We start from the raw sequence: 72,089 nt of genomic DNA on the forward strand, positions 1-72,089 counted from the left end.
ACACTTGTGTTTATATGGGGTTTCACAACTTTATTACACTCACACCTCATATCTGGACCTGCTACACTACTCTGGTTAACAAATATGTGTTCTTTACTACCTAATTATTAAAAACATTAATTATGTACTCCTTTCACATGTAAAATAATAATTGGCTTCACTGGGGATCAAAGGAGGAATGAGTACTTGCAAGGCAGACACTCTAACCACTTCACTATTGCTACAGTGCTATGTTTTGGAGTATATACCTATTTAGCTCCTTATGATGTGTAAGCTAGGCTAAAAAGAGCTGTGCAATACACACACCTGCTCAGCTACGCTTAAACTTTATTGCGGACTGAAAAAAAATTAAACTGTTATGTTTTATTTTTGTACTGTAGGGGTATGCACATTGATTTCTGCAACATTATTGGTGGGGAGCTGTGCTTTTACACTGGTGATGACAAAGCAGGCTTTGCATTTGAAGTATGCTCCATGGATGCTCACAGTGTCTGCCATGCCTCTCAACTGTACAGATTGTCACAGACTGCCCAGATATTTGCCTTATGTTTTTGGTCCATTTTTCATAGCATTGTGACTTTCTGGCGGATTAGTGGCAAATCATTAAAGATTGCAGTTAGAAAATACTGACAGACATTTGCATTTTACACTTCATAACCTTCAGCACATTCATGCTAATGCATAACCTGTAATTCTATCAACTTAAGTCTGTGAGCCAAACTTTTATTTAATTTCTCCGGATTTCTTACACACTGAGAGGTTGAGAGGTATTTCGTGGACAGTCTCGCCACCATTACATTGCCGTACGGCAATTATGGAGTGCTGGGGGCATGTGTATAGTGAGAGCACTGCTCTCAAACACACACCCCTGCGCTCATACACAGATCTGTGTCCATGTAAGACCTGAGCAGCGCACCTTCATTTATATTCAAGGAATGCTGCTGCTCTACAAGGATGTGGACCCTTCCATGTAAGAATAGCTTATTCTTGCACAGAAGCTTCATGAAGCCGGGGGTTTGTCTTCTGAGATCTAATATTGCATTATTACTTTTACATATTATTCTTTTCTGTTATGTTCTGGTCACAGTTATAAAATCTTTCTATTTGTGGTTTAACAAAATTACTATCTATCCTCTGCACGTCTTCCTTTATCTCTAACAAACCTCAATATGCAAGGTGATCTGAGTTCATAAACCTATATAGTTGCCTGGCTTCATCCCATTTTATTACCTCATCTCCTTTTATCATTTGCTCACAAAACCTTGGTTCCTTGTTCTTTTTTTTTTTCTCTAAATGCTCATTTAATTTTCTGTGGCTGGTATTCATAGTGGTTATCTGTAATGGTAATCTGAGCTGTCCATGCATGAGAGCAGGTAAGGCACATTCTGTTTGTGCTTATGCAACTTAGTTAAGTGGTCAAGTAACGAGATCCTAATAAGAAAAGATGCAGAACTTCTTATGCTAATATGCCCCTTTCTAGTCTGTTTGTGATTCATAATAATTTTTTGACACATTCCTGTATCTCCACAGTTGTGTTATAAAAGGCAAAGTCATGCCTTTTCTATCACCTTTGTACTTGGTGAAGATGCTTGCTGTTGCTTATAGCCTATCTATTTTGTGGTGTGTGATGCTTGTTTTGGCTGAGCCATAAATGCAAGCATCCAGCGGTGCGTGCCGGCCAAGAAGGTGAAGCTACAGGCAAAGAGTAATTCATTACAACTTTGATAATCAGGAAATTTTTGATATATTTAAAGTGGACAGGGGCATTTTAAGAGGTTTAGTGAGTATGTACGGCCCACAGATGAGAACTGTGGAAATGTATGGCTTTACTATACCTATGGATGCTAAGATATGCATTGTCTTCACTATACTTGCCATTGGGACCTTCCAGAGACAGACTAAATACAGGTAGGGTATTTCTCAGGCTTCTGCCTTAATGGTATTTCAGTAGTTCCTTGATATACTCTTGACATGTGTGAATCAATACGTCTCTTTCCCAGTGTCACTTCAGGACTGAGCCTGAACCATACATGTCTTTTATGGGATGGCCCATATCCTTGAGGTGCTTGCTTGATAGAATGCACTCATATTGTCATTATGGCCGCATCAGATCCATAGGGAGAATATTCTATCAACTAACATGTAGTGTGCAATGCATGAGGTGCATCACCACTGTTCCAGCCCAGCATCTGGCAGTGCCCAAGATTCCCATATCTTGCACATAACTCACTGCACCACCTCCTCCTATGGTAGGATGCCCCACAGTCACCTTGCTGGTAAGAGGAAATTTTAATTTTAATCATCTAATTATTTATTTGTTGAAAAAATATTGTTTATTAAACCACCCTTCCTTTGCTGTGTCTCCCCTTCTTTTCTTGTGTTTTCCAGATGATGCAGACTGTCCACTGTAGCCATTGCTTATGACCTCTGTGGGGAACCTCACAGGAACTACAAAAGAAAATACACTGCCCTGTCCCAGACATGGATTGTCATCTAGAGGGTTGCTGGCCTGCTGAAAGCCAATTTCCATTGACTGGATGACTCTGGGTATGCCCTTCAGTAAGATCCTGCTACTGTATGCAGGATATTTACTAGATGCTGTATTCTGCACAATATGATCATGCGCTGGTCTGGTAAAGAATGTCCCTTGATGTCACTGCAGGTCCTAGTATGATTAAAGATAGTGTTGGCGGTGAGCTGGCAGCAGAAGTAAGGGACCCCACGCAGCAGGCTCATGCATGTTATACGACTGTGCAGGTAAAGAGACAATGTCTAGTCCACAACATTTAGGTTAGTATTTCCTCATTATAAAAGACACAGAGTATAACTGATAACCACAGTATATGTGGGCTATGCTGTGTATGTAGTAGTGCATGGCCTACTCTCACTGTTCATCATATAGTCCCTCTTATCCATAAATCATTTTTTTTAAATTTTCTACATTAGAGTTAGTCACGCAGTATGTATATATAGTTCCTGTTTATAAGACTTATGCCTGACTGTTCACTGAGATCTGTGCAGTGAGTAAAACTGGAATCATATAAGGAATAAGAATATTTTGCAGTTTTGCTGAATGTGTTTTGTTTAGGAAATCTAGTTATTTATTAAAGTACTACTTCTAATATAATGTTCTGTAATGTAAAATTGGTTCTGCAGTACTTGACTGAATTGGTGAAAGAAATTATATGTATTAAAAGATGTACTGCATTATTCCAACTTGCATTTTTCATGAGATGACACCTGGCACAGGAAAGGAAAGTATATGAGATTTCTTTGTTTTATGATGTAATGTTTCCCCACTTTTAGCTGTGATAAATAAGAAATATTTATTTATATTAAGATACTGCACAACAGATTCATTCTGTCACAGACATCAACTCTTGAGTCACCAGAATATCAGTAATTTGTGTAGTGATGAGGGGAAGTGGCAACAGTGCTAGTGTTGATGGCACTAGTCTTGTAACCATTTTTCCCATTGTGTATTAGACTGTTAATAGTGCAAGTTATTTCACCCTGCCTCTTCTCCACCTCATTTTTATGGATTACATTTTTGTATTTATCATTTCTGTAACTGACAGCATTAGCATTACTCAAGCAACATTTGTGATACTAAATGGGCCTGTAATGGTATTAAACATTGCACTCCGAAGCTCACACCCTCTACCTTTCTTTCCATATTTGATTTTTTTTCTTTTACTGGAAGCACTACAATTACTCAGCTGAAATACATGCTGATGAAAAGTCTCTTGGTGCTGAATACACTGCAGACATTTTCCTTTCCTCTCCCATAGTGCAGTTATATATATATATTACATACACATACTTCTTATGCTGCATTAGGTCCCCCTACTGTTTCCTGAACTTTCCTCAGAAGTTGCTGTAATGTGATGTGATGTGATATTCCTTCATGTATCCGGATGGTATCCCATCCTCTTTCCTGTCCACAACTGACTAGTATACACATGAAAGCCAATGCTTTTCATCTTTCTGGAGGTAGCAGAGACATGTATTGGCATCTGGCACCTCTTTGCACAGGCTAACAGTAGACACTGCTATATCTGAGATGGTGCCATCCTCCAGAAGGTGTTCCTGTGGTTACGGAGTTGTTTTTTAACATTGCCTTTGCACTTAAACAGTGGCATTTGTCTACTGAAATACATGCTGCTGAGCTGAGACAAGTCATGCTTTCATTATTTACAATGCTAACCTTGAGTTACAGTAGGTCAAAGTCAAATGTGTTATACACAATGCACCCTAAAGATAAAGCAAATGACATCCATGATTGTGAATTGCTGCCATGTGAGCTTGATGCTGACTTGCTGCAATGCATGACTTACTACTGGCTGCAGACACGTCTCACAGTGCTGAGTGACTGAGACCTTGAATAAGAGGTTCTGCTACATGCAGATGAATGCTGATGAGGCCTATATGAACACTTTTTTTGCACTGGGTCCACCATACTATTTCCTGTATGTTCCCGAGAAGCTGCTGTAGTGTGAAGTGATATTCTTTAATGCTTTTCATGTTTCTGGGGGTAGCTGAGATGTGTGCCCCACCTGACACCCCTTTGTACAGGCTTACAGTAGACACTGCTGCATCTGAGATGGTGCTATCCCCCAGAAGGTGTTCCCGCAGGTGAGAAGACACTGGTGTTAAAGTGCATTAGTTCTCTCCCTATACAACCTGGAATGTAATGTCCCCATCTACTTTCTTTATGATACAGTGTTACTTCCTGCAGAATTATGTACCTACTGTGGGGTGTGTGATCTTGCCATTAAAGTTGGCTACTGTCCTCAGGATGTCTAATGAATATAACAGTTTTACCATCATCAACAGCAATTCTGCTGCCGACATCTTCCAGATGGGCCAGTAAAGTAGCTCCCCTGGGAAGAAATAATTTATTACATTATTATTGAGACAGAGGAGCACACTACAGAATACTGTGTAATCATGTGTGAAGGACACACCATGCACACTCACCTCACTTTCATGACTGGCAGAAATGTAGGGCTCACCTTTTGACAGCAAATGTCATGTGTTACGTACAGTCAGTTAACTTCTACAGTCATCATCTTAAAGTGAATATGTCATGGTAGATGCACTCACCTTCCTGCAATATGTCTTTGGATGCTGCTTAAGTGAGTAGTTGCCAGTGTCCATATCACCTCTGATTAAGTCCATGTCATCCTCATCAGTGTCAAAGTTATCTCCATATGTGGATAGCAGGTATTCCTCATTGGGTGTTAAATAGATAAGTGTAGGAAGTCTCCCACCAGTACTCCTACAGGCAATTGCATCCCATCTTGCCTTTTCTCTGGAACAACCTACCATATTGCTCGCCCTTTTTCTGCACTCTGCCAATGTGCAGTCCCTTGCACCTGCTTCCATACCTTTGAGCTCTCAGCTTGTTCTGTCCCCTTACCCCCTTTGTCAAAAAAAGCACTTGGCATATCTTGATGGACCCCATGAGAACACCATTCTCCTCAGGACTGAAACTGTATTTTCTCTGTCTTGATGACTGCTGCTGCTTGATGCATTAATAGGAAAAACATATATGAGTAACCCTAATGAAACTTGAATTAACTAAATAAAACATACTTATCAACTCTACAGTAAAGGACATGAAAATATGCCTGAATTCCTTATATATTAATCCCCTTGGTAAACCATGACTGTAGTACCATAATGAAAGAAATCTTAAAATCAATGATCCAAACAAAATCATAACATCATTACCAGATAGCAGTAGCATAGCTAGGGAGGGGCAAGAGAGACAATTGCCCTGGGTGCAAAGTGTTGGGGGCACAATCAGCTGATCCTGATCTCTCTTTAATGTAATACCAGCTCTTAAAAGCCAGTATTGCATTTGTAGTCAAATTTGAGTGCTGTAGTGCTCCGAGTATATACACTGCAACAAGCAGTTTGCTATAGTATTTTTTATTTTTTTTAAACTAAAACCTAAGTGCTGTAGTGCTCTGTGTAAGCAGCATATACACTGTAGCAACTGTTTGATACAGTTTAAAAAATAAATTACTAAAAATAATTCACCACAAGGGCCAAGTGAAAAAAAACACTATGTAAAACAAAAAAATCCACTTCACAAAGAAGAACCTCAAGGTAGATGATTTGCAGAGACTATTGGCCTAAAAAGGGGGGGGGGTTAGAACTTTGTGTATTTTAGGGATACCAAATAAAATCCCTACACTTGCATGTTTCATATAGAAAAAATTATACAGATTCATGTCAATTTCCTTATTTAATAACGTCATCCAAAATGGAGTATACTTGTTTGTACTGCTTACGTATATCATACAAAAAAGCCTGTCGATAATCTTGATAGTTACTCAACATTTCTTCCATCCTAGAAACATAATCATCTCTATTCATAATTATCAAACCACCCCCCTTATCAGCTTTCATAAATCTCAAATTACTCATTCCACATAACTAAGTGCAACATCTGCGTTTAAATTATAATACGGTTTCAGTTTTATCTTTCAATAATGCCCTAATGTCTCCTTCACAGAAAGCCTCAAACTGTGTGATCGTAAAATGCAAAGGAGGATTAAATGTAGATGGTCTGTTTAAATTCTTCTTAACTACAGAGTCCTGAAAAATAAGCACTAAATTCAGCTTTCTACTATACATTTAAGTTCCAAAATAGTTTTAGTTAGGTTGGATCTATGACTCGGTATAAAACCAAAACCCAATTTCCATACTTTATAATGCCAATTAAGAATAGTTACTGAGATTAAATATTTTAGTCTCTTCACAAACTGGTTCCCATGTTATTTGGCTTTTACCTTGTTCCATGTTCAGCCCTTGTTCTGCCCTTCTGTTAGAACTTGTTTGCACGTCGAAAGTACTTTGGCATTTTTTGACTGCTCCAAGGTATCACAATCTGCAGCCAAACTCACCTGAGCAGAAGATAAATTGTTGTTGTTTGGGCCATTCTCACAAACTAATTTAGGAAACTCCACTTCGTAGGAATGACTACTTCCATTCTGTTGATACCATTCCTGGCCCCACAGGTGATTTCCGCTTGTATTTGTTGACATCACCAAGTTCCAGGAGCATGATTGGCTAGTTTGCCTATTAGACCTGAAGGACTTCTTAAAGGCACCAGACTGCGTGGAATTTAAATTACCAGTTCTAAAAATCTTATTTGTCTCAGATATAGGCTTAACATAAGCTGTATTGGTGGAATATGCCAGACGATCACGTTCTAACTTCTTCATTTTACGTGAGGCCACTGTTTTCTCATATCAATCAACTGATATGAGCATCTATTCATACTGGAATTTATTCTCACAGGAACTGGCAATAACTGACTGCAATTCACTGTCCCAGTTCTCAAGTTGGATACGCAAAGTATTGAGCACTTCATTATTCTTATTAATAATAAGTTTAAAAAACTCCAGTCCCACATTGCTAAAAAACTGTACAAGCTCCAAAAAGAACGGATCATCACTATTCACACCATTAGGTACTTTAAAGACACATAGTCCCTTAGGAACCACACGTGCCTTTATACAACAGTCAAAATATTGGTTTTCTAAGTTAACAGCACTATATTTTTTTAGGTTTCTCTCAATGTTTGCAAACATTTTGTCTCAATACTGTTGGACTCATGGTTGTCATCCAACAATTCACAGTTAACAAATAAAAAGGATTACATTCAGAGTCCAGTACAGAATGGAAGTCAAGGTAACTACCTTGGGACATAATGTTACCTCAAACAGTGTTGAGAAAGTGTTTAACAGTCTCCACATCATCAATAGACTCACTGGATAATTCTTTATAACTATCTGTTCATATACCGGTATTCTGTATATCAGTATTCTGGCTTGCCCCAATAAAACAAAAATCTTTTTTTGGGTTTCTTGAACTGATAGCAAAAGGTCTTTTAAGGTCTTGTCCTGATCATTAGCAACAGCATGTAGAGACAGTTCCATTAAAGGGTCTTCTGTGATACTGGCCATCAGTGAAAAAGTAAAAAAAAAAAACTAAACACCACGAGGGCCAAGTGAACAAAACAACTAAATAAAACAAAAAAAAATCCATATTATAATATAAATGCAGATGAACGTGTTGCACTTAAAGAATTATGTGGAATGAGTAATTTGAGATTTATGAAAGCTGATAAGGGGGGTGGTTTGGTAATTATGAACAGAGATGATTATGTTTCTAGGATGGAAGAAATGTTGAGTAACAATCAAGACTATCAACAGGTTTTTTTGTATGATATACGTAAGCAGTTCAAACAAGTATACTCCATTTTGGATGACATGTTATTAAATAAGGAGATTGATATGAATCTGTACAATTTCTTCTATACGAAACATCCATGTGTAGGGATTTTATTTGGTATCCCTAAAATACACAAAGATCCAAACCACCCCCCTTTTAGGCCAATAGCCTCTGCAAATCATCTACCTTGGGGTTCTTCTTTGTGAAGTGGATTTTTTTGTTTTAAAAAAATTAATTGTTTGCTTTGTTTTTAAATTAAAACATGAGTGCAGTAGAGCTACACAGAGGCAGGGTATAAGCTGCAGCAAACAGTGTCATGCCACTTGGTTGATGTGCCAGTAGAAGGAACATCTTTTTTTTTTCCAATTTAAAATATAACTTCCCCTACTATCACTAGAGAAGAAATCCTCAATGTTCTCTTTATAGTCAAGAACACTGCATCAATGGGCCCACACAATATCTCAGGATATCTTGTAATTAGCATGAAACATGACCTTTCATGCCCTCTGGAACTGATTTGTGCCTCATGAATGGAGAAGGGCAAAAGGCATCCCTCTGACAAAGGTGGGCTATCTACATATCCTGGAAACTATAGACTCCTAAGTCTCACTATCCTCAAATACAAAGTCATGGAAAGAATTATAGAAATTATCAATAATGACATAGGAAATCTTCAAACACTGGAGCCAACCCAATTTGGTTTCATCAAGGCTAGATCATGCCTACTCAACATGGTGGATGTCTTTGTGAAAGTCACCAAAGCAATGGATGAGGGCAAAAAGGTTCAAACTGTCTACTTTGACCTGGCCAGGGCATTTGAAACAATACCCCTCTCAGGCATTTTTGAACAACTCAAGTGTTTAGGTATAAACCCTTATGTCTCCCAGTGGATAACCAGATGGCTCTCAGACAGGACCCAGGAAGTTAGAATTTGTGAGTCCACCTCTACAAAGAGGCCAGTCACAAGGGGACTCCCTCAGGGATTGGACCTGGGACTACTCCTTTTTTGCATTTACTTCTCTGAACTCAAGGGCCTCTGACTTACTAAATTTGCAGATGACTGCAAATTAGGAGCAGTCACAGAATCCTCCACTGACACAAATGTTCTCATGGAAGGGCAGACACAGAAATAACTTATGTCAGAGCCATGGACTAAAATTAAATGCCAAGAAATGCATAAAAGTGTGCTTTGGGAAGTTATCCACCCCTGGTAACTATCATATTGACAACACACCCCTAGGAGTTGACAAGTAGTCAGGGACTAGGGGACACACACAGATAGCTATCTAGCCTTTGACCATCATGCATCTACAGTAGTGAGGAAATCATTCCATGTTATGCATCTTATAAACAAAGACATGGCATCTAAGTCCGAGGAGGTCAATATTCCACTGTATTCAGCATTCATCAGACCTGTCATTGAATACAATGCCCCCTTTGGTATGTACCTAAGCAGACACATCCAACAATTGGAATGTCCACAGAAGTTCTTCACAAAAAAGAATACAGGGCATAAGTAACATTTGCTATACAGATCGCCTTAAGGCCCTGTCCTTGAATTCAGTCTCCTACAGGCTGTTGAGGGGAGATCTATGCATGGCATACAAGGCATTGTCAGATCCCACCCTGACAGATCTTCCGCATATCCACAAATCAAACAGAACCAGAATTACCCATTTTAAAGACTTAAACCTTGCCTATGATATAAATAGGACCTGCTGGAGAGACAGGTATGTATCCCAGTGACTTCCCTTCTCTGGAACAGGCTCCCCATCCATGTGGACGAGTGCCTCCTTAACTCAATTCAAGTGTAACTTGGACAATTGGCTGAGGAACAGGAAATTCACCCCCAGTTTGGCACCTATGTCTCTAAAGGACACAGGCAACGTCTAAATGGCTCATCTCCCAGGCCCCTGCTTACATTTATCAAGGGTACCAGAACTTGTCAGAGATTTGGGATACATGGCTAGGCTTAAAAAGGCCCTTATGGTCATTAGCCTAGTACACACCTATGAACCCATGAACCTCAGAGCTAGGAGGCCATAGACTTAACTGTAGTTACACTGACGTGTTTTTTTTTTTTTTTTTGCTCTACACTTGAAGAGCTGATAGGGTGGGGTGCTGGTTCATAGCATAAATACAGCATAAGTAATAATTTCATCATATTAAGAAAGTGAAAAAGAAATCAAAACTGAGCAATGTCCTCTTCACCCTTTGTACTGTTGCTCTGTACATCATCCACAAATGAAAAAAAAAAAATTACAAGCCTTTATTATGTCCAGGGTCCTCAGGTGTTATGCCAATAGATCTGCACACAGTGAAATGAATAGTGACCTCTTACCACACATTTCCTGTGTAGATAACATTGACATGGATACTCAGCTTTAAAAAAATGACACTTGCATTTTCACTCCTCTGCTATTACCACTACTGTCATTACCATAAACATAAAACAATGGCATATAAGACTGACTTCAGTTTAAAAAAAATACAAAAATTTAGATGGAAGTAATTATTCAGTAACTTGAATTTCCATAGCTTGCTAATCCTTTCTAAGTTCTTTTTAATATACTTAAAAAAGTTTGCACGTTCCCACAGCAGTTGTTGCAAAACTCAACTGACTGCAGATAAATACATCAGTTTTACAGTCATTGACGGAAATTCAGGAAGATGTACACATTTTTTCTGGAAATTGAGGTCAGCTGCACTGGTATCCATGAATTGCAGTAATACATGTGTCTGGTCATATAGATGTAGCCAGCCTTTGAATGGTAGTACATAAACTAAGCCGAGCAGTGCTGGGCATATGAATGAATAGCAGTGCATGGCAATTCCAAATGCAACTTAAGTATTCCACAGCATTTAGAAACAATGCTGGACTAATTCAGTGTTTAGCTTAGTGAGTCATGAAGCCTAATCCATAGTCTTCCTGAAGAATATGACACACCTTAGTACTTCTTAACAGTGACTTTGTTTAATTAAATCAATGAAACACCAACTGAAAATTGTTAATTAGATTCAGTTACAAAATAGTAAAGGACTACTTCAATCACTACTTCACATCTCATGCTTCGATTGTACGTGAATGAATGATGTTAATGATAAATGTGATTTTAGGAGAAAACATTACTCTGTTTAGTCAAATAAACATATAAGCACTTGACAAAGTAATGCTGTAATGACTGCTTTCCCTTAGACAAACCAATATCATCGGTAAAGTTTCACTGAAAAAAAATATATATATATGTATGTGTGTGTGTGCTTGTGTGTATGTGTGTGCATATATATATATATATATATATATATATATATATATATATATATATATATATATATATATATATATATATATATACACACATATAAAACACACATACCACATTTACAATGCAACTGGTAAACCTAACTTGACCAAAATAGCATTTATGTAATGCAAGGACACAGCCATGACTGCAAGAGGTGTGGCTTGAGTGATTTTTTGAACAGTGAGATAGATGTTGCTGAGAATATATTTTGGGGGAGCTTATTCCATTCCTTAGCGATGGTATGAGAGAAGAGGGCTTTCCCTGCAGTGTTGTTGGCTTTGGATATACAGAGCAGGGTCTTGTTTGATGAGCGTAGACGACGGTTTGCTGAGTATTGGTTTAGTAGTTGGTTTAGGGCTGGCGTTTTTTGGGGATTCTTTAGTATGTTGAAGATGAGCATTAGTTGGTGATACCTAATTGACTGAGGGAGTTCTAACCATTGCAGGTGTTTTAAGGCAAGACAGTGATGACTTCTAAAAGTGGAGTTATTGGCAAATTTTGCAAACTTATTGTAGCATGATTCTAGTTTGTCTAGGTCTGTTTTCCTGATGTGAATTAGGATTGGTGATGCATATAGTAGGGTAGACAAGAGGTGGGTTTGGGCTAGGGTGATTCATGCTTGGTTTGATAGGAACTGTTTGCATTTGTATAAAGTTCCTAATTTTTTATTAAGCTTTTTAATGGTTTGAGAGATGTGGACATTGAAGTTAAGATCCTGATCTATTTTAACACAGAGTAGCTAAGTATGGGGGGGGGGGATTAATGTGCCGTTGTTGGAGGTGATGGTGAAAGAAAGAGGTGTGGTTTTGTATTTTTTGGGTGTGAATAGAAGTAATTTGGTCTTTTGGGGTTTAGAATAAGGTGGGTATCAGTAATCTATTTTTCTAAGGAGCAGAAGGATTCTTGGGTAAGTTTCTGAAGAGTGGTTATGGTTGGGGCTGAGAAGATTAGGGTTGAGTCATCTGCATACTGTATAAGTGATGCATGCAGGGTGGAGGTATGTGGTTTGTTGGTGAAAATGGTAAATAGTAAAGGACCTAGTATTGATCCTTGTGGAACGCCTACAGTAGTTGGTAGCAGTGGTGATAGTATGCCTTGCCATTTTACTGACCTTTTTCTATCAGAGAGATAGTTTTTGAACCAGGAAGTAGCAGAGGGGGCAAAGGAGATGGTGGTTAAAGTGTCTATAAGTAGGCTGTGTGAGACCATGTCAAATGCCTTAGATAGATCTAAGAAAATGGCTGATACAAAGTTGTTGCTGTTTCTAAGTTGATTAATCTGGTTGGTAAAGGAGAGAAGAGCAGTAGTTGTAGTATGGTTTGGGCAGTATCCATGCTGTGTGAGGGAGAGGAGATTATGTGAGGTTAAGAAGTGCATCACCTGGGTGTGAATGCATCTCTCCAGGAGTTTAGAAAGGGGGGATAGGATAGCAATGGGGCGATAGTTTGATAGTTCATAGAAGTTACCTCCTTTGTGTAGGGGTATTATGTATGACACTTTCCATAGTTGGGGGATGTAGGCATCCTGTATCGAGCGGTTTAAAAGAAGTGAGATGGGGTAGGCTAGGGATTCTGTGGCTAATTTTAGGAAAGTAGTGGGTAGGCCATCTGCTGCGAGAATGGTGGGTTTTAGTTTTGAGAGTAATTTTTTTACTGTGGAGGTTGGTATAGGTGAGAGGGTAAAGGGGGGTATATTATTGTGATCTATAGTTGGGGTGAGTATGGGGTTATTGTTGGATAGCTGGGTAGATAATGATAGAATAGAGTCTGTGAAGTGATGGTTAAACTGGGAAGCTATGCTATCGTTATCATTGTTGGTGTTGGGAGCTGGGGTTGTAGTCTGGCCGGGTTTTAGAAGGGAATTTAAAGCCTGCCAGAACTTTTTGGGTTTTGGAATGTTTGTTTTGGCTCCCTAGGAAGTAGTTTTGTTTGCCCATTTTTATTTGTTTTTTGGCCTGGTTCCGAAGTTGTTGATATATTTGTTTATCTTGGTTGGTGCTATTCTTTTTCAAGTTCTTCCAGGCATTATCTCTGGCTTTTAGTAATACTTTTGTTGTCCTATTTAGCCAAGGGGCATAGTTAACCTTAGTTCTATGTTTCCTGATGGGAGCTAGTATGTTTAGCACATTCATAAAAGTATTATTGAAATATTCAACTGCCTGGTCTAATGGTAGGGTTTGTAGTGGGTGCCAGTTACTTTGTTGTAGCATACTGTTAAGGATTTGTGGATTTACCTTGTGCTCATTTCTGGTCTCCTTATATAGTATAGGTTTGGGTATGTTTACTTGTCTACGAAGGAGGAAAGTGGGGCAGTGGTCACTCAGTATATCAGGTAGGAAGCCCACATGATCATTTTCTTTGGGGAGGTTAACTAAAGTCCAATCAAGAATGGAGAGTTTATTGGATCTTTTGTCAACTCTGGTGGGTTCTTGGATTAATTGTGAGAATCCAAATAAGTTTATATGGTTTGCAGGATTGTTGGCATTGCAGGCTAGCCAGTCTAGGTTTAGGTCTCCTAGCAGGATGGTTTCTTGGGGCAAGATGGTTTCTTGGGGCAGGTTGATTGTAGCCCATTGCAACATATCATCTATTACAGGTGAGTTATTTCCTGGAGGAACATAACTGTAGAGGATGTTGATTCTCTTTTTTGTTTTTGAGGGAGATAATAGAGCCTAATGTTTCGGAGTTGCCAAAAATGGGAAGTGGGGTTTTAAGGGGTTGGAGGTTGTGTGTTTTTTAATAAGATTGCAACTCCGCCACCCTTTTTGGTATTTCTGGCTTGCCTTCGAATGTTATAACCACGGGGGAGAATTTCTTCATTTTGGGTGGTGGGTTTTAGCCAGGTTTCAGTTATGGTTAGTATATCTGATGTGTAGTGGGCTATGAATGCATGTAAGTCCTGCAGTTTGTTGGATATACTTCTTGAGTTTAGGTTAATAATAAGTAGGTATATTTCCTATTTGTGGAAGAGAATTTCATAGCTTGGACCTGGGTTTGGGTGTATGTCTCCTGAGATTAGTAGCCATCTTTTGAGGAATAACGAGTTTGATGGCGTGAGCTAGGCCTGTATGATGTCTAGCTGTTATTATATGGAGAGATAATGTGGTGTGTGGTTTGTGTATATAACATAATGAGCTACTATTAAATAGTGTGGGGCAGATTATAATGTTTGTATGTGTGTGTGTAGGTATGTGTTATGTGGAAGGTAGTGTTTAATGGTATGATAGCATGTATGGATGTGGTGTAGGCTAGAGTAGTGAGAGTTAGTAGTAGTAGTGGTAGTATGCCTTGCATGATATGTCAGGGATTAGTACAGGATATGGATGTATGTAGGAGGGTGTGGTAAGAGAGTGGGAGTGGATATGGCAATTGAGGGAAGGTGATAGGTTGTAGAAGTAGGGGTGTGACTATTAGCAGTATTAGCACTGGTGGTGGGTGGGAATTGGGGGCAGGGTAGGGGAACGGAGTGAGCCCAATGGGCGAACGGAGCAGGAAGAGCTGAGAGGAGTGAGAGTCCCATGTGAAACTATCAGTGAGTTGACCCTTTGGAAATGGAAAGTTCAACAGATATATGCTAGGTAAGTGAGATTCTCTGGGTGGGGTAATACACAACAGTCTAGGGAGGGGAGATAGGTAAAAACCGAATATGCAATGTATAGCACTACAAGGGTTAGGGGTTCAACTAAACAGGCTGGTATATGGGGTACTGTTATCTATACATGGGTAATTGCTGCCACCTAGTGGTGAAAATCGTACAGTGATACTATTTTTTAAAATGCAGGCAGCTAGAAATTGTTAAATCAGGGAGGGAGTAAAGGGGGTCTATGGACGGCAGTAGGCTGCTATTGTGTTACGCCGTGGGTACTTTAGGCATTAAAATACAACAAACTAGATTGAAGCAAGTAGATAGTTCTTACTTAATCACAAAACAACAACAGGTGGAGACCCGTAGATAGTTCTACATACACGCTGACTCCTGTTTGAGGGAGAACAGGCTACAAACAGCACTGTGGTTGTTTTGGGTCCAGGAAGTCCAGGGATGATCTCCTTAGGAGGTTATAAGTCTTTGATGGTTAACTATACACTGAGGAGAACCCGAAGTTGGAAGGCGATGGTAACAGCGAGTTAATCACGAAATAACAATAGGTGGAGACCCGTAGATAGTTCTACATACACGCTGACTCCTGTTTGAGGGAGAACAGGCTACATACAGCACTGTGGTTGTTTTGGGTCCAGGCAGTCCAGGGGTGATCTCCTTAGGAGGTTATAAGTCTTTGGTGGTTAACTATACACTGAGGAGCACCCGAAATTGGAAGGTGAGGGTAACAGCGAGTCAATCACAAAATAACAATAGGTGGAGACCTGTAGATAGTTCTACATACACGCTGACTCCTGTTTGAGGGAGGACAGGCTACAAACAGCGCTGTGGTTGTTTTGGGTCCAGGAAGTCCAGGGATGATCTCCTTAGGCGGTTATAAGTCTTTGGTGATTAACTATACACTGAGGAGCACCCGAAGTTGGAGGGCAAGGGTAACAGTGAGCAACTAGCATTCACGAGCAGCCTTACTGCAGGACAGTAGAGCGGGTTTGGGGTGGAATTTGAAAAATCTTACAATAAAAGCATCTTTTTTGCAGGGAGACAGGCCTCATACACCCCCACCCTCTGCTAATGATACATGCTAACTCAAAGATCACACAAACAAAAGCTAAAGGAGTATTCCCCAACTTTGGGAATTGTGTGATCTCAGACACCTGTTGGCCAGCTGCTAAGCCGATCATAAAAAGTTGACTAAACAGCTGCTTACCAAACAAACACCCGACCTTCTGTGGGGAAACCATATATGAGGAGATATACAGATGTACATCGCTATAGATAAATAGAAATTTTATGCATGTTTTTATGCATCTCCACGTACATACTTAAAATAGACTATAAATATAGCATAATATACTGTAATTGTTAGTTAATGAATTATTTGTAAGACAGCAAGAAAGCTTTTAGAAATACATGGGTCTGTGTAGGCCACAAGTAATTTAGTAATGCAATATTTATAAAGCACTCATTATTTCCAAAATAACTGCTGCATATACAAGATTGCTGACCAGAGTTAGCCACCACAGCCTAGGCAGAGTTGGGGGGGGGGGTCGTGTTAAGCAGCAACTGAATGACCAGCACATAAGTTTATTCACACTGCAGAGTTCAAACTTTTGGTTTCATAACTGAGCGTACCTTTCTTGAAGTCAGTTTACCTGATGTTCAGGAAAAAAAAAGGTAAACAATGCAAGATATACTACAAATTAGGCAGTTACGTTAAAAATGTTAAAACAATGCTAAGTTGGTATTGTAAGATGAACCCTCCCCAAACAGATAAGCTGGAGCCAGAAAAAAAATTATTACAAAAAGGAAGAAGTCATGACATCCTTCTGCTTGTACTTGCAATAAACAAAGTTCGGATGGATATTTTAAATATTTAGGGAAAATGTCATAGAATAGACAGAAATATGTCCTGCTTCTGAGGAATTTGCAAATAGTCTGTAAAGGCATACTGTGCTGAGGAATTTGCAAATAGTCTGTAAAGGCATACTGTGCTGATTAATAAATGTAAGCACACTACACATAAATGCACAGACATATATGATAGCAAACAAAATGCCCCTGCCCCCTTTCTTCTTCTTTCTGTAGCTGATGAGGAAATATATTATAACAGTCACCAATCACAGAGAAGATTAGAGAAGTTTACCATGTTTGCCCATGATTATGCAGACATTAACCATACTTCTGAAGCAAATATGTATGATTGAGATAAGTATTGGTTGAATATAAAATGTCCTGTTTTTAAAGTAAGCATTCAAAATGAGTAGTAATGAAATATGATTGCACATGTAATGTGCTAACATTAAACAATTCAAACACTATCAATTTCAGTAGCTTACTGCGGTGGTGGTGCTGCGGTAGCGTTGTCATCTCACAGTTAGACGTTGCCCGTTCGATTCTCAGTTAGAGCATCTTCTGTGTGGTGACATGCGTGAATGGGCGTTCCTTCATTGAAGGTTGTGCGTTAGGCCCGGCAAGCCAGCACGTAAAACTCTACTGCCAATCATTAGCAGACCGAAGTTCCACTGTGGTGACCCCTAACTGGGAAAAGCCGAAAGACACAAAACAAACTGCACTATTTCTGTTACCATTTCTTATCTTAAAACTGCTTATTTCATGCTTAGCACTTGCATACTGTGGAATATATGGTCACTGTAAAATCCATTAACATTTCATACCTTAAACCTGCTTAGTAGATGTTTATCAGAAATATTTGCCAGGACATTTTTCCCACATAAAAATGTACCACCATTTCATATCTTATACCTGTACATTATATACTAAGTAAGGACTGTTTAATAAAAGTATAATACCAGACTATCACCAAATTATGTGTGATCTTACTGTCTCAATTTTGTCTCTCTCTCACTCATTTTTATCATCCATTACTTTGCATTTCTCTTTTTCTATTCTCCCAATTTATGTTAATTTTTTACAGGTCTAGAGATCCCAGAAGTAGCCCAACAATGTTCCTCCTAGGTCAGGGAACGTTCACTTTCTGATCATCCAGGGCCATCCTCACAGAGTTAGGGTTTTGGTTCTGGCCCTGTAGGTACCCTGACATAATGCAGCTGGTAAGTCACAAAACTCTTAAGCTTTGGGACTTGGTGGAGAATGTGGTGAAGTCAGCAGTGGTAAGGCAGGCAGTGGAGAGGCAACTCTGGCCCATAAGAAATCCCCTGCAGTGTGTGCAAGATTTCTTTCTCCCAGTAAACTCTGACCATCAAGCCACTGTCAAGCCTCCTCTCCCTTAACATTAGGGACTTCCACTGCAAAACCATCAGACAGTGGAAACATTACAACTCTTCATCACTTCCCCCTTCCTAGCTACATATAAAAAAAATTGAAAACTAGGGAGTCTACTCTCCACAAAAATACTGAACCCCTCCTCTCCCACCTTCTCCATCACATCCCTCTTAATGTGTTCCTCCAGTGTGTTCTCTTTGTTATATCCCCCATGTTTCCATTTTTCCTATCTTCTGCTTTCCCATCTTTCAATGAAACAATTAGGGTGTCCACAAAATGATACCCCTATAGAAAATGCATATAACCCCTTTATATTTTTAAAACTCATAAACAGCAGCTCTGCACTCTGCTTATCTTAACTATCTATCAGTACTTTTACTGGGCTTGCATACCCCTGTACTCATCTATAATATCCGGATACTTCTGAATTAATTTGAGCATTTACATTTTAATGTATTGCTTCCCACATGTTTAAAAGTTAACTTCACCAAGTTTAAACATTTCAAGAAACTGGGTGTTTCTTGCAGAAACATTTGCATTGCAGTAGTTATTGCAAATGACCTATGCTCACTATATTTGAATATATGCATAGCTGCTCTTTCTGGAAAGAACCACTATGAAAGTGCAAACTGTGGGACTATGAATACCACTCTGCATTCTTCTTATTACTATATATATATATATATATATATAGATATATATATATATATATACATAGTATAACCTATTGCCATTATTCTGTTTTTCCAAAGTCTAATTCCCTTTAGCATAAAGACTTGCTTTTTTTAGACACATAAGACTACACAAAATGCTCTTTATATTCCCTTCTTAGATCTGCCCAAATGCTCACATAATCCTGTTGTTACCTGTCAGCCACTATGACTATCATGTGATTACATATGGGCATATATTTTGTGTTGAGAATAAACTATATTATTTTAAGCTGTGTGGCCTTATACTGTGCCTCCAAATCTGGAAGTTTCATACCATCTTGTTCTTTTGTCAGTTTTGCTTTTACTAATTGTACTCTCTCACTTGTTTACTATCCCAAGGAAACTCCTTAATTTTCTTTTCCATATCTGCTATGTAAGGCATACCTACATAAAGAACCAATGGAATAAATAACAATTTCCATAGAGTTATTTTACTTCTAATCTTATGAGTAATTTATTCACATCTTTTTTTTAGTTGCCTGCTCAACATCTTGTTTCAACCACATTCCCATGCATCTCATCTTGTCATGAGCCCAGAAAAAGGAAAAGCTCTATACTAAGTTGTGAGTTGGGCTATAATTCGTAACCACAGTTTTTGTTTTTGCTTCATGTACTTTATATCCTGCCATACTATTAAAATATTTCAGTTTATTAAATATAATTTTTATATCATATTCTAGACTGGTATACAGTTTCATCTGCAAAAAGGGCTATTTTCTTATAAGTATGTCGACATTTGTATCCAATTATGTTTGATTGCCTTATACCCCTTGCTAATGGCTCTAAATATAAAGCAAAGAGTAATGGTGAAAGTGGAGACTCATGCCTAGTTACTCTAGTAAAGCTAAATGCTTTAGACAGCTCACCACTTAACTTCATCCGAACTTGAGATCCTCTGCACATATTTAATATTAATGCTGCCCATTTTTGTGGAAATCCAAATGCCTCAAAAAACCTCTTCATAAATTCCCAACACAATCAAATGATTTTTGGCATCCAAACCAGCATTATTATTATTATTACTACTACTACAGTAAACTCTCAGTTAACTGGAATGTAAGCAACCAGCAAAAAATATCGAAGAAATACAGTATCATTTTCATGTGTTGCACTTTCTGCCCACCCAACCTCCCCCCTCCACAGAAACATACTTTACATTTTTAGAATTTGAAAAAGGAAGATAAGAATAAATTCACTCTCTCCTCAACCTGAGAACAAATTAAACCAAACAAATACCATAGGGTACAGTATTACACAGGCCTATTTTCAATAGCAACTCTCAAGCAACCAGAAACTACAGTTATCCAACATCTATCAATCCCCATGGGTGCTGGTTAACTGAGAGTTTACTGTATTATTATTATTATTATTATTGCCCAGTGCATCCTTTTAAATTATAAGGGTTCTGTATATTTTCAGATGTTGCCTACCTTCTATAAACCCAAACTGATACATCTTTATTATTCTTAGCAATATATTCACCATTCTTTTTGCCAAAATCATCACAAACACTTTGTAGTCATAACTCAGAATCAAAATGGGTCTTTATGACCCTGGATCAAGCTCTTCTCCTTCTTTGTTATAACTACTACTCCTACTTCTTTCCAAGTCAAGGACATAAACCTGCCAGGAAAATTATTGTTAAAAAGTACTAGCAGAACTTCTATCTCTGTCTCTTTCTTTTTCCAAGAATAGAATTCCATCACTATCAGCAGTTTTCACTGTATCATGATTTCCTGGATTTGATGTTAATGCCCTTCTTTCTACTTCTGTTAACCAAGGAAGTTATATATATGTTGAATATATGCTATCATTTCCTGTGGGTTGCTCTCAGAATGTACATCTTGGTCCCAATTTGGAAAGGTTACTGTGAGGTGTGCAACTTGCTGTAACCATTTCTAATTCAGAGACAACCCTGCCATGGTGTTATAACATGAACACATGCAGCAATGCAGTGGGTTGACTCCAGAGCCATGCTAAATACTAATGCAGCATTTCAGGATACAGGCATATACTAATTATCCATGTACTATCCCTTGGAATTGCCTGTGGGTAGGCATGTATGGAGCTGTGAAATTTGGAGAATTGCTTGGCTGTCTAACTTAGCACTGCTGCTCCTGGTCACTCATGGCAATAAGCCATGTTCAGCCACTGAGTTTAGAGGTCAACTAATGTTGGGGGGTGTATGAGTGTGTGTGAGTGTCTGCCTGGGAGGTCACAATAGGGGAGTTAGGTGAGATGTGTGAATGGAAATAATGTGTGAATATCTGCAGGTGCATGGGTGGGTGGGTTGGAGTTGCTTGTTATACTTCCAAACATCCCTAGACTAATGAGCAAAACCTGCAATATTTTGTCAGGGAGACCCCTAGCCATCAGGGATATCTCTTCAGAAGTCAGTCTGGGGACCACTAATAACTCTTCAGAAGTGGCTCGGTGGATACTAGCCCCCAGGGATAACTCTTTGGACGTGGGTTGGGGGAAACACTAGACACCAGGAAGAATTTCTGAATTTCTCATGTCTTAATGTCACTTAAACATGATAGGGATGGAGGAAAGACTAGGCACGAGGGAAAACACTGATGACGTGAGTGGGGAACACTGAAGATTGGGTTGGGGGGGCACTTGACACCAGGGAGAACAATGAAGATTGGGTTGGGGGGAACACTACTCAGCAGGATACGCTATATTGCATGCCTTAAAGGTACTTAATAAAATTTACAGGCGTCAAAAGGATTCCAACCCTGTCCTCTCTCACCATCCACAGAGGAAATTAGTCTTCTGAATCAGTATTAGGCAGGAATTCAATGTAAAAAAAAATTCAGCTACAAAGCAGGGAGGATTCAAACCCTGCACCATTGCCACAATAAATCTCAGAATCTAACTAATTTTTTAAATATATATTGAAAATCTCTCATCCTCGTAGCACAAAACAATGCCAAAATAAATGGTGGAACAAAAATCAGGGATGAATTTTAATGTTTCCTCACAGAAACTTAGAAAGTCACTAGTTTAACAGTTTTTTTTGCACTACAATGGATGTATTGAATAATGTGGAGTGTGAAACTAATGTCTAGCATTAATAACTGACTGAAATCATCTGTGATTTATGAGAACAAGAAAAAGGAGGCATCATGGAAACAGGGCGTTTTTACCATAGACCTTAATGTGAGTGGTGTTTTTTTTCTCTTAATCCTTGGAATTATCTATATAATGTAATGTAGTCATTTATTATTAGATTCATAATTTATTTCCTGGGTCCACTTCTACCCTTCCATTCTCATAATTCCTGATTTTAGGTATCATCCTTTCAATCTTTTGTTGCCTCAGACATTGAGGGAACAATTCAGTTGCTCTAGGGTTATTGTTAAAAAATAGTCATTTAAAAAAAAATTGTTCTATATTAATTCATGTTTTCTGTGTACTCTTGCATAGACATTCTAGCTTCTTCCAAATACTCTTTGACCTGTTGTGTTCCACTTATTTGCTTCTGTACATCCCTTACTTTTTAAAGCACTCTAGATACCAACTGTGACTGTTATTCAATATCTCATTTGCTTTCATTGTGACTATGTTTCTAATCTTCAGTTTAAAATGACCCCAATTCACTTGAAGATCTTTAATGCTTAGGTTTAAATTAATAGTGTTTCAGTTAAAGTTTGATCTACCCTGTGACATTCCTTCTCTGGGCCAGTGATCAAGGAATCTCAGTTCTCACCGCTAACACGGTTGAAGGACTTCACTTAAAACTAAAATAGATACATGCAGTATTTCCATATGCAGCTCTCTGCACCAAGTACAATTTCCCTTAGCACACAGGGAGCACACTCAGTCCTGGGGCTCATTTCCCCCCCTCTCTCTCTCTCTCTCTCTAGGCCCCAAGTAAGACTCCCACTGCAATAGCTGTATAGTCGAGTCCTCAGCTGAGTGTTCAAGCCAAATCCTCCACTACCCTTTCTGTGAAACCAGTGTTATGTGTTCCTGCTACAAGTAGCTGACACACACACACACACACCTGGGAAAGGCTGGCACAGATTTACCAGTTATGCTCCCCAGAACACTCCAAAGCCAGTTACTCTAAGGATCTTACAAGGGTACCCAATTATAAAGAGCAAAATTAGTACTAATACAAATGGTAGTGTTTGACCAATGCAGCAAGGTTTTCAGGAGCAGCCGAAGTGTCAACAAATATATATTTAAGTACTCTCAAAATTTATAATATTCTCTAAAAGACTAGCCACAATGAAAAGTTTAAAAATATTTAATAATAAAAGAACATGAAAATACTAAATATCTATTTACAATAAACACCAGCATTTCACTCACAGAAAATATTAAAAATAACACTGATGGAAAGATTCACACAGATACGGAAAAACCATACTTAACTAATCTCAGTATATTTTCCTGACCGATCTAAAGAATTACTGTCCCCTAGTTCACTTACTAGAGCAAGGCAATATGAAGTGGTTGAGTGGGCCTTCTCTGTCTGTTTTCACAAACAGACTGCCCTGAGACTTCTGTCTCTTCTAATATTAAAATATCATTTCAGTGCTCAATTACAGAATGACATTACATACTTCTAATCATGTGCCTTCTAGTTCCCACACTACCCCCTTTACTAGAAACTGAGCCAGAAACTTGTACATATATGTTACCATACACACACACATTGCTAAGATGTATTATGACATCTGGAAGCTATAAAACCATTTCAAAAAATTCTATCCTTCCAGGACAGGAATTAATTCAACCCCATACAGTAGGATTTCTAGTCCTGGATTTCACAGACATTTTGTCTCTGTCTGCAATCAGAACTGTAAGATACAATCTTTATGCCCTAAACCACATAATTTAATTTCAGATTATTTTTCAAAGTTAACCGGATTGAGATCAATCTCTTCTCTTCCAGTATCCTCTGTTACAATATATTTATTTCAACAGTTACAATACAGTCTTGACATACAGGTGTATTTCTTTTCTGTCCAGACCCACTGTTGGTACATTTTTAACACAAACAGCTTTACAAATACATTTTCAACACAAGTACCTGTACAAATCAGTTTGATATACAAATTACATATCATTCTTTACAAAACTCCAGACAGCTATGCTGGCATATGTTACACATCCACTGCCCTACTTCTCCTGACATAGCTGGCAATACCTCACATCATCACATACCCAATCATTAAATAGCTTATTTTTCATAAAAATACTTGAAAATACCTTTATTTATCATAGTAGACAACTTGCTTACAAAGCTTAATTTGTACAGGTGCATGGTCTGACATTAAGGGATTTTTCAAGGTCTGGATCATGTTACAGTACTCTTTTGATATGTAACATCTATCTAATCTTGCCCAAGAACTATAGTCTGCCACAAATGTGTACATTCCATCTCATTCTGATTTATTTTCATTACTCCACATATCTACTCTCAGCCAGTATACAGTGATAGCTCATCCCTCCAGAGAAGTTTTCCTTATTTCCTATAGCTTGTCAGGCTATTCCTACAATAATATGTCTTAATGAAAGGCTATAACACAAAGAATAGTGTTGCTTTTAGGGGAAAAGCCAAAATAAAAAATACATGTTTAAAGGGTAACAAATCTGTGTGGAAGGGCTCCCCAATGGCGACTTGCCAGAAATAAAGCTAGAAGCCAGATGTTGCTCCTGTGAAGCCTCTGAGCTTCTTCTTCTTGATGTGACAAGAATGTAATGAAGAAAGCTTCATACTGACTGCTAATTTACCTCCACAGGGCTGTCTAATCAGCAATCAGAATGAAGGTGTGGAAGCATGCCAGAGCATTTTGAAGCTGACCAGCTTCTGTGTCCTGGGCAGGACACAACCCATATATCCCACAGGCTACTGCAACAGAACTGTGAACATCTTACAATAATTCAGTAACCAATCAAGCTGTGCATATACTGTAATCAGCAGCTTGTTTATCCATCTGCGAGCTTTCATATGAAGCTAAGCAATTCAGTCTCACTTGTTTGTTGAGATAAGTAGAGAAATATGAAAATAATGAGAGCATAAACAAATAATATATGTACAATGCTTAACATATCATTAGCTGCAGTCTAGTATGAATGCAGTTGTGTTGACAATCATGTAAGCTTTCATATTATTTTTTTTAATAGCCTGTACATGGCATTTTTTGCAGTTATTAATACAAGCATTAAGAAGCAATATTAGATAAAAATAAGTATTACTACAATGATCCAGAAATACATGGAAATATCAATAGGGTTTCATGAGTTACGTTCAAAATCAAAATATACTTTTTCTTGCAGTCCTAAATTCAGATTATAGCCATTGAATGAACAATCGAGAACCTCTCCTGTCTTCTTTTCCAAAAGAAGATGCACTAGTCTGTGAATATTCAAAGTATGATGAATGTACTTTCCTTCATTGGAGTGGCAAGAAGACAGGAAGATGTATTGTTTGATTGAGGTTGGACTCTGAAGCAACTTTGAGTATGAAAGATTAATTAGTTGGTTAATGTCAACACTGCTGATCAAGTTGTGGTATTAATCATGCCTGTAAGTGTTAGTTTTGTAGGACTCACTGTACATTCAAGTCAATAGCATTTAAAAGGCAGACCACACAAAGTAATTTTGTTTTGCTGTAGCTTAAACATGGTATTGAATTTGCAGTATTCAGTGCCAAGATTCTGCACATTAAATATGGGAAAATAATTCAGCTAAGTAAGAAAAAATACAAACACCTGCTTCGCTTGTTCAGCTGAAAATATTTTCCCACATTTAATATTACTTCTGACTCACAGCTGTAGACAATAATGATTTAGCCTGCTTTGACTCAGGAATGTCACACTTCTGACTACTGGTCTGCATAAACGAGTTAATAAAATCTGTCATTTTTATCTCCTTATCCCTTCAAACAAGCATCAGTGTGTGTGTGTGTGTGTGTGTGTGTGTGTGTGCGAGCAAGTGTGTGTGTGTTAAAAGATCCAGTTACTGTTCAAACTTTAATGCTCCTTAAAAATGAATATTCACACTTCTGCACAGGGAACATTGTCAACCACTTGCCAATTTACTTGAAACTAAAACCACTGTACTATATTAATGAATGCATCTCAATACACACTCCATTGTTAAACCCTCCATTGGTCTAGCAACATCACAAAGGAACATCTTTGCCATCACACCCTGCATAGAATTCATTCCCTAACCAAATTAAAAGTGACCTACATTATTCAGGCTATTAAAGAAACCTTTTGGAGTTCCTTATTAATATATACAGGTGCAAATGTTTTATGGACACGTGATATTAAAACAGAGCAGAACTTCACAAAACTTTACCTCAGCTGGGCTATAAGTATTTTTTGTATTTCAAACAACATGGAATACCAAGAACTATATGTATATATAAATGATATATAGTGTGCACTATTTGCTTTCTGTTTGTTAACTTTAACTATATTTAAATATGTTCAAATACACTACCAGTTGTACACAGATAACTGTTTAAAAGAAGTTATTAGTTACCATAACACTGATTTCTTGCCATTCCTCATCTATCCAGATTGACTTACAGGATTTCAGTGCAGGCGGATCTGATCCCTCAATTTTTCTCTTCACCAAACACTCCCACTCAAGCTCCTTCCCTACTCCCGTCATGCATCTGTTCCCTGCTCACTCTCAGATTGAGTTTGATATTTTGTCTGTATGAAAGAAGGCAATGGGACCAGTAGAAATGGACTTGTGAACAATGGATGAGTTTTAAGGTAGGTCTGTTATTTAAATCTGAAAAACAAAACAGTCATAATTTAGTAGAGGGGAGTTGGTTCTATTCTAAAAGTGAATGGACTATTGATGATAAGGATCCAGTGAAATGGTAAGTACATGACATATCTATCCTGTATCATCCCATCTGTCTGCTTTGACTTATGGGACAGAGTCCCAAGCTACCTACTTTCCTGGGTGGTATCATGACAGTAAACCCTTGGGGTGGCAGCACCAAAGGAAAATCCAAATCTGGAGATAAAGTCCAAATGATAATGCTTACAAAAGATATGCTGCATGCACCAAGTTGTTGCTGTGCAGATGTCTTCAGCTGAAGATAGACCTAATTGAATGAGCTTTTGGCTTTGGTGGTAAGGTCTTCTTCCTTGACTGGTACACAGAGGTTATCCAGTCTGAAAGCCATCTGGACAAGGTAGCTTTCGAAGCCTTGCACTCAATTTGAAGGGGGTGAAATGAATGAACAATTGAGAAGGTTTCCTGCCTTCTTGTATAAATAAAAATGTACTTGTCTGTGAATACTTAGGAGGTACTTTCCTTTATTGGAATGATTTGATAAGAAGACAATAAAGTGTATTGTTTGGTTGAAGTTGAACTCTGAAGCAACTCTAAGCATGAAAGATGGATTAGTTCTGAGTGAAACTCTGTCTTATGAAAAACAAGATAGGGGGACAGGGCATGTGACTGACATTCTTTTCACAGAAGTAATTTCTGCAAGGAATAATGCCTTCTATGAGAGGAATTTTAGATCCATGGAAGAAGCTGGCTCAAAAGGGGTAGTGGTATCAATGCTTCTACCAACAAATTTAGGTCCCACAAGGATGTAATGTCTTTAATGGAAGAACATAGAAGGAAGGCTTTACATATTCTCTGAGCTGTGAGAGAAAATGGAAAACCAATGTAAAAGTGGGAGACAGTGGTCAACTGTACCTTGATAGTAGAATAATTGGAGCCTGAGTCAAACATGGAGGAAAGAATTTGCAAAATTGAAGGAATGGAGGTAGTGAAGAGATTCAGATCCTGATTAGAAGCCCAAATACAAAATCTTTTCCATTTGTCTCTCGTAGATTCTATGAGAAGACTTTTTTTTTGAAACTCAAAGAATCTCTCTTACTCTGTCAGAAAGGATGGGATCAGTGGCTGTTACTGGAACTGAAGGAACCATGTGGTTAATTTCAGGGACTGAATGTCCTGGTGAGGCTTGGTGGATAGGTGGGACAGGTTATTCGGGTGCAGATCCAGAAGCCATGGGTGCTTCTTGAGATGTGGCTAAAGCAGAGAGAACCAGATTTGCCAGTGTCAGAAATGGGCTATAAGAATAACTGAGGTCTTGCACAGAGAAACTTTCTGCAGTAATTTTGAAATTAATGGAAAAAGGCATAAATAAGTCTAAGGGCCACTGGTCCATTGGTGACTATCCCTGTGGAGCTATAAGGGTAAAGGAGCTGAAACATTTACTACTGGACAGGGGTGCAAGCAGATCACAGTGAGGCTGGCCCCAGTAGTGAAAAACTAGATGTGCTATTTTGCAAGGTTAGGGGCCATTACTGAGGCATCAGAACAGGCGTGCTGAGCCTGTGCACACTGTAGTTGATCCATCCTGGAATATGCTCCGCCACCAGAAGAGAGTGTAAAAACAATACCCACTGCCATACTCTCATAGCCTCTTTACATAGGGACTGAGACCAGGTTGCACCCTGCTTGTTGATATACTAGACTACTGACATGCTGCTCAAATCAATCAAGATTATACCTAGTACTGAAAGGCCTGCAATGCTAGGAAGACAGCCCTCATCTCTACATTTATGTGAATACTAGCCTTTAGGTCAGACCATGTCTCTTGGACTATTCTCTCCTTTACTTGCTCTTATCCCAAAGGGAAAGCTTCTGTGATTACCACAGCCCTGGGAAGAGGAAGGATAAAGAGCCTCTCTGCTGAGACAGTGGAAGACTCTATCCATCATATTAGATGCCTTTTGCAAACGAGGGAGAACTGAATTAGGGTGTTCATGACATCTGTTAGCTGAGACCATTGTATACTCAGGGTCTCCTGCCGAATCCTTATGAAATATCTTGCATGATATATGAGGAATATGGATGTTGTCGTTAGCCCAAGGACCTTCAAGATGAGAGATGCTGGTTGTGTGGCTGTGAGACAAGAGGTACAATACTGGTGCTGCTAAACACAAAAGTATTTTTTTCCTGGTAACTTGCTTATATGTGAACTTCTGCCAAGGTGGCTTCCTGTGAAGATTAATATGAGAGTAGACTTCAGGTGGATTATTCCATGTTGATAGAGATGCCCAAGGACAGACATAACTAAAAAAAGTAATCCCTGGCTTCCCTTGTTGTGGAAGCTAGGAGCTAATTATCCACATATGGGAATATGCGTATTCCCTCGAGCTGCAGATGAGTCAAATGCACTGCCATGCATTTAGTAAACATCCAGGAGACTTTGGTGAGGCCAAAGGGCATGGCATGTTACTGATAATGACTGGCTCCCAGCCAGAAGTGGAGATACCTTCTGGACTCTGTCAACCTTTTTGTGGAGATAAGCATCCTGATATGTATGGTGGATGGAGGACATTCTGTCATTCTCCTGCAAACAGGGTAGAATGGATTGTACTGTCATTCAGAACTAAATCTTCTTTACAGTAGGTCCTTTGACTTACTGGAACTATAAAGAATCTCAAATAGATGCCAGACCTTTTCTGGTCTAGCACGACCACTTTGATGGCTCTCAGAAGGCTAGTGATATTTCTTTTCACTGCTTTTCTTCATTAGAGTGGCATGTCTGCTAGAGGCAGAGATTGGACTTTTGGTAGTAATGAAATGGGAATGACACACTGGATGTTATGCTCTTCACTCAACTGTCTTCTGTATTGGACATCCACATCTCTGGATGAAAATACAACTGTCCCCCAGCTGCCTCCAAAGAAGAGCAGTAGGACAACCTTTAAGGGATACACAGGTTGCCTTCCATAGAAAGCATGTCTGAATCCCTGACTGCAGACCCCTTTTACCCTCAGGCATTAAAGGGGCCTCATCTGCTCTGGGTGCCCCTACATAAAGAGAAGTCAAAGGCGGCTGCTGAGACTTCTTAAATCAGAGTGACCTGGGCCCATTCTGATTCTTGCTGGAGGATATTTGAATGGCATTAAATTAGACTCCTAAAGCAGACAGTGTCTTGCCTTTCTGCTCTCTATTTAATAACTTCCCTTTAAGTTTCACTCCAAACAGCAAGGATCCATCAAGGGGACTATTAGCAAAGGATGCCTTAAAGTAGTCCACAAATTTGCAGGGATAAAGCCAGGCATGGCATTTCAATGTAATGCCTACTCCTGCTGCCCTAAATGTTCTACCATTATGTATCAGTACGTATCAGTCTCATAGACAGGTTGGATATAGCAAGCATAATAGTCATTTGAGTATTGAGCTGTTTCCCAGATTGAGCCATGGTCAGCTTTCTGAAAGAATCTAGGGGTTGTTTGGCAATGTCTCTTTGGAAGCATGTTATATGTGTGAGGTAACACCTTTAGGTCAAATGTGCCTGATGTGTAAGTTTGTTTCCTCATTTTGTCCATTGATTGATACTCTTTGTTGGAAGAGTGGACAGCTGTACTGTCACTGGATACCTTCCTCTAAGTGGCAGCTGCTACAATGGTGCAGTTGACAAGATGGCCCTTCTCTATCATGTTTTCTGTGACAAGGATTTTGTCTGGCTTACATGATACAGACTCCACAATATCTGGCTCTTGCCATGTCCTCCCTGCTAACGGGTCCCATCATGTGGGCAAGCAGGTGGGTACATAGGAGGTACAGGGGCAGACTTGAAGGCCTAAGAAACCACCTTACATCTAAGGAAGGAAGGAAGGAAGGATCTGTGAGCCAGGATCCATTTTGACACATCAATTGTAAAATTTCACCAATCGTTCTGTCTTCTGAAGGGGAATGTAGGACCCATTCCTCCTCAAGGTCGATATCAGGGGTAACTGACCCAGTTTGAGTAAATATGCTTCCTCTTGCACATGCGCTTTCTGGGTGGATATGGTGGAGAGTCATCTGAATCAGCATAAAACTCAGGGTGAGCCTCCTGGGAAGGCTGCATTAAGCCTTCAGATCTGCTCTGTCCTTGGGAAGGATGATGAAAGGACAGATGAAGAAGCTGAAGGGTGTAAAGGGGTGCAGCAGATGTCAGAATCTCTTGAGCCTTTTCTAAAGTACAGGCAATTATTTTCTCAATGATGTTGAAAACCACCGCCCTCAGTGGGCACTGGAGAACTCTGAGTCTATGGTCCCTACTGAGGTGGACAACAATAACACACACATAGGTTGCACTGATGCTGATAGGCCAAATGACTCTGTTGTTGAAATCAGAGCTGAGACTGCAAATGACAAAAATCCTGATACCAAAAACAATGAAAAACAAACTGGAGCCAATAAGACCCAGCAAAGAGACTCCATCAACTCTCATGCCCTCACAGTCAAGTGAACTGGAAGGGGCAAGTTCAGATCTCTGGAATCCAGACCCATTGAGGCTGACCTGAAAGGTTCATTAAATAAAGTGGTTCTGAAACCACTTTTGCTGAAATGTGCACCAGGGGAAAGAGCTTCTCTGAGAGATATTTGGCTAACGCAATCACATCAGGAAAAGAGCTTCTCTGAGAGATGTTTGGCTAACACAATCCACCCCAGATATGGAATTTCAATCTGCACTTTCATGAAGGCCATCATCATTCCTTTCTCAATTTAACTCTGAGGAGTTCTGAAGGACCTAGTAGACCTGATGGATGAGACAGAGACAGAATGGGGAGAAAGAAATCTTGAGATACCCTTCTAACAACTCTTTTGGGACAGCAGTCAGGGATTATTATAGTTTTGGTGCAAGAAGGACTGGGGCACCAGAGACATGGAAGGAACCCAAGAAATAAGTGTTGAAGGCACCGGTTTGGGGTAAGAGGGTGAATCTGCTGGCTCCTCAGCTTTATTCTTTCTTCCTTTTTCTTTATCTTTCTGTATTTTTCTTTCTGCCTTGTCTTTACCATTTCTGTTTCCCTTTCTTTTTTTCAAATGCAGCAGAAAAACAGAAAATAACATCTTTTAGAATCAATATGTTTCTTCTCTCCTGGAAGGAATGCAAATTTCACAGGCAGTCCACAGATGTTCTGATTGTAGACAAACCATATATATATATATATATATATATATATATATATATATATATATATATATATATATATATATATATTGTGAGTATCCTGGGGTGGAACTTTATGGCCAAAGAGGACACATATTATGAAACCCTTACCCATTATGGGGGAAGGGAACAATGACACAGAAAGCAGTTCAAGAGCATTGCAAATATAAAAAACTAAATACATAAATACAAGATACAATATTACAATAAAGACAGTCCAAACACTATGAGACCTCCACATCTGTCATGAGGAGAGACGAGGAGTTATTTTTTTCCTAAACATTAAGGGTGAAAACTATTAGAAGGAAGATAGGAATAAAGGGAATCCTGACTAAAGTGTAAAAAAAAAAAAAAAACTTCTCAAAAAAGATAAACTTAGCTTAAGCATTGGTTTGGTGATCTTTACTGCTTAAGAAGCAAACAAGATCTGAGTGTGCATGACCAACCTGGAGTGCTCAGTGAAGTGAAAAGTTGCCTGACTGATCTTCTGGCAGTGAAATCCCATAACTCAAAGCAGATGGACGGGATGATACAGGATTAGCAGTTATAGTAGTTGTACACTATCAGTGTTTATTTCAAATACTAAATTTTATGTTCTGTATTCACTCCAACACATAGTTAGCCTTCCTAGTAGCATATCAACAAACCATCTTAAAATTTAATTTACCTATACTTTACCTGTCCATACTTCTTTTTAATTATTTGCTTCTGATTTACATGGCACCATCCACATGCCATGTTCTGGCACTCCTTATTTGTAGCCCTATCCCCTTTGACAGTATAATTAATTCCTCTTTTCTAGAATAGGGTTACTACCATAAGAACTGCTCATGGAGTCTCAAGTCAATGTGCAAGAATGGGCAGGGAGTTCAGGAAAATCAGAACAACATAGTCTTTGGCAGACATAAACATTTTCTCATGCTATTTTTTTTAACATTTGTTTATTGGGAAAATCCAACTGGGACAGAGCCCATTTTCAGTGAAGGTCTGGGAAGAAATACTCCAGACATATGCCTTTGGAATGTAGGAAGAATCTGCACAGAAGGCTTCCCAGCTGAGAATCAAACTGGAGAACATCTTGCTGTGAAGCGACAATGCTAACCGCTGCACCAATGTGAAACAGGAGGTCAAATAGGACTGGGACTTACATGGCACCACTGTGGAACAGGAGGTCAAATAGGACTGGGTCTTACACAAGGATCATAAACATAATTAAATATTCATGTTTCCCTTTTCAAGCAATAGTGCTCACATCCCAAATGGAAAAATGACTGCACATAACAATCCTGGTGTACATTTATGTCTACCCATTCAGTGATCAAGATGAGCCTTAAGGGTAATCAAATGGTGCTTTGTTTGACCAGTAGTGGTAACATTTCATAGGCTGGGAATATGCTAAGTTAGGATCCCATTTATGCAGTCTGTTTACTGCTCGTACACATTTACATCCCTAATTCAGGCATTGGTAGGACCACTGTTTTTGCAAAGAAACAGGAAGTCAAATAGGACTGGATCTTTCATGGTTGGAACGATGAGACACAGGTCACCATGGAGTAGCTTGTAAGCTGCAAAATATAAAGAGAGTTGTGCTAATCTATAGGGAGAGGTGAAAGACTTAAGACCTTTAATTTTCTTGGTAAGGTATTGTTATGACAACCAAGTCTTACATGGTCTATGTCTTAGGACACTCAGTCCTAGTTCTTGGCCACCATCAAGAGATGCTAGTAAATCACTGATTCCACTCACACTTTGAAACAAAACAGCTGTCCATCAACTGTTCACTTTTACCTTTTCCATCTGTCTCATCCAGTGACTGTTATACCCTTAACAGTGGTTGCAGTCAAGGCTCTGACTCTCTAAATCAGAGCTGACTGACCAACTCTTCATCTACCTTAGCTAGTCTGGCTACTAACCTTGTCTCTGCAACTGAGTCATCTAAGCTCCCACCTCTCCTGCAGCTATCACTAAAACAATGCTGTACTGACTCTGCTGAGAAATAGGCCATTGCCTATTGACTTAATGTTTCCCAGTCAAAATATTAACATGCTGGCCTACAGTCCGATAAATAGAAAACGTTGCTTCAGGAATCCCATACAGATGAAAGTTGTAGGTGTATGACCCAATGTACAACACATATAGCATGACTTAAACTAGTACAATTGACAAGTTGTGCTGTGCAAATTAGTACTTTCAGCAGCCCCACCATTTTGCTGCCTAGTCCAATGTTGTACTTCCTTCATGTACATAAATGTGTTACAGTTCAACATAGCAAGTTCTACACAGACAGCTTTTTTTGCCTACTACAGCTCATTTTACCAGCTTTGTGTGTGTGTGTGTGTGAGAGAGTTGATGAACTGGAGAATAGGTCTCATAGAAACAATATTAGAATCACTGGCTTACCAGAAAAAATAGAAGGAAACAACATGGAAAATTTTTTGACCTCCTGGCTTCCCAAGGTACTAGATTTACCTGTAGCAATGTCATTGGTATCGAGAGAGCACAGATATCTCTGGTTGCAACAACTTCTTCAGTGTTTACAGTTGTAAGATTTTTTTTTCTCATAGGACAAAGAGTTAATTCTTAAAACTGCTGGATGAAAATCTCCCTTTAAAATAGAAGACAAGATTATTCATTTTGACAATGACCACTCCTCTTCGGTCATTTCCAAAAGAAACGTTTCCTTGCACTAATAAAAGAACTGAAGAGAAACCAAATTAAAGTTTATTTATTGTTTCCAGCCAGGCTAAAAAATCTTTCTTCCTGATGAAACTAAAATCTTCGAGGATTTAGGTGCAGCTTTATCATACTTGAAAATAAATAACATTTTTGAACAAAGGATATGGACTGAAACAGTGTTTCCTTAAAGAGACAAGCAGAAAGACCTGGGTAGAAGATAAATGTAAAGAAAAACAATTAAAAGACAAATGACAACCATTACTTAATGTCAATATGTAAAAATAGATTTTTTTTCTTTTTCTTCTCCTCCTTTTAAGCCACTACAACTGAACCTGCCTCGTTTTAACATCTTGGTGAGAACAAAAGGAGACTCGGATGTCTTTACATCAAGGTAAATTAACTTAGTTAATTTCTTTACATTTCTCTCATTTATAAATCTAACTTCCTTATACATTTCTTTAGATATACGATACGTTAAGAGTCATAAAATACTTTTATTTGACTAGTAATAACATAATGATCTATAGCCAACATTACTTTTTCTACTAATGTTTACTCATTCATTTGTTTATAATCAGGTCTCGCTTTCTTTTGAATAATTAATACTTATTCTGTTATGTGGTTAACTGTAATATGACAATTTAGCATTAATATTAGCACATTGCATAGTTGCTGTTGTTATATTCCTTAGTGTCACTAATGCTGAGGTCACACTTCATAATTTAAATTGTTTACTTTCTCTGTTCATCATATACTTCTGATCTCTGTTTTCCCAAAGTGACCTGTTTTTTATTATTAATATAAGCTTTGGGTTTAGGTTGGGTAGAAGGACAGAAATGCATTGGAGGACACAGGGTTAAATTTGAATTGGCGGATGAGCAGTGAGATCTTGTATCTTATTGCCTGAGCTTCACAAACTAGAGTTGACTGTGGATTATCATCTCATCCTTTACTTTTACTGAATTTAATTTTCCCAACAAGTCTGCGTGATGTAGTCCATGACTAGTAATAAGTATTGGTGATGTTAGCTACTTCTGGCAGTCAATCAAGCAAATGGGGTGGGTATTATCTATGCAAAGCTAGATAGGAGTTATTGCGTTACATAAATTTAAATACTGAAGGCAACATATATCCACTTTACTATAACTGCTATGTTAAGAAAACTGAAACAGCAAAATTATTTATTTACTTATTTGACATCTGTCAACTGGGTTGATCCAACTGAGCTTGAGAACTGAAGAGAAAAACTCCCAATGCTTATACAATTATATAAAAATAAGCAAAGTAAAAAAAATTCAAAGTAAAAAAACAAACAAAAAAAACAAAACAAAGAGACATGAAGTGAAACAATGACAGGATATAAGTTTACAAATCTGAGGCATAAACATAATTATGTTACAAACAATAAACCAACAAATGAAAAGTATCATTATACATATTTATATTACATAAGAAGTAGCAGTAGGGTAATTTAATACTCTAGTATAAATGACTTTTTCTGTAAAGTGCAGTGAACATAGAATACTTATTTACATTCCTTTTAGCTTAGGAACCTGTGTTCCTATAGTAACTGCTGCTGTTCTAAGTGAGTAAATATATTTTTCTTATTTTATTTTTATTTTACTTTAACATTTATATTTAAATCCTTTATTGTATCTGTAAATAAGTGCTTAAGAATTCAATAGAGTAAGATCTGGACAGTTATTTATAGGTCATATTTAAAAGGTGAATACTTTCTTGATATCTAATGAATCATTTTGACTTCTGACACTAGAAAAGTTTCATAGTTAGTAGTTCTTACACAAGTTCAACATATTTTTACTGATTTTTAGGAGCTTTAGCCTTTGTATCATAAAATCTCTTTATGGAGTTTGTGATTACCTATAAGTTTAGCTGTAGGCTACTATGTGTAAATAATTGTATTCCATAACAGCATTTAAGTCTTTTCCTGCAAGATACGTCCTTATGGAGGCTGATCCTTTCCAATGAAATATTAGTATTACAATTATGATAGTTTCCTCTCATATATAAAAATCTTTGTTAATATTTTTTGTAAAATATACTACTACTACATATGACAGGCTTCTTTGTCATTTTCTTTTTTTTTTTTTCTTCTTCTGTAATGAAAATTTCACTCTGATAATAGAGACAATGTTTTTTCACTTTTGCTGAGGGGTAGGAATGTTTGGATAGCTCTGCTGTTCAAACAGGGAGTTTTAAACTCCATGTGCAGCATGATTTGTTTACCCCTAATTACAGTAATTTGTGTTTTGTGGTGTCTACTATCACTAGTATTATATATATATATATATATATATATATATATATATATATATATATATACAGTTAGTCTAATTTTCAATGGTTATCTTTTTCATACAAGCAGTTCTTCAGTTGAAAAGTGATTCAAATATATAATTATTGCTTGGAATTTATGATAACTGTTTTTATGTAGACTTGTTAAACCAAACAAATGTCTTATTTTAAATGCACCTCTTTAAAGATTAATGGTTTAAATAATGGTTGTAAGAGAGGGAACCTAAATACATTTTTAAAACTATTTAATTCCCAGATTATTTTTTTTTTACAAGAGATACACTTATTACAAACTGACATAGAATTAATACTAAAGCATACTCTGTCTTACAAACTGACATATACAGACTTAATACTAAAGCATACTCTATATCTAGTTCTCATCATAATCAAAAAAGGGGTGGTTATTTTAGGGAGAAATTCTTTACTCATACATAGGATTGTTAGTTCTTATAAAGATGATAAAGGACTACTTTGCTCTGTAACATTAGAAATTAACAGAAAATTATACACTTTTATCAATCTATATTAGATCCCTGGAATAGGTGTTAGGAATGTTAAATAACATTTGGACCACATTATTCAAATCTCAATAGGTAGTGTTATACTGGCAGGAGACTTTAACTGTATTTTAAGAGACGATGACACTAATACAACTAGAAAGAGAAAAAAAGCACCAGCAAATGAACTAATAAAATGTATACACTTAATACATATTAAGGGTATATATGAATTTTCAGACCCAGACTCTCCTTTGTTTCACTCATTACTCACATGGGCATGGAACCCAAGCCAGAATAGAGTTTATATATCAAGTGACCTAATACATAGATTAGACAAAGTTAAAGTGATATCTTGTGCACTTTCAGACCACAATGCAATAACTTCTGATTTATTTCTAAAATGTAACAGCAGTATTTCTATTAAACACATACCTGCTTATATAACCAACTTAAAAAAAAACTTCAAAGATTTTTTCATAAAAGAAATTCAGAACTTTATTGAAATTAATTATGCAGAGGACATTTCTTAGATATATTTGTGGGATGCTTTAAAAGCATATTTATATAGTAGAATTATAACCTGGTATGCCTTAAAGAAAAAACAATGGAACAAGGAACTAATTGACCTACAAGAAAAATAGACAAGCTAAAATTAGATAGTCAGAAAGCAAATACAAATTTGGAGAAGGAGATAAATAATCTAAATGACAAATATTTGGAAATCCTAAATCATAAAACTATGATTAATTTGGAAAGAATTAAAATAGTTAACTTCTCTCTCAATCCTAAGTCTATATATAAGTTGGTTATCAGAAAAAAAATATTTAATAAATCTAATCAAATTATGGAAATATATTCCGTTAAGAAAAAAAGGACACTGAACTAGAAGACATTCTGACAGAATTTAGAAATCATTTTAATGCATTAAACAACAACATTCCAACTATGGATTCTCAAGAGAAAATTGAAAAATATATAAGAAATTATACTAAGAAAATATTAACTGAAGATCAGATGAAAGTTACTGACAGGCCCATTTCAATTTCTGAATTCAAATTAATAAGTTAAAACCTAACAAGGCTGCTGTAATAACGGCATTATTCCTGAACTCTATAAGTTAATGCCAAAAGAAGTCTCAGCTATATTACTTAAAGTTTTTAAGTTAAAGAATTAGTAAATGTCCCATCATCCTGGAAATACACTCTTATCTCTCCAATCCTAAAATCAGACAAAGACTCTACAAATGTTCTTAATATACATCAATCTCTTTATTGAATATAGATTATAAATTATTTATGGCTATCCATGTTAACAGGTTAAAGCCATTTCTTCCAACTTTGACTAATGATGACCAAACAGGTTTTATTTTAAATGTGATTTCTTATGACATCAAAAGAATACTAACAATAATTGATTACGCAAACAGAACAAATGAGAATTTAACCTTAGTAAGTTTGGATACAGATAGTGCTTTTGACTCTGTAAATTGGAATTATCTCACATTGGTTTTAGAAGAAAGTAATTTTGCAAGTAATGTTATATATTTTGTTAATGTTCTTTATGAGAATTCTTATTCTTATGTAAAAATAGGTGTATACACCTCAGAATCAATTAAGATTTCCAAAGGTACCAAAAAGGATGCCCACTCTCACCTTTACTTTTTACCTTAATTATACAGGCATTTTCTAATTTAATAAAATCAATCCCAGATATTAAAGGTATTCAGATAGGCAATAACTTATTTTCTAAAATTCAGCTGTTTGCAGATGATATTCTTATGGTCTTGAATGAATGTAATAATTCACTCTCAACTGTTTTAATTCAATGGGAATCTTTTAGAAAAAAATCTGGCATCAGTTTTAATGAAAATAAAGCAAAAATTGTACCTATAAATTATAACTTTAATGATACAGAAAAAATAATTTAATATATAGGCCACAAAAAAAGATTATTTAGGAATAACAACTGCTGAAAACATCAACAAAAAATAACCATTCATTATAAGAATAGCTTAACTTCCACAGAGAATCTTATAAATAAACAATATTTTTACAATGGATGAGAGACTTTCCATAATCAAAATTATCATCAAAAATTGTATATATTATATAGTGATTATCTATTCCTCCTACTAAACGTTGTATAAAAGAGTTGAATTCCTTAATTTTAAAATGTTTGCAGTTTCCTAACAAACCCAGAATAACTTTAAACCATCATATTAGAGACGGGTCTGCTGGTTCTATTGTTTTTCCAGCTTTAGAATTATATTTTATATCATCTATCATAAAAACAATAGCTGTTTGGTCAAACAATTATCATATTGCTAAGTGGAAAGATTTTCAAGGAAGTTTTTGGATACAATTCAACTGTCTTAAACATTCCAATCTTTATTTAATCTCAAACAATTCCTTGCTCTGGTTGTTAAAATAATTTTTTACACTGAGCTAATTGGAGGAAGGGCACTGAGCAAACTGATCTGTGATACATAACATTAAGTATCCTGATTTTTGCTTATTTTTACAAGTTATTTATAGCACCTTTACTGTCTGCTGCATACTTTTCTAGCTAGTTTCACTGTGTGTGAGGTATTAACTAGAAATTTTCTACAACTGTTAAGCATCTGTCTGGGTTTGTTTGTTCTGATTTCCTGCCAAGGAGTGTATCATATAACTTAATTGTTTGCAGTTAAAAGCATTCTCAAGAGTCTCCTTGCTCCTTTATCTGTTTAAACATTTCTGCAGTCTTTTCTATTTAAGTAGTGTGGGTAGTTGTAGTATTGTCCAATTTCAGGCTTATGTTTTGGGCCTAACTGTTTGTTGGTAGAGGCTGTGTGTCTGAGCACATGTTCCCAGCCATCTTAGTTTAGCCAAAGCCAGTATAGCATTTCAGTGGGAGTGAAGTGTCTATGGTCACAGACAGATTAGGGTTACCTGGACTACGGCTTGGAGTAAGCTCCTCATTGGTTAACTAGAAATTTTCTACAACTGTTAAGCATCTGTTTGGGTTTGTTTGTTCTGTTTTCCTGCCAAGGAGTGTATCATATATCTTAATTGTTTGCCGTTAAAAGCATTATCTAGAGTCTCCTTGCTCCTTTATCTGTTTAAACATTTCTGTAGTTTTTTCTACTTAAGTAGTGTGGGTAGTTGTAGCAATGTCCTTATTCAGGCTTGTGTTTTGGGCCTAGTTGTTTGTTGGTAGAGGCTGTGTCTGAGCACATTGTTCCAGGCCATCTTAGTTTAGCCAAAACCAGTATAGCATTTCAGTGGGAGTGAAGTGTTTATGGTCACAGACAGATTAGGGTTACCTAGACTATGGCTTGGAGTAAGCACCTCATTGGTTCTTTCAAGCTTTTTTTTTTTAAGTTGTTTCAGGTTTCAACTTTGTTACTTAAGTTAACTTGTGTTTCTGCCATTTCACACTGAGCTAATCAGAGGAAGGGCACTGAGCAAACTGATCTGTGATATATACCATTAAGTATCCTGTTTTTTGCTTATTTTTATGAGTTATTTATAGCACTTTTGTCTGCCACATACGTTTCTAGCTAGTTTCACTGTGTGTGAGGTATTAACTAGAAATTTTCTACAATTGTTAAGCATCTGTTTGGGTTTGTTTCCCACCTTCCCTCCCTATTGGTATCCTGTTCTTATACTTGGTGGCTTTGCAGTTGCCCACTTCTACTGTAAATTTGATCTGGAACACTCCTCCCAGTTTAGTGTCATTACCTCATTCTACCTAATACAGGGAGAACATTTGAGAAGGCCAACCCACTTAGTTTCTTAACCTTGAATTATCTTCTGCTCCTCCTTTCCCCCGTTCCACTTTACAAAAAAAATATTTCTAAGCTGCTTTCCTGCCTTTCCTGTAAGTAGTCCAGTCCAGATAGAGATCTGCTGTACCCAGGACTGTTTGTAAGTTTCTGAGACCCCAAGCCTTTCTTTGCTGGAGGGAAGCCTTCTAACTTATCAGTGGGAGTGGTAAGCACTAAAGTATTCCCGGCGCCATAAAGTCTGCTCTTCGAATTTTCCCTTACAACTAGCCAGTTTTAGTTTTAGCAATCAAATCTGTTTCTTTGAGCTCAGCACTTGTGCAGTACTCGTAAGCAATAAATAAGCTACAAATTACTACAGCACTCAACTTTCCTCACTTGTCTAGAGGAAAACAGTTTTTAGTACTTAATAAATAAGCATCTATCCAGGCATGTATCTAGAGGAAAACAGTTTTTTATTCAGGCATGTTCAGGGTCAGCTCCCAGTGTTCTCTCCTGTCTATCTGATGAATCTGGGCATCTTGAGGCAATGTAAAAATTGCCTAATGTACACAGACAGCCCCCCTCTCATCCTGCCACCCAACACTACAACCTGTGAGAGATGCACTTATCTAGCCAAACTGGAGGTAAAGCTCTCTCCAACCAAGACTGAACTTGACAGTCATGAGGAGAAAGTAAACATTTGCCCCACACCACAATCACAGTCTCACTAAATCTACACCACCAAAATCCACACACAGTAACACAAAAACATTTACGGAGGCTCTCAATAATAATCTGTCTAAGCAACAGAGACCTCCAAAGCAGAAACGCAAGCAACCTCCATTCCCCAACAAAACCCAAATGACACACAGCCCACAGACTCAGTGTGCCACTCAACCACAGCCAATAAGGCAAAACAATGTACCCAACATACTAGTCTTAGGTGACTCTATAGTCAGGCACACTGATGTCCCACTCACCAGGCTAAACAAGGAGAAGGTTACTGTCAGCTGCCAGGATCCACCACATAACCCATGCACTCAGGTCACTTGACAATAAGTACAAATATGACTCTGTCATTGTCCATGTTGGTGTGAATGACCTGAGATGTACCTCACTGGACTACATGAAAACAGACATGGAAGAGCTCTCCGATCTTGTAGCCCAGGCAGGTATGACCCTAGCTCTGAGTAGCATTCTGCCATCGCCCAGAACGATACCGCAGTACAAGGACAAAATGACTGACTTCAACAATGGGCTAAGCTTCTGGTGTCATTCTAAGGGGATCCAGTATCTGTCTGCTTGGGATGATATGGTTGACAGACCACGATGCTTTGCCACAGATGGCCTGCACCTGTCGCCCCTGAGATTCCAGATACTGGCTAAGGCTCTTGCTGCCCCTATAGTGCTTTTTTTAGGCAAGGTTCAAATAACAAATTCACCACTGTAACAGGAACAGGCAAGCAAAAACTGAGGGTAATGCTACTCAATGCTAGAAGTCTAAACCTCAAAATACATTCACTGGAGGCACTCCTTAAAATGGAGAACAACGACATCTGTGCAGTGACAGAGACGCGGTTCAAGGCTCCACAGAGCACCCCTGCATTACCAGGCCACCTAACCTGGACCAAAACACTAAAAGGTGGAGGTGTGTCCATATTCATTAAGGATATCCACACCTCCAGGCTAGTTGCTCAGCATAATGCATCCGAGATTTCCAAGTGCAACTAACTCTGGGCAAGACCGCAATCCAAATTGTAGCTTGCTACAGATCCCCACCATGCCCCAGCATTCCCACTCCTCATTTCTTGATACACTGGAAAATATTAAGGTACAATCTAACACCCTAATAATGGGCGATTTCAACTACCCCACCATTAACTGGGAAAACTACTCATGTACCAACTCTTACTCAATGTTTTCTGGAATTCATAAATTCCAATGCCTTGGATCAACTTATCCACACCCCCACCAGGGGCAGCAATATCCTAGACCTGGTCATTCCATACATGGCCAACCAGTGTTCCACACCGGCCAGTTCCTCAATGGTTAGATCCGAGCACAAGCTAATCACCCTAGACATCCACATCTGGCCCCCACCCCCCCATTAAGGAAACCACCGTAAAAAAATTTCTCCAGTCAACTTCACACTTCTTAAGACAGAAGTGGCAAACTTCAAGACACCCATGCAGATGGACAATAGAGGTACAACTGCTGAATCCTACAGAAATGCACTTCATAAGCACTTACACGAGTGCATGGATCGTGCAATCACTAACAGGACCAAGATGCTATCCTCCAAAAAAAGGAAGCCAATCTGGTGGTCCCCTGCCATAAATAAACTCTACAACAGAAGAAAGAAACTGTTGCAAAAAAGAGTAAAATCCCATTATTGGAGGAACTCCCTGGTCAGTCTCAGTAAAAAGCTGAGATCCCTCATAAAATCCTCCAATGCTAGTTACGAAAACAAAATCGCCACTGATTCTGAAGACAACCACAAAGCATTCTATAGCTATGTCAAGAATCTTAATAGCAACACTCAGATCTGCTCTGAATTACAGCACAATGGCGCTAAATATACAGAACCAACTGATATTGCCAACATCCTGGCATATAGGTTCGTGCTAACTTTGCCCCCCTCATCCCCTAAAGGGCCCATCTCTATACTGGAAGAATGCAAAGTTCCTGTAATCACGACTGCCCAGGTAAAAACCACACTCTCCAAAGCCAAGAACACAGCATCCATGGGACCTGACAACATACATCCCAGGCTGCGTACTACATGAACTACAGAACGAACTGGCACCCCACCTAAGTACCATGTTTAATCATAGCCTTACATCAAGCTTTGTGCCCACTGAATGGCGCACAGCAATGGTCATCCCACTCCACAAAGGCGGAGCCACCATGGACCCTGTGAACTGCCACCCCATTAGCATGACAAGCCTGGTCTGCAAAGCTATGGAACGTATCATGGAACTTATAAACAATGACACTGGTAATCTCCAAACTCTGGACCCCACCCAGTTCGGGTTTGTAAAAGGCAGACCATGTCTCCTAAACCTGATGGACTTCTTTAAAGTGGTCGCCAAAGCCATAGATGAGGATAAAGTGGCTCACACAGCCTATCTAGATCTTGCCAAGGCTTTCAACACCATCCCCCACTCTGGAATTATAGATAGATGCACTAAACTAGGAATAAATCCCTATGTCACAAGATGGGTTGCCAACTGGCTCACTGAGAGAACCCACACTGTGAAAATAACAGACTCCAAATCTGACTTCAGACCAGTGGCAAGTGGAGTACCACAGGGTTAAGTCCTGTTTGGTATCAACTTCTCTGAAGTACAGGCTAACACAGGAGGTCTTTGGCTAACAAAAGTTCGCAGATGACTGCAAACTAGGAGCCATAATCAAAACTCCTAACGATGTGGACACCCTACTAAAAGGCCTCACTGAGACAGATGCCTGGTGTCAAAGCCATTGCCTCATGCTGAATGCCAAAAAGTGCACTGTCATCCCTTTTGGTAAAATCTCTGTACCCATGAACTACCAAATAGGCGGTAGTCTACTTGACACCGAAAGTGTGATGAGACCTTGGGACACAGGTGGACAGTAGTCTCTCCTTTGATAATCACATCGCCACAGTAGTCAGGAAATCCTTCTACATGGAACACCTCATCACAAAAGGTTTCTCATCCAGGAAAAACAAGGTCATTGTTCCCCTTTACGTGTCACTCATTAGACCCATTATAAAATACAGTGCCCCTTTTGGTATGTACCTCACAAGACATCTACAACAACTGGAAAGGCTGCATAAATACCTCACAAAGAGGATTACCGGCCTCAAACAGATGCCCTACGCAGACAGTCTCAAAAACTTCAGCTTTACTCTGTCGCATATCGCCTATTCAGAGGTGATCTCTGCCTAACATACAAAGCTATGTCAAACCCAAAGCTGTTGGACATGCTCCACTTAAAGAAATCCCAATCCCTCTGAGCTACACGCTCTAGGGACCTAAACCTTGTCACAACAGTAAACAGAACATGCTGGAAGGGTAGATTCCTGTCCCAGAGACTTCCCATACTCTGGACAAACTACCTATCTATATCAAACAAAGCTCCTCATTAGCACTCAAGAAAAATCGTGATGATTGGATGGGAGATAGGAAATTCACCCCGGGGATCACTTCTGTGGCTCTGCTTGACAGGGGCACAAGAAAATAATTTTCTTGGGTGGCGAAAGCCAGGGTACCTTTTTGGCTAAGCTTATATAGGCCCTAGGGCTAATAGCCTAGTACCTATCTATGAACTTATGAATATTTCTAAAACTATTTTAATCAAATAATCAACTCTTCTTATGTTCCCATTATAATGAATACTTTGAGAAATTTTATTTAAAGAAATCCAACATATAAAGTATGTTTTTTTCTCATCATTCCAATGTCTTTTACTCAAAATTATATTTCCACTCTAAACTTGCCTACAATGATTACTTAAAAAAAAATAATAATTTGATTTATTGGTTTCAGTTAATGGATATAGAAAAACTGTAATGTTTAATATATAATTAACACATTTGACTTGGATGAAGATATGTGGTTGCATGTGCAAAACTGTAGACAATCTGCGGTTTGTAATATTAAGGTTATACAACCAAGGATAGGAGAATTTATTCCTAAATTAATTGATCTTTTAATTTTTCTGGTACAACAGAAAATATCTGAAAAATGTCTTTTATCCAAAATATATAAAGTGATCAAAAAGAGTTGGCATATAATAAAGAAAGCTATTGGAATTATGTTAAACTAATATCTAACACCTCTCCCAATGATGAGGATAAAAATCTAATTTTATCATTATCAAAACAGACTACCTGTTCACTTAAATGGAAGTTCTTGCACAGATCTTTCTTTACACCACAAAGGATTGAATTAATGTTCATTAGCAAGAAGGTTTATTGGAGCTGTAAATTAGACTTTAAAGCTGGCTGGCAACACATTTTTTGATTGTGTTATACTTACATACTGGGATGAAATCAATGTTTTCTTACAGACTTTTCTCTCTGATAAAAATGTATTTAACTAAATTACTTTTGTTCAATACTCCACTACTAAATTGTGTAATGAAGTTGAAATATCCACTCTTATGGAGTATTCTAACAACTGCAAGAAAAGTTATAACAAGAAACTGGAAAATGAATCTGCTCCCTCCTTTAATGAATTCTCTAACATTGCAAATGAAGTTTGTCATCTGGAACTTATTACTATCAAGTCTAGGTCTTACAGATTCACTTCTTCATATAACAGCTGGAAATTTTTAAAAGAACTGTTAAATAAATAATGTTTGGTTTTCTTATAATAACTGTTAATTAATGGAAACTTTTTGAGTATTTCTTATTTAGTAGACACTCTTGTAAATGTTGTGTTCATGAAATTATTTCCTTTTTTCCTTTTTTATTTTGTCAAATATTTATTTTCTAATTCAAATGTTATCACCTATTTGTTTAAAAATGTCAATTAAAAAAATGAAAAATAACTTTACCTTAGATCATTCTCTATTTCTAGATTGAGGACATAATTTTTACTGTGAAATTACTAACTGGATTTTTACCCAGTTCTCTTATTGAAGACTTTAAAATATTAATTTGTTGTACAGCTTTAGTAAAAGTACCACACTCTGGTGTACTACTTCCTGAGGATTTATTGGCTGATATGTTGAAATACTGTCTGCATGTGTCTCCACACCAAACCTTTCACTTGTGAGTTGGTCTGTCACCTCAGTTCCATCACGTTGCCTTTCAGTGTCATTAAACTCCCTGCTTTTAAACAAGTTCCATCTTAAAAGGTACCATGTCCAAATATCTTTGTCTGTATATATCTTCAAATATCTATGCTTAGTCATTCAAACTAGCACAGCTTTCTTTTCTGCACAAGCATTGCTTAATATTCTTTATGAATTTGAAAAGCTTCTGTATTTTTTCCTTGTAACACTTCCTCTGTTGCATTTTTTCTGAGACAGTCTCTTTGTTAATCTAGGTTTTGTTTTGCTTTCATTTGTTCCATTGTTGAACAGTTTTTGTCTGTAGTTTTTGATAATTTTCTTTAGGTGTTACGAATACTTATTTCCCCTAACTTCTTTCTTAATCTTGCTATACATCCCCTGGTGTTGGAATTCCAGTTTTGCTGCATAGAAGAAAACAATCTATTTTTATCCTCAACTGTCCACTTCACTACCTTTATGTCTCTCGCCTAGTCTTTTTATTTTCTGTTACTTTCATCTGTCACTGGGGTCACTCACAGCATGGGCTAACCCTGATAAGAGGATTTCCATTTCTAAAGGATTCTGCACTGCCTTCTTTTTCAGTTATGCCACCATAGCTTATGCTATGAATGGGCACTTTGTATTCTGGGGCCTATGCATCCAGTCTTTTTAACTTTTTTTTCTGCCTACTTTTCTTCTCTTCTTTTGTGCCTTGGGGATCCATTCTATGCTGTTTTCCATCTTTTGTAAGAAATGCAACCAAGAATTAATGGCACAATAGTGCAGATATTAGCAGTATTGCCTCATAGCATGTGTGGTTATGTGAGGTGTTGCCAGCTGTGGTGGGAGGGCTGAGGCAGTGGATGTGTTGCATGTGCCGATGTGACTGGCTAGAGTTTTGTGAAGAGCTGTCTCTCATTTGTACATTAGCTGATTTGTGCAGATGCTTGTGTTGAAAAATGCATTTGTGGGGGTGCTTGTGTTGAAGATGTGCTAGTGGTGGGTCCTGCTGGATGGAGGGAAGGGGCACCTGTATGTCAGACTGTATTGTGGCTATGCAGGTGGGAACATTATGATGGTGGATGCTGGAGGAGAGGAAGTTGGTCTCAGTCCAGCTGACTTTGAGAAATAGTTTGAAATTAGGTTACTTAATAAGCCATAGAAATTGTGTCTTGTAGGCCTCAGTGCAGCCAGAGATGAGAAGTCTGTACCTGGAAGCCTTCTGTGTTGTCCTGGGAGTGGACTGGTTGCTGTTCTGGAGGGGTGGAAGTTTGGGGTGGTTTTGTGGATTCCAGATGCTGTGGCACATTTCGGCTGGGCTCTGTCTGTCTGTGTGTGTGTTGGCACATGTGTGTGGGATTCTGGTATATTTTCTGGCAGGGTGGTGGTGTGGGAGCCAGAAATTAGATGGCCAGATGTATGTGATATCATTGTGTAATCCAAGACTGGAGTGATGTTTTAACACTAGATGAGACTGAGGTCTCAGAGCAGTCTGTTTTTGTAACCTGACATAGAAAGATCACTCACCTGCTTCATCTTGCCTTGCTTTGGTAAGTAACAAGGAAATACTATTTTAATGTTTCAGAGTACTTACATTTATTTGGTGACACTTTGGCCACTCCTGAAAGCCTTACTGCATTGGTCAAACATTGCCATTTGTATTAGTATTAATTCTACTCAGTATAATTGGGTATCCTTGTAAGAGCCCGAGAGTAGCTGACTTTGGAGTGTCTGGTGGCAGTATCCACCTTATTATCTGGCAAAGGGTAGCAGAGTGAGTAAATCTCTGCCAGCCTTTCCCAGAGGGGTGTGTGTGTGCATGCAAATCAAATCTCAAAGTGTGTGTGTGTGCGTGTCAGCTGCTTGCAGCAGGGACACAGCACTGGTTTCACAGAGAGAGTGGTGGAGAACTTGGTTTGGACACTCGGCTGAGGACTCTACATTTGTACTAGCGGGAAGTCTTATTGGAGGCCTAGAGAGAAAGAGAGAGAGAAAAACCCAGACCCCGGCCTGAGTGTGTTCCCTGTGTGCTCTTAAGGGAAACTGTGCTTAGTGCAGACAGCTGCACCTGGAAACCCTGTGTGTATCTATTCTTGTTCCAAGTGAACGTCCCTCACAGGTGTCAGTGATGAGAATTCACACCAAGAAGCAGGTGAACTAGGAATTTTCCAAGCTGTCTATGGGGAGGAAGGGTCACATGTGACTAAATGCCTCTGTGCATCCTATGAGTAACATATCCATGATTAGTATTTCTTCCTTATACCCAAGTGAATACAGGGATAGACCATGGCTCCCCTGTCACTCTGAACTGGATAAAGTGGCTAGGGTAGGCTAACTGAATTAAACAGCAAAGTGTAAATAGCTCTGTGTTTAGTGACTTCTCAAAAGTATGCCTTCTTCAGCCACTTATATTTGCTATAATTCTCCTCTGAAGGATCCCATTGCAAAAGCTGCTACTTGTGCCCTGAATTCTACTCATTTAAATAGTTGTATTTGATACAGCAGTCCCAATCCACACCAAATATAATAAGAAATTTAAAAGCAAACCCTTGTGGTGGAATGTCAATATGAATAGATTAAAAAACAAAAGAAAAAATGCTAAATGCTTATAAGTGGTCTCACTCTACCTACCTTAAGAGCACACTTAAGCAAACTAATAATGAGGTAACTCCTAAATGCTTTACCCCATGCATGGGTCCCTTCAAATCATCTATGGTATGATCCCAGTTATTTTCATTAGGGCTAATATAAAATTATCGACCATGGATGCATAGGGACAATCTGAGTAAATGGGATAGGTAAAATTCAAGCACAAAAAGGGAAAGTCTGGGATTAAAATGGCCTACAGGGGCAGCTAGTCTACTACTTACCTATAAACCTATAAGAGCATAAGGGAGTCATTATGATGCTCAAAACTGTGTATGGACTGAAAAAAGAAGTTATGTACTCACCATAACGTTCCATCTGAGTAGGTAACTTCATTTGTCAGCAACCTGTGGGTATCGGATCCAACCTGGATCTGAGCCGGCAGCTTTCCAAGCTAAAGATCCGAGCTCTCAGCTCCTCCCCTTACCCATAATACCCTGCTACTTCCCTCCAGTCCTCAGATTGAGTTTGCCACTCATCAACCACAACAGTCAAACATACTCGAAAGAGAAGCACTAACCTGATGCGCAACAGAAGGAAAAACCTTCTGTTGTGAACAAGATCACGAAACAGGCTAGGGGGAAGGAGGGGGGCGGGGTTGGTTGCTGACAAATGAAGTTACCTACTAAGATGGAACATTATGGTGAGTACATAACTCCTTTATCTGAAGTAGTTAACTTCATTTGATCAGCAACCTGTGGGACAAAGTCCCCAGCTACCTAAACCTGGGAGGTCCTCATGGAAGGATATTCCGGAGCACTGCGGAGCCAAAGGCTTCCCTACCTCTAGAGGTCAGATCCAGCTTGTAATGAGAAATGAAGGCATGAGAAGAGGCCCAAGTAGCCGCTGAACAGATGTCATCTAAGGGAACTCTTGACATGTCATCTAAGGGAACTCTTGACCAAAATGCTGCAGAGGTAGCCATAGAACGGTTAGAATGAGCATGAACTCCCAAGGGTTCTGGTCTACCGGAAGCTGAATAGGCTTGTAAGATGCAGTGGGATATCCATCTGGCTAAAGTGACTTTTGTAACTGGCTTGCCCAAGGACGGTTTAGCGAAAGACATGAAAAGCTGTTCTGATTTGCGAGAAGCAGCTGTCCTGTGCAAGTAAAATCGCAATTGTCTATGCACGTCCAACAAGTGCAGTTTATATTCCCCTTTGTTCTGAAAGTTGGGAAAGAAAACAGGCAAATTGATGATTTGATTGATATTGACCTTGGGGGCCACTTTAGGCAAGAATGAAGGATTAGTCCTGAGAGATACCCTGCCCTTATGGAAAACCAAGTATGGGGGTTTCGTACAATGGGCTTGATGTTCAGATACCCTCCTAGCCGACGTAATCGCAAACAAGAAGGCAGATTTACAGGATAAGAATTTTAAGTCAACAGAAGCTGCAGGTTCAAATGGTGGACCCGTTAGGGCCTGGAGAACTTTTAGTTATGTACTTACCATAACTTTAGATGTTTGGGATCCATCTCGCCTACATTCTGTACTGATGGGTTCGGAGCCGATCCTCGGCTCTGACTCGGCATGCTATACTATAGAGCGAAGTCTCTTATTGGCTGAGCTATTCTACATCCCAGGATGCACCACCACTGCTTCCCCAGATCTTGTTTGTCCGCACACATACATAGACTGTTGATATAACATTGCCAGGTGTTTCAAGATGAAATGGCTGAACTCGACCCGTCCGGTCTCTACTGATCTCCAAGGCAGGGGGAAGGAGGGTGGGTTATTAGGAATGTAGGCGAGATGGATCCCAAACATCTAAAGTTATTGTAAGTACATAACTAAAAGATGTTATGTGATCCTATCTCGCCTACATTCTGTACTGATGGGACAGCGTCCCTAGCACCTGATTCCTGGGTGGCTCACTGGAAAACACTCCTAAGAACTGTGGAACCGAAGGAAGCTTGCCCCCAAGATGCCACGTCCAATTTGTAATGAGAAATGAAGGTGTGAGGAGAAGACCACGTAGCCGCAGCACAAATGCCACTAATGGCAAGCTTAGAATGAAAAGCTGCCGAAGTAGCCATAGCCCTGGTAGAATGAGCTTTCACAGTAGATGTAAGCTCTTTATTAGAAATGAAGTAAGTATGACTGATACAGTCTCTGATCCACTTGGCAATAGTGACTTTCGTGACGGCTTTGCCCAATTTATTGTCCGAAAAGGACATAAACAACTGATCTGTTTTCCGTGTTTGGTGCGTCCTATCCAAATAGAAGCGCAATTGCCTATGAACATCTAAGGTGTGAAAGGTGTATTCTGCTCTGAGTACTTTGGAAAGAAAACTGGAAGTTCCAATGACTGTTGCAGACAAAAACTAGAACAAACCTTAGGAACAAAGGATGGATTCGGTCTGAGGGATACTCTATCCTTGTGAAAAACCAGATATGGTGGTTTGACACATGGGGCTTGAAGTTCCGAAACTCTTCTGGCTGATGTAATTGCGACTAAGAAAGCAGTCTTCCAAGAAAGAAATTTCAAGTCATAAGTTGCTGCCGGTTCGAAGGGGGAAGAGGTCAAAGCACCTAGCACAACATTAAGGTCCCATGGTGGAGTGGGATGAGATATCGGGGGCCGAAGCAGCCCAGCACCTTTCATGAAGGCTTTACACAACTTGTTGCTCATCAAAGGTGGTTCTAAGCTCTCATGAAAATTGGAAATAGCTGCCAATTGAACCTTAATGGTAGAAACCGAAGAACCTTGATTGAACAGCGAAGCTAAAAACTTCAGAACTTCTGATACCGGGACAGTTATGGGATCTAATCACCGGAGTTGGGCCCAAATAGCAAATCTCTTCCATTTGCTGTTATACATTTTCTTAGTAGAATTCTTGTGGGCAGAGGACAAGATATGAATGACTTCCGGATCCAAAGCCTGGTTCCTGACTAAGGTCGGAAGAGGAGGAGCCAAGCTGTTAGCTTCAACGAGTGGAGGGACTGGTGATACAGTCCCGACTGATGGGTCAAGATGTCCGGAACTTGGTCCAAGAACCATGGACCGTCCAGTGCATATTTCCGAAGAAAGGGAAACCAGACTTGACGAGGCCAGTATGGGGCAATTAAAATCATCTTGCTCTCCAAGCGAATCGCCTTCTGGATCACCGTGGGAATAAGGGGAACCGGTGGAAAGGCGTATAGCAGGCCGGTGGGCCAAGCTTGGACTAGGGCGTCCTTGGAAATCTCCCCCGGAACTGGAGTGAGAGAGAAGAACTGTTGGCATTTCGAATTGAGGGGGGTTGCGAATACGTCGCAGCAAGGAGTTCCCCATCTTCTGAAAATCTGAGTTGCCACTCTGCCATTCAGAGACCACTCGTGCGGGGAGAGAACAGTTCTGCTCAGTCTGTCGGCTATCACATTGGATCTCCCTGGAATGTGTGTTGCTACCAGAGACCGTTTGGTTGCAATCGCCCAATCCCATACCTTCATGGCCTCTCTGCAAAGGGGGTAGGATCTGGTCCCTCCCTGCTTGTTCAGGTACCAGACTACTGACATGTTGTCGGACTGAATGGCAATCATGCCCTGGGGGAGGTAACTGTGTAGTGCTTGCAGTGATAGAAGCACCGCCCTCATTTCCAGTATGTTGATGTGGAGGAAACTCTCGTCTGATTGCCACTTGCCTTGGACTGACCTGCCCAGGTAATGTCCCCCCCACCCCGTCTGGGAGGTGTCCGTAGTCAATGTGGCCACGGGAGGTGGTGGAATGAAGGGTCGCCCCTGATCCAGATTGGAGGAAAGAAGCCACCAACGAAGGTCCTGTTTGCATGTCTATGTGATCAGAATGAGGTGACAGAGGGAGATCCTGATAAGACCACTGGACTGACAGGAGCCACTGGAGAATCCTCATATGTAACCTTGCCAAGGGAACTAGGAGAACGGTGGCCGACATGGAACCTAACAGTTGTAGGACCATCCTGGCTGGGGCTCGGCGTTTGAGGAGCAAGGCTCGAACTTGAGACTGTAATGTTTCTATCCTCTCTGTAGGAAGATAGACCCGCATTTGCTTTGAGTCTATCTCTACTCCGATAAACCGTATGCGCTGAGATGGCAGCAACACGGACTTTGCCCAATTGAAGGTGATTCCTAGGGAGTTGCCTAGAGATATAGTGGCTGCTAGGTTTTGTAAGAGTAGACGCCTGGAGGTGGCAGTTAGGAGCCAGTCGTCTAGGTATGGAAACACCTGGAATCCTAGACTTCTCAGGTGAGCAGTCACCACCGCCAAACATTTGGTGAACACCCTGGGGGCTGTGGTGAGACCAAAGGGCAGTGCACGGAACTGGAAATGACTGTCTCCCAGGCTGAAGCGCAAGTGTCTCCTGGATGCCTGATCTATCAGGATGCGATAATAGGCATCCTTGAGATCTATGGAGCACATCCAAACACCCTTCTCCAGCAGTGGGAGAATGGATTGTAAGGTGACCATCCGGAACTTGGACTTCTTGACAGATCGGTTTAGTTTGCTGAGATCCAAAATGGGCCTCAAGTCCCCGGTCTTTTTTGGCACCAAAAAGAATCTTGAGTAAGTCCCTAATCCAGTCTGGCCTTCGGGGACCGGTTGGATGACTCCTTTTTGAAGCAGCTTTGAGATTTCGATGGCTGCGAGATCCCGTTGACTGGGTGGTGGGTCCGGGATTTTCCGGGATGGTGGAGGGGGTTGAGAAAAGGGGATGGTGTAACCTCCGGCGATGATTCGGAGCACCCATCGGTCCTGAGTGATACTCTCCCAGGCCTTTAGGTGCTTCGAAAAACGACCCCCGACTGGCTCCGGAGCTGCACAGTCGGGCAATCCTTCAGGGATGCTGGAAGGTTGAAGAGCCACGAAAGGACTCGCGGTCTTCAGTGTTGCGGGGGCCTCCGCCGCCTCTGGGACAGCGTCTTCCTGAAAAAGTTCCCCCACCTCTGCCTCTAGAAGGGGGATTGCCCTGCTGTGAGGAGTAAGCCTTTTGAGATTTACGGAACCACATTTTCCCACCTCTTCTAGCCTTGGGATAAGGCCTGAAGGGAGTGGAAAACCGTGCCCCTACGGCAGTCGAGGTCTTACCCTCTTGTTCACAGCGGGTCAAGGTGTCCTTTACCTTGGGTCCAAACAGAGAGGACCCATCGAAGGGAGCGTCAGCAAAGGAAGACTTGAAGGCTTCCGCAAAGTGACACAGGCGGAGCCAAGCTTGTCTCCGTAGAGCAACACCTGTTCCCGCCGCTCTACTCGCCCCCTCGGCTGCATACGAAATGAGCCTCATGAACGAGTTCGATGATGATGACAAGGTAGCCAGCTGAGAGCTAACCATCTGGGCCAACTGCTCAGGTAGGTTACCAGAGAGGGTATCTGAAAGTTCCTTGACCAGATCCCTCTGAAGTCTGGTGAAGTGCGTCAGATAATTCAGAGACCTTAAAGTAAAGGCTGCTGAAGTAAGGGTGCGCTTCCCGTACCGATCCATGCTCCTGGACTCTTTATTAGGAGGATGGACGGATGTAGACGCCTCTGCCACATCTTGTTGGGTAGCAGATGCCACCACCAGGGCATCTACAGCCACACCTTTGGAGAGAAATTCCTTTTCGGGGGGGGGGGCTAAAAGAAATTTATTAGGTAGAGCTGGCACCGGTTCCACAGAATCCGGGTGCTCCCATGCCCTTCGAGAGATCAAATCTAGAAGTTCATCGAAGGGCGGAGACACCCAGGAGGCGGAGGGCTGAGCCCCGAAGGCCTTGAGGAATACCGACTCCTCAGCAGAAGGGGGTTTGGATTGCCAGTCGCCTCGTTGCTTCAGGATTTCTAAGATGTCCGCAAAGGAGACATCATCCGAGGACGACTTGGGGGACCCCTCCGCATCATCGAGGTCGGTGTCCGAAGTGAGAGACACGTCAGGGGAGTCGACGTGCTTCCTCTTGCACTGTCTCTTCCTTGGGGGTTCCTCCGAAGAAGCCTCGGAAGGACCTCCAGGAAGGGGGGAACTCCCAATTGGGGTGACCTCAGGCTCCAGGGCTCCGCTGTCTTGAGACAGGGGGACAACAAAGGAGGCAGTCTCCATGCCAAGGGAAGGTGCAGGAGAGACGGTGGAGGTAGCCAAAGAAGATTTGGCCAAGGCACTCCTCATGGCTCTGAAGGCCAGACCCCCAGAGTCCTGGGAAGGTCTGACCCCCGGGGCCACAACAGTAGACGGCACTCCCGCAGCCGACGCACCGAGAGGGAGGCTTGGAACCGAAAAAGTACAGTTTTGTACCTACCATAAATGTAGATGTCCGAGAGGAATGCATCTGCAGTCTTTACAAATGGGTTGTCCTGTCGTCAGGCAGCCCTTCGGTCGGCCGGATTCCAAAGTCTGGGTCTGGCTTCGGCTGGTGTCGCACTTCACCCGACGTCATTGCGGCAGTTTTTCGGGTATAAAGGCATCAGCCGATGCCATTTTCCTCAGTGTTTCTTGCCCCAGATGCCAGGTGCCCTCTTGGATGGCTAAATTTGGATAAATGCCAAAGTTTCCAAATAGTAGAGAGCAAACACATAAAATAAGCATGTATGTACATATATACAAACAAATACACCATAATAGATCCCCCCAAGCTAGCTGAAGATTGGCAAATACCCTAGGAGTACCTCAGAGGGGAAGGAGGGTGGGTAATCCTGACTGCAGATGCATTCCTCTCGGACATCTACATTTATGGTAGGTACAAAACTGTACTATGTCCTTCAGGGATGCATCTGCAGTCTTTACAAATGGGTAGAATACCATAGCTAAACTAGGGGAGGAGGAAAAGAGAATAGATTATGGTGTAGTTAGGAACCCTTGTAAAACAGCAGTGGCAAAACCAGCATGGGATCTAGAGTATAGAGGTAAGTTATAATGCTTGGCAAATGTATGCACGGAGGTCCAAGTAGCAGCCTCTATAATGTCCTTGGTAGCCACTCCTCGTAAGAAAGCTGTGGTAGTGGCTGTAGCCCTTGTGGAGTGAGGCCTGATGTTCTCTGGAGTTTTCTTTCCATGGTAGGAGTAACAAAATCTAATGCAATTTCCTATCCATTTGGAGATTGTCTGTTTAGAAATTGGATTTCCTTCCTTTCCTGTTGCATATACTACCAGAAGCTGGTCAGTTTTTCTATTGTTTTTTGTCCTGTCCAGGTAGTAGCGTAATTGTCTGTGTACATCCAAGGTATGTAAGAGCCTTTCTCCCCTGTTCTGTGGGTTGGGGAAGAATGTAGGAAGGTGGATAGCCTGATTTAAAGACACTCTGGATACCACCTTAGGCATAAATGTAGGATTTGTTCTCATGGACACTCTATCTTGATGGAAGATTAGGAAGGGTTGCACTGCCATTAATGCCTGTAGTTCAGAGACCCTTCTTGCTGAAGTTATTGCCAGCAGGAAAGCAGTCTTCCAGGATAAGTATTGTAATTCTGCTGTTGCTGCTGGTTCGAAAGGAGGAAGAGTCAGTTTTTCTAACACAAAGTTCAAGTCCCATGCTGGCAATGGAGGTTTCCTGGGAGGTTTCACATTTTTAATTCCTCTCAGAAACTGTCTGAGCAGAGGATGCGAGAAGACAGGAGGATCCAAGCTGTACTCTGCTGAAATAGCTGATGCATGTATCTTAATGGAAGAGTAGGACAGGCCTGAATGGAAGAGCTCCGCCAAATACTCCAGGATGTTGGCTATGTTCACCAGTGTCACCTCGTGCCCTTTTGCAGTACTCCAGATGAGATATCTTTTCCATTTTGCTGCATAATTCTTTCTTGTTGAAGGTCTACGAGCCTCCAGGATTATGTCTTTAACCCTTTGGGATAAATTTGGGTTAATTGCTGTTATGTAATGTTCCAGGCAGTTAGCTGCAGAGTTTTTAGGTTTGGATGCAGGATGTTGTAGTTGTTCTGTGTTAGCAGTAATGGGATCAGGGGCAGTGTCCATATTTGTTCCCGGGACATGCTCCTCAGCAGTGGGTACCAATGTTGTCTTGGCCAGTCTGGGGCTATCAGAATGATCCTCGGACGTTCCTCTTTGATTTTCAGAAGCACCTTGTGCATCAAAGGAAGTGGAGGGAAGGCGTATGCTGTCAGGCTTTTCCAACTGAAAGATAGGGAGTCCACCTTCCAAGCAAGTGGGTGGTAAGTCCTTGTGCAGAATTTCTTCAACTGATGATTGAATGGGGATGCAAACAAGTCTATTTGTGGTAATCCCCATTCTCTTGTGATGGTTTTGAAGATGTCCGGATGCAGCATCCATTCGTGGGCATCTGTTGTAGTTCTGCTTAATATGTCTGCTAGAATGTTTTCCTTCCCTGGTACATAAATTGCCTGTAACTGAATGTTGTAGCTCAGAGCCACCTCCCATAGGTCCAGTGCCAGCCGGCATAGAGGGTATGAGTGTGTGCCTCCCTGTTTGTTGATGTACCACATAACTGTGGTGTTGTCTGTCCTTATCAACTGGCCTTCTTGGAGAAATGGTCTGAATGCCTGGATTGCCAATTTCACTGCCATCATTTCTTTTAGATTTATGTGCAGATGTAGCTGGTCTTGAGTCCATAGGCCTTGAATGCACTTGTCCATCATGTGTGCCCCCCAACCGAGGTCTGAGGCATCTGTTGTGATGGTTTGTCTTGGTTGACTTTTGCAGAAGGGTAATCCTGTGTTTGATTGGCAGGCCTGAGCCCACCATAGGAACTCTTGCTTCAGGCATGGGATCATTGGAATTTTGGTTTCTAGGCTGTGCTGGTGCTGGGACCACAAATTCTTTAGGTACCACTGCAGTTTTCTCATGTGCAGCCTGGCATGAGGGACCAGTATTATGCAGGATGCCATGAAGCCTAGAGCTTGTAGCACTTTTCTTGCAGTTAAATGGTTCTGCTTTGTTAATGCCAAGAAGTAGAGAGGAAGTTGCTCTTTCTTTTCTGTAGTTAGAAATGCCATTTGTTTTGATGTGTCCAGTTCTGCACCCAGAAAGGTTATTCTTTGGGATGGAATCAGCCTTGACTTTTTTGTATTGACTGTATATCCCAGGGCTTGCAGCAGGTAGATGACTCTTTGTAAGTCTTCTGATAGTTTGTATTTGTTGTCCGCTTGTATCAGGCAGTCGTCCAGGTAGGGATAGATTTGAATCCCCTGAAGTCTGCAATGAGTGATTACTGATGCCAGGCATTTCGTGAACACTCTGGGCGCAGTAGATAAGCCAAAGGGCAATGCTGAGAATTGATAATGCTCTGATCCTGCAAGAAATCTGAGGTATCTTCTGCAAATTGGTCTTATGGGGACGTGCAGGTATGCCTCCTTGAGATCTAGAGTTACCAGCCAAGACTCCTTGCCCAGCATGGGAAGAAGCTGCTGTAGGGTCAGCATTTTGAATTTTGGAACAATGAGGAATGTGTTTAAAGCGGACAGATCTAGAATAGGCCTCCATTTGTTTTCTTTTCTTGGTACCAGGAAGAGCCTGGAGTAAAATCCCTTTCCTTGTTCCATAGATGGTACCTTCTCCACAGCTCTCATTTCTAATAATTGAGATATTTGTTTTAGAGCTTCTGTCCTTTGAGTAGGTGGTAGATTCGGCATTCCTCTTTCCTGGTAGAGTATGGAAGTGGAATCTGTAACCTTGGTCTATAGTTTGCAAAATCCATTTTTCTCTTGTGATGCAGTGCCAGTTTTTTGAAAATAAGGTTAGCCTTCCGCCTAAAGGTGCTTCTAGTTGCTCCCTGGTAGGCGGAGCCACCGTCAAGTCACTGTGATTGAGTTGTTGTAGTGGTGGTGGCTGTATCCGTGCCTCGTTGGTTGTTACCCTGCCACTGGCGACCCCTGTAGGCACCCCTGGATTGGTTTCTGCCTCTAGAGCGCCTATTCCTGCCCCTTTGTGCCTTAGAGGAGTCTGGAAAGGACCAATTCTTGGAGGGCCAGTTCCCGCTAAACCTTGGAGGTTGAACTTGCAAGAAATCTTTCACTGTCTGCACAGATTTTGCTTTCTCTTCCATCTTTTTTAGTACCTGCTGTGCAGGAGAACCAAATAAATTGACCTTGTCCATAGGTGCATCCAAAAGCTTAGATTTGACATGGTCTGGTAATGCCTGTTCTTTCAACCATGCATGCCTCCTGATAACTGTGCCAGTCATGGCTGATCTAAAGGAAGCCTCCAGTGCATCATAGCCACATTTTAAAGAATGGTTACTAACCTGCTGTATGTTATGTACCATTTCTTGAACATACTTTTTATCTAAAGATTCTTCAGAGGACAGTTTTTTAGTCAACTGGTCAAGCATAAACTCTTGATATTAAATCATATGAAATTGGCAGTTCAAAGCTCTAGCTGACAAAGTAGCAGAGGTGTAAACTTTTTTACCCCATCTCTCCAAGGACCTGAATTCCCTTTCAGAGGGGAGGGGGTTTTTAGAGGAAGTAGCTGCTACAGCTTTTGGACCCTGGGAGATAGTCTCTGGATCTGCAAAAGGAGCCTTATATAAGTGGTGATGAGTGTCCGGGACCCTGTAGTACCTATCGGGCTTAACAGGAGCCGGAGGTAAAGTATCAGGAGCAGTGCAAGCATCATTAAATGCATCATCAACAACAGAAAGAACTGGAGGTATAGCTAAAGGCCTATGCTGTGGCAAATGTAGAAAGGTCCTAAGCCTTTTTCTAGAGTCTGAGAAATCTTGGCCCTGCCACTGAAATTGTTCCCTCATAGCATGCAAAGTTTCCCCAAAGGAAAATTCCTCAGGAGGAGAGGCTGAAGGGATGGACTCCTCAGCATCAGAGTCTTCGTAAGGAGAATAAGAAGCCTCAGGAGGGTCTGTATGTTCTGATTCATCAGAGGAATCATCTGCGGATACTGGCTCAGGGGGCTCTGCTCTAGGCCTCTTTTCTGGAGGAGGGAGAGAGGCCCTATCTGGATGAGGCTGGGCTCCACGAATTAAAGAAATGAGATCCTCAGCCAAAGAAAGCATATGGGAGCTGGAGCTGGGCCTGTGAGAGGGGGGCTTGGCAGGCACAGGTTTTGATGCTTTGGCTGCTTTAGCCCTGGCAAAGGCCTTAACAGACATAGCTGGAGGAGGCCTAGCAGCTCCATGTGCAGGGGTAGAAATATCCAGGGGGATGGTGTCTGATAATTCCTGTGAAACTGCAACAGAAGGTTGGATTTCAGAAGCCGTTTCTACCAGGTTAGAAGAGGCCTCGGTAGAAGGCAAGTTATCGGCTGAAGAAAGAACCGCTTGCTCGGCTTCAGCCGAAACCGAGACACTCGTGGTTTGCTTAACCGTGGTTTCGGCCGAAACCGCGGACCGCGAGTGTCGGTCCTTTTCTCTGCGTTTCTTGGTTATTTGCGTAGTCGGAGGATCCGACGGCATAATGTAGGCAAAATCGGAGCCGAAAATCTGTTCAGCAAAGTCCGATCGACGTCTAAGCATCCGCCGGTTAAAAGAAGCACAGGCTAGACAAGATGCTACGTCGTGGTCTGGGCCTAAACAATGTATGCAATAGGAGTGGAAATCTTTATGAGGTATTTGTTTCCCACAAGATAAACAGTTATTAACTTTCTCTGACATTGGCTGAGGCAAGAAAGAGTCTCCAACGGGGTACTTAGCTTTATAGAAGTCTTCGAAGTAGTATTCGGTAGTAGTAATCTCTGGATCTGACCGACCGGCACTTGCGAACAGCTTCTGCTTCGGGCGCCACGCGGCAAGAAAGACTGAGGAAAATGGCGTCGGCTGATGCCTTTATACCCGAAAAACTGCCGCAATGATGTCGGGTGAAGTGCGACACCAGCCGAAGCCAGACCCAGACTTTGGAATCCGGCCGACCGAAGGGCTGCCTGACGACAGGACAACCCATTTGTAAAGACTGCAGATGCATCCTTGAAGGACATCATCGGTTCTGAAGCGTCACCCCCGGGGCCGACCAAAGAGGTCTGAGTACCGAACTCCGATCCGAAGGTCGGGGTTAGAGTAAGGGTCGGAGCCGACCCGAAACCCTCCATCGGCTCCACCAGCACTGGCTCCAATGGTGCCGAGGCTGTTGGAGGAGGAACTACAATAATCGGGTGGGCAATCGGCTCCGGAGCCGACTGGGCTGGAGCCGAAACCAACTTTGGAAAGACAGGAGACTGAAACAGCCTTTGAAGTACCTTGTCGATGTCTGAATCCGACATCCTCGAAGACCGAGAAGAGTTCGAGACAACTTCTCCACCGGTTCCGAAAGACTGGGGGACCGGCTCCGAATGGTCTCGATAAATATCTGTGCCGAGGGAGACTCCACAACCAATGCAATTTCCCTCGGAGCTGAAAAGGACTTCGGCGCCGAAGGGGAAGAGTCTGAGCGGGTGACTCTCATCGGCTCTGAAGGCAGAGGAGCCGATGAAGGTGACCCGCCTCTCGAAGATCTAGCCGTCGGCTCTGAAGCCAGAGGAGTCGAGGCTGGAGGCATCGAGGCAGACCGTTCCGCCCTCGGCTCCGAAGTCCGTGGAGCCGATGGGAGAAGCCTGCCGAGATTTCTTTTTGGCCAGTTTCGACAGGCTGGTCAGAGCTGACGATTTCTTTTTCTTCGAAGGTGAAGAGGAAGAAGATAAAGCCTCCTCAAAAGAAGGTGTAATAAGCCCTTTTAAAATTAATTTGTTTTTCCTCTCTTGGAGGACTCGGGAGGAAAAAGCGTGACAAATGCTGCATGACTCCTGAAGGTGTTTAGGGCCTAAACAATACACACACAACAAATGATCGTCTGTTATAGACATCTTGTAGCTGCACTTAGAGCATTTTTTGAACCCAGAAGGTCTATGCTCTTTCGACATGTTTACACAAAACAGTACTATTCACTTCAAAAACTCTCACAAAACTTATTAAGGAAGAGAAAAGAAGAGTAAATAAGAACAAAACCCCTCTAACGTAAACGGGTTAGTTGTCCAACTAAGCTACAACACTAGAATAACACTCACACTAAATATTTCAACACGCGCGAGGACAAGGCCCCTCTAACTGAAACGGGATCCTTTCCCTCAAATTAAAGACAAAATTACCAGAAAAAAATCACAGAAAAACTCAGTCACACAACAACGATAGCTGTTAAAACAGCTTTTGGGTATAAGAATCAAAAATTTCTGACAGAAATTCTTTGAAGAAAAAGCACTTAGCTCAGCCAAGTCCGAGACCACGTCTTTGCTGTAAAGCGGCAAACGAGATCTGGGGAAGCAGTGGTGGTGCATCCTGGGATGTAGAATAGCTCAGCCAATAAGAGACTTCGCTCTATAGTATAGCGTGCCGAGTCGGAGCCGAGGATCGGCTCCAAACCCATCAGTACAGAATGTAGGTGAGATAGGATCACATAACATCTAGAGTTAAGTCTCATGGGGGAACCGCATTCTTGACCGGAGGTCTTAAGAGAAAGGTGCCTTTCAAAAAGGTCTTGCATATCTTAGTGGAAGCTAAGGGTTTAAGATTATCCCCGATGTGAAAATGAGAAATGGCAGCCATCTGAACCTTTACAGTAGAAGAACTGGCCCCCTGATGGAAAATGTGGGACAGAAATTCCAGAACTGCTGGAATGGGAGCCGAGAAAGGATCCAAATCCCTATCCTTGGCCCAGATGGAAAAATGCTTCCATTTACTGTTGTAGATTTTCCTGGTAGAGGGTTTATGTGCCGCTACCAGAATGGTCTTTACCGAAGATTAGATACCGGGAGTCCTAGCCATTAGTGGAACTGAATCAACTAAGCCGTGAGCTTGAGGTCGTCCAGGTTTGAAGTTTGCAATCCTGAAGGATGAGAGATCAGATCCGGAATGGGATCTAAGACCCAAGGAGGGGCTATGATGTGAGACCGCAGATACGGGAACCAGATCTGACGAGGCCAGAATGGGACTATGAGGATTATTTTGCTCCCCAACCGACGAGCTTTCTGTAGGAACTTCGACATTAGTGGAAGAAGAGGGTAAGCATAAAGAAGACTGGGTGGCCAAGCATGGATCAGAGCATCTCTGGGGTTCTCCCCCGGTGGGGGAATTAAAGCGAAAAAATTGCTGCATTTCGCGTTTAAAGGAGATGCAAAGAGATCTCAGCAAGGCTGACCCCATCTGAGGAAGATCTGTTTCGCTACTAAGGGATCTAGAGACCACTCGTAAGGAGTGAGGATAGAACGACTCAGCTTGTTCGCTAGAATGTTGGACCGACCCGGAATGTGCGTCGCTATCAGAAAGCGGTTGGTGGAAATTGCCCATTCCCAAACTCTCACAGCCTCTCGACAAAGTGAGTAAGACCTGGTTCCTCCCTGTTTGTTGATGTACCAGACTACTGCCATGTTGTCTGTCTGGATTGCAATAGTCCCTGGAGGAAGAAGGTCCTGAAGGGCTTGCAACACTAAAAGCACCATCCTCATCTCCAGAACATTGATATGCAGACCGGTCTCTACAGAGGTCCACGTGCCTTGGACGGTTCTGCCCATGCAATGCCCCCCCACCTGAAGTGAGAAGCGTCCGTGGTCAGCGTGGCTTGGGGTAGGGGCATCACGATGGTCTCCCTTCCCGAAGCTCTCGGGAATGAAGCCACTAGAGAAGGGAGCTCCTGCAAACCTTGCTCAGGGGAATCCCTGAATTCAAAGGGTGTAGTAGGAGGGACCATTGAACCTGAAGAGTCCACTGAAGGACTCTCATGTGTAGTCGAGCAAGAGGTGAAAGGCTGATGGCCGCCGCCCTACATCCTAGGGCTCTCAGGACTAATTCTGCAGATGGAGCCGAAGGCTGAAGATCTATTACATGGAGCGACAAGCTGCGTAACCTGTCCATTGTCAGAAAGGCCCTAGACTGGAGCGTGTACATCCTAGCACCTATGAAATCTATAACTTGAACAGGTTGAAGAGAAGACTTCTTGAAATTTATGGTAATGCCAAGGTGATTGGCCAAGAGCAAAGCATAATCCCTGGCGGAAGAGAGTAGATGTCTGGTGGGGGTGGTGAGGAGCCAGTCGTCTAGGTATGGAAAGACCTGAATTCCCTGAAGTCTCAGGTGGGCTGCTACAACTGCCATGACCTTGGTGAACACCCTAGGGGCAGTGGTGAGGCCGAATGGAAGAACCCTGAACTGGTAATGACTGGTTCCGAGCCGTTAGCGGAGATACCTCCTGGATCATCTGTCCATGAGAATGTGGTAGTACGCATCCTTGAGGTCTACGGAGCACATCCAATCGTTCTCCTGCAGAAGGGGGAGAATAGATTGTAGAGTGACCATCCGGAATTTTTCTTTGGCAATGAACAGGTTTCTAGGATGACAGGTCGAGAATTGGCCTTAAGTCCCCCGTCTTTTTTGACACCAAGAACCTGGAGTAATTGCCTAACCCAGATTGCTCTGGGGGGACGTGTTGAATGGCCCTTTTTTCTAGTAATTTCTTTATTTCGGAGGCCACAGCCTCCCTCTGATCGGGTGGGACATCGGGGAGGTGCCTCACTAACGGGGGAAGATTCAGGAAGGGGATAGAGTAACCTCTGGATATTATTCGGAGCACCCAGCGATCTGTAGTAATGGACTCCCAACTTGCTAGATGCTCCGAAAAATGCCCCCCCGACTGCCTCCAGAGAGGGACAGTCGGGTAACCCCTCAGGGCTGCTGCGTGGGTTGGTCGGAGAAGGGCTCTCTTGACCCGAAATTCTTCGCCCCCCCCTCTGCCTCTGGGCCGGCGTCCATCTTGTCCTCCCCTGCCTCTGAAGGACGAAGGGTCTGGAGCGGGACGGGACTGCTGAGATTTCCGGAACCACATCTTCTTTTGCCCTCTCTGGTTCCTTGAAAAGGATCTTTGAGGAGCAGAGAAGCGGATTCCAACAGCAGACAGTGTCTTCCCGTCTTTCTCACTCTGGAGCAGCGTGTCCCGGATGGTTTTGCCAAAAAATGAAGAACCGTCAAAGGGAGCGTTAGCGAATGATGCCTTGAAGGGTTCCGCAAAGTCACAAAGATGGAGCCAGGCGTGGTGCCGCAGGGCGACCCCTGCTCCGCTGGCTCTAGCCGCCCCCTGCATGGCACGGGAGAGAAGCCGCATTGAAGTGTTTGATATAGACTTTAGAGTGGCCATGCAAGCCAAGAAGGTACGTTTGTCCTCGGCCACCATGGACTCTGGGGGAGACCCAGCGTACTCTTTTATCAGATCCCGCTGGAGCCTAATGACGTGTGCCAGATAATTCAGCGCCCTTATAGAAAAGGTGTCTGAAGCAAAAATCTGCTTTCCAATGCGGTCCATCATCCGAGACTCCTTATCAGGAGGATGGACCGAGGAACTTTCTTGTGCCAGTTCCTTCTTGGTGGCAGCCGCCACCACCATGGCATCTACCAGGGAACCTTTATTCCACGTGGGTTTGTCAGAAGGGGGACTAAGTATTTTGTCCGGTCTCTTGGGGATTGGCTCCACAGTGTCTGGATCCTTCCAAGCCCTGGTAGTAATCAAGTCTACCAAGGGGTCGGCCGGGGGGGGGGACACACCCAGTAGGCAGACGGGCCTGCGTCAAACAACTCCAGAAACACAGACTCATCCGAGGAAGGCTTCTGGGCTGACCACCCCCCCTCTTATGCACAGCATCTCCATAATGTCTCCAAAGGAGACGTCCTCCGGGGTGACCTGGGGGAACCTTCCCCTTCCTCTAAGTCTGTGTCCTCAGTGAGGGACTCGGGGGATTCCAAGTGCCTCCTCTTGCAATTTCATTTGTCAGGGGACTCCTCAGCGGGACGGTCCGAAGAGGGCTCACCAACGGGGTCTTGTTCCTCTACAGGAACTAACTGGGGCGCAGATGCAGGCTGTCCCTGGGGCTGGACGATGGAAGACAGGCCCATATGCGAGGGAGTGAAGGGTGGATCTGTAGCATGGACCAGGGACTTCAAACTTCTCGACAGCATCCTCTCCACCACGTCGAACGCCGAAGGTGAACCATTTTCCTCTGGCTCCGAGAGTAGTCCCCTCGACTCCGACGTGAGGACCGGTGTCGAAGCCGATTGCATCGGACCCAAGAGGGAAGTGCGCTCCGACAACAACGGAGCTGAAGACACACTCACCCCTACGGATCTGAAGCTCGGCTCTCGGCCCCAAGAGCTCGGATCCGAAAAATGACCCAATAAACTTGAGGATAAAGCCGGCGTCGAAGTACCAACTACTATCGATGCCGACTCCCCGGCTCCGAGACGACTCGGATCCGACGGCTCTGAAACCCAATAGTGGATCGGAGAAGGAGCAATTGGTGCAAAGAAAGGGGCCGAGCTCCCTCCCTGAGGGGTGGGGGGCAGGAGCACTCCCATCTGCATCTGGGCCTGCAGGAATCGACGCATCATCCGGTCCATATCTGCATTGGACAAACTCCTGGTAGACCTCGAAGAGGTCATCAAGGTGGGCCTAGAGGGCCGCCTAGATGATCTCGAGGGTGACCGGGACTCCTCCTCTGTCTCCGGACAGAAGAGTGGAGAGCGGAACCGAGAGAGGGAAGACCTGGAAACCCTTGCGGGGTAACCAAACACCTTAGCCGGTGGAGCCGAAGAGGCTGATTCGGCCCGTCGCTTATGGCTCTTATGCCTCTCTCTCTCCTTCTCTTTCTCTCTGTGCCCCGTCTTTCTTAGAAGAGCCCCCCTCTCCCTGGGACACAGTGGGAGGTTGAGTCACAGCCAGGGGAGGGGAAGCTGAAGGCTGGACAGTCGCAGCCACTGAGGGAGAAGAGGAGGAAGAAGAATCCGGGGTTAAGAGTCCCGCCAAGATTAACTTATTCCTCCTGTCCCTCACAGCCCAGCGGTTGAAGGCCGCACAAATCTGGCAGCCTGATGTTAAGTGGGCTACCCCCAGGCAGAGAACGCACTGAGTGTGCCCATCCGCTGGGGACAGCTTATGACCACACTCAGCACATTTCGAGAAAATGGCCTTGACCACACTCAGCACATTTCGAGAAAATGGCCTTAGGGCCCTCGGCCATAATGAACAAGCACACACCCTAACACACACTAGTAAGGGGAAGGGAAAACACTAATTTACCACTAAAAGTAAATAAAAAACGGTTTAACTAAACTATGGATCTATAACACACTCCTCACACACTCAAATCGCTAGAATTTGAACAGGAAAACTCCTAAATTCCTCTCAACTAAAAATGCCAAGAGCTCATCTCTTATGCTTCAGAAGCCATGGCAAACGAGATCTGAGGACTGGAGGGAGGTAGCAGGGTATTATGGGTAAGGGGGGGAGGAGCTGAGAGCTCGGATCTTTAGCTTGGAAAGCTGCCGGCCTGAATCCAGGTCGGATCCGATACCCACAGGTTGCTGATCAAATGAAGTTAACTACTTCAGATATAGCCATTAAAACCAAAAATAAATCTTTCTTCAAATGCATCAGGAAATTAAGAGCTAACACCCAACAATGTTTGGAGCTAGTCCAAAATAATACTAGACTCTCTGACAAAAGGAAATAGATAATATCCCAGCTAACAAATTTAGTGCAAATTTTACTTGACCCACAATTAAAACTATTCCAAAGGTTCCACAATCCCAGCCAGCCCACTAATTAATATAGAACAAGCTCTCACAGCCCTCTCAAAAACTAAGAATACTTAATTCAAAGGCCCTGACAACATAGCTGGCTGCTGATTATCAGTGCCAAATATGTCTTTTAAGTCGTTTACTTAACCTCGCTAATCTAAGCCTGAAGCATGGAAAACAATCATTGTAATCCCATTGCATAAAGGTGGCCCAACCACAGATCCTGCTAACCATAGACCCCATTAGTCTCACTAAACTCATATGTAAAGCTATGGAGTGCATAATTTCAGATCTCTTTAATCTGAATATTGAAAATCTCTTAATCCTGGATGCTCATCAGTTCAGCTTTGTCAAGGGAAGGCCTGCTGGTTATGTAGTGCAATACAGTATATCTAGACCTGACCAAGGCCACTGACACTATTCCTTATGTAGGCATTATTGACAGACTTATAAATCTGAATATAAAACTTTACATTGTGCAATGGATAGCTATGTGGTTGTGTGACAGAACACAAATGGTTAGAGTCACAGGTGGTACTTCTAAACGCAAAAATGTTACCAGTGGTGTACCACAGGGCTCAGTTTTAGCTCCTCTCCTATTTGGCATGCATTTCTCACACCTTTGGGTCACTATTCCTGGCCTATGGTTAACTAAGTGCACAAAAGACTATGCATTGGGTGTTGTTATTAGATCTTCAACTGACTCACAATTTCTCCTGTGTGGTTTAGACCATGTTAACAAATGGTATATTGATACAGTCTCAAATTACATGCAAAAAATGTAGCATAGTTCATTTCAGTAACAAAACAGTTTCACTTAACACACATGTGATGCAACCCTCAAATTAGACACTGTTTAAAAGATTTAGGCACTCTTGTTAATAATTCCTTATCATTTGACCATCATCTCTCTACAGTAGTTTGGAAAGCCTTTTATCTGTTTCATCTAATTTCCAAAAGCATCTCTACTAGATCCAAAGAAGTCTTAATTTCCTTTTATTCTGATCTTAACAGACCCAGTGTAACACACCTTTTGGCAGGTATTTGTCTAAGCTGAAAATCAAAATAGCTAAAACTCAAAATATTGAAAACATTTTAATGTAGGGGAGCAAGCCCCCCCATGTCCCCTGCTAATTATATATACCAACTCCAAGCTCACACAACAGTGGAGAAGGGGCAAATTCCCATTTTTGATATTTTGAGTTTTAGATATTTTGATTTTCATTCTTTGAACTTTCGATCTTATAACACTGACCCATCTAAACATATCACACAACTTCAGAGATCTAAAATGATCAATGGCCTCAAAAATCTATGTTATCAGGCGAGACTGTCAGCCCTTTCTCTGTACTCAGTCTCTTACAGATCTCGCCATAGAGATCTGTGCCTAGTCTTCGGAACCATGAAAGATCCAACCCTATTTGACCTCCTATTCCTTTGCAGAACTAATGGTTCTTCAAAATACCTCATTAAAGGATTTAAACATTCATCAGCAGATAAATAAGACTAATTGGTATACAAATTCACAACCCAATATACTTTTCAGCTCTAGAACAAAATTCCATAGAATATTAAGCAGAATAGTACCCTTGATACCTTCAAGGTACACCTAGATAATTGGATCGGCAGCCTCAAATTCTCCTCTGGTCTATCTTGTGTTGCCCTCCTTGAGGCTACAGGTAATTTTTGAATAGTTTTTTTTTTGGCTAGGCTTGTAAAGGTCTGCAGAATAATTACCTATTACTCACATGTGAGCCTATAAATATGGCCAAAAACTGTTGATCATGGAGATTAATTCACTGCAGTGATGATTCCACTCGACTCTTTCCCACTTCACTGATAAATGTGATCACTACTAACCTTTAGATTAGAGAATGTGTAGCTTTGGCTAAATGATTCAGGACTTTTACTGAATCTCATCTAAGACAAAGATAATGCTTTTCTCCTCAGTTTCAAAATGTCTCCCAAAATTCTTTGCTCAAAATATGCGTTCAAAAGAAAACTACCATGGATGTATTCCCTCACTTTAAACTATTAGGGGTGATACTCACCTGGCATCTGAAATCTGATGTACAAATTAATACTAGAACACTGAGTTATTAAAATATAAGCATTCCTTCAACAATAAACATACCCTTTCTGACTGACTGACTGCCAAAGTCATAACTTCTTTTTATTTTATACATTTGTAGCAGGATAAGCCGACTGGACACAAGTGTCTCTTTTTAGGGGTGACCCAGAAGTACTGTCTGGTCATCTGACTTGTTCAGCCTCACAGTAGGCATATGAAGATGAAAGGAATCAAACTCTAGATAGCGCTTACACCAAGCAGCTAATTAACAGCTCAGAGGCTTTCTTTTTTCATCCTCACAGGACCATGCCTAATGGCTCCCATACCTGCATCTCCTATACCCTACTGGCCGATTTGTTTCTCAGTCACATGAAACAAGAGATTCTATATCAGGTGAGAGTGATATAGCACCACTTAACCCTGTCTAAGAACCCTCCACGAGTTCATCCACTTGTGGCGAGAGTTAGAAGATAGAGAGTGGGCCAAGCATTGCTTGCCTGAAGGGTGAGCTATTCTCTCCCTAGTGACGCACCCTTATTCCCCTAGAGTGTCTCTTCTCAGCTCTGCTACAACTGCTGTCTGATGGAAGGTGAGCCCTTTGCACTCTGAATTTCTGATCACTCACAGCTTTCTTACACAAGCAGCTCATCTCCAAGGGGTAAAAACGGTTTCTCCCTAGATGGCACCCATATCATAAACCACAGACAACACTCTTTCCTGAGAATGGACAAGCTGGCAGTGGCTGCTCACTCCCATCTTCACTGCCAGCTCCTACAGTTACCTTAGCTGCTATTTGAACTCTGGTCACTTGCAACATAGTCGGGGCTTTGTCTCTCTCTCTCTCTCCACCACAGAGCAGCTAACAGCTCAGAGCCTTAATCCACTGCACTGACAGACAGTTCATACTCTCATGTATAGAACCTGAATCCTAAAAATATTTCATCTTCTAAACTCTTTATTCTAGAATAGTGTTACTCCAGGGTGAACAATTTTGGCTCCAAATTTCCTGTTCTCATCACTACCTCTCACTGAAGGACCTGTACTTGCTGGAACTTCCTCCATCTTCAAGTGATCCAACAAAGACTTGTTCATTCGGCTCTTTATCAGCATAGCAATGTGTTCAGCTATCAGTGATTAAACGGAGTGATATGCCCCTGTCCATCAAGTCAGATCCTCTAATTCCTACCCTAAATCTGTCTGAGGACATCTTGGTCTCGTTAGCAGTATCTAAACTCTGAAATGTCTCCAATTTGGTTTATGTGGTAGCCTCTTTAGAAAATCCCTGGTTGCACATCTACATAGAAAGTGGTCTTGTAACTGCAATCAGAGTCACTTAAGTCATTTAAATCTTGCTTGCCTTTGTATAAACACTCTATGGTATGTGTCTGAATGGTTTAAAAAGTCTACATTTGATACTAATAGATTCTAGACAATATTATACATTACTGCATTTATATTTTGCATTAATCTTTATAATTGCAATTGTACCCATAGTGATGTTGTTCTGGAGCTCTTCTCCTTAGGCTTCCACTGAAAATGAGTTCTGCCTTGTTGGATCTTCCAGGTTAACAAACACAATACATACTGATATATATAAATAAGAAGTCATACCCCCCACCCTCTTCTCCCAGCTTGAACAAGAAACGGCCTATAGATTAACAGCAAACAGCTTATGCAGTACTCTTGAGTCTGTGAACACACAACCCTCAAAGGATGTCTTTCACTGATCCTTCAGAACCATCTCTGTTACTCCACTTTGAGTGGCTCTTCAGGAACCACCCTGCATCACCTTTCTGCTTCTGTGACACTAATGGCTATGTTGTAGAAGGCCACAGGACACCAATTTATTTTCTTCATA

The sequence above is a fragment of the Protopterus annectens genome, chromosome 3.part0 (assembly GCF_019279795.1).
Source record: "Protopterus annectens isolate FY-2018-M chromosome 3.part0, PAN1.0, whole genome shotgun sequence".
NCBI classification, from domain to species: domain Eukaryota; kingdom Metazoa; phylum Chordata; order Ceratodontiformes; family Protopteridae; genus Protopterus; species Protopterus annectens.